The sequence below is a fragment of the Thermothielavioides terrestris genome, chromosome 1 (genome assembly GCF_000226115.1).
Source record: "Thermothielavioides terrestris NRRL 8126 chromosome 1, complete sequence".
In the NCBI taxonomy this organism is placed as follows: Eukaryota; Fungi; Ascomycota; class Sordariomycetes; order Sordariales; family Chaetomiaceae; genus Thermothielavioides; species Thermothielavioides terrestris.
In genome coordinates, this window is record NC_016457.1 from 4,404,699 (window position 1) to 4,474,351 (window position 69,653).

The 69,653-nt window shown below is 46.5% G+C and overlaps 10 protein-coding genes across 10 annotated transcripts; 6 read left to right on the forward strand and 4 right to left on the reverse strand.

The window, feature by feature from the left end:
- Positions 1–7,460: 7,460 nt before the first annotated feature.
- THITE_2108423 (uncharacterized protein) lies at positions 7,461–9,593 on the reverse strand. Its single transcript, XM_003649615.1, has 2 exons — positions 8,797–9,593; positions 7,461–8,730 (listed from the first exon to the last, which is right to left on the reverse strand). The coding sequence occupies exons 1-2, from the start codon at positions 9,485–9,487 to the stop codon at positions 7,532–7,534; spliced, it is 1,890 nt and encodes a 629-aa protein (XP_003649663.1). The 5' UTR covers positions 9,488–9,593; the 3' UTR covers positions 7,461–7,531.
- A 972-nt stretch (positions 9,594–10,565) lies between these two features.
- Positions 10,566–12,175, forward strand: THITE_2108425 (uncharacterized protein). Its single transcript, XM_003649616.1, has 3 exons — positions 10,566–10,867; positions 10,939–11,727; positions 11,797–12,175. Exons 1-3 carry the CDS (start codon positions 10,780–10,782, stop codon positions 11,943–11,945), a joined length of 1,026 nt encoding a protein of 341 aa, XP_003649664.1. The 5' UTR covers positions 10,566–10,779; the 3' UTR covers positions 11,946–12,175.
- Positions 12,176–13,146: 971 nt separating this feature from the next.
- THITE_2084845 (glycoside hydrolase family 76 protein) lies at positions 13,147–14,610 on the forward strand (the record flags this gene model as incomplete). Its single annotated transcript, XM_003649617.1, has 2 exons — positions 13,147–13,228; positions 13,289–14,610. The coding sequence occupies 2 exons, from the start codon at positions 13,147–13,149 to the stop codon at positions 14,608–14,610; spliced, it is 1,404 nt and encodes a 467-aa protein (XP_003649665.1).
- A 1,144-nt stretch (positions 14,611–15,754) lies between these two features.
- Positions 15,755–17,591, forward strand: THITE_2108431 (uncharacterized protein). Its single transcript, XM_003649618.1, has 2 exons — positions 15,755–16,772; positions 16,830–17,591. The coding sequence occupies exons 1-2, from the start codon at positions 15,812–15,814 to the stop codon at positions 17,306–17,308; spliced, it is 1,440 nt and encodes a 479-aa protein (XP_003649666.1). The 5' UTR covers positions 15,755–15,811; the 3' UTR covers positions 17,309–17,591.
- A 114-nt stretch (positions 17,592–17,705) lies between these two features.
- On the forward strand, positions 17,706–19,653 carry THITE_2108432 (uncharacterized protein). Its single transcript, XM_003649619.1, has 2 exons — positions 17,706–18,020; positions 18,097–19,653. Exons 1-2 carry the CDS (start codon positions 17,970–17,972, stop codon positions 19,474–19,476), a joined length of 1,431 nt encoding a protein of 476 aa, XP_003649667.1. The 5' UTR covers positions 17,706–17,969; the 3' UTR covers positions 19,477–19,653.
- Positions 19,654–19,887: 234 nt separating this feature from the next.
- Positions 19,888–22,764, reverse strand: THITE_2038621 (uncharacterized protein; the record flags this gene model as incomplete). The annotated part of the gene is made up of 3 exons (XM_003649620.1): positions 19,888–20,103; positions 20,161–22,121; positions 22,188–22,764. 3 exons carry the CDS (start codon positions 22,762–22,764, stop codon positions 19,888–19,890), a joined length of 2,754 nt encoding a protein of 917 aa, XP_003649668.1.
- Positions 22,765–33,537: 10,773 nt separating this feature from the next.
- THITE_2042654 (uncharacterized protein) lies at positions 33,538–33,789 on the forward strand (the record flags this gene model as incomplete). The annotated part of the gene is made up of 1 exon (XM_003649621.1): positions 33,538–33,789. A coding segment is annotated over one exon (252 nt), but the record flags the coding sequence as incomplete, so codon positions are not given.
- A 630-nt stretch (positions 33,790–34,419) lies between these two features.
- Positions 34,420–34,710, forward strand: THITE_2036988 (uncharacterized protein; the record flags this gene model as incomplete). The annotated part of the gene is made up of 2 exons (XM_003649622.1): positions 34,420–34,475; positions 34,599–34,710. Coding segments are annotated over 2 exons (168 nt in total), but the record flags the coding sequence as incomplete, so codon positions are not given.
- A 20,628-nt stretch (positions 34,711–55,338) lies between these two features.
- On the reverse strand, positions 55,339–56,252 carry THITE_2084851 (uncharacterized protein; the record flags this gene model as incomplete). The annotated part of the gene is made up of 4 exons (XM_003649623.1): positions 55,339–55,668; positions 55,723–55,789; positions 55,846–56,067; positions 56,134–56,252. 4 exons carry the CDS (start codon positions 56,250–56,252, stop codon positions 55,339–55,341), a joined length of 738 nt encoding a protein of 245 aa, XP_003649671.1.
- A 5,980-nt stretch (positions 56,253–62,232) lies between these two features.
- THITE_2043085 (uncharacterized protein) lies at positions 62,233–62,541 on the reverse strand (the record flags this gene model as incomplete). The annotated part of the gene is made up of 2 exons (XM_003649624.1): positions 62,233–62,408; positions 62,436–62,541. Coding segments are annotated over 2 exons (282 nt in total), but the record flags the coding sequence as incomplete, so codon positions are not given.
- Positions 62,542–69,653: the final 7,112 nt, after the last annotated feature.

Here is a 69,653-nt window from a genome sequence, read left to right on the forward strand (position 1 = left end):
CACTATAAAGTAGCTAGGCGCCCCTTCGTCTCTTATAGGGAGGTCGGTTATAAAGTTAATGGAGATCTACTTCTAAAAGCGATTAGGGATAGACAAAGGTTGTAAAAGCCTTTAACATAGTTGCTAAGAGATCTTGCTCCAATGGCATTGGTTATAGTTCCTAATAAACTGCTTTATATTAGACGATATAAGGTCCTAGTAGTAATCTCTTTAGAGTATTTTAAATAGCCTATTGCACCCTAGGTGTCCTAATATAGCTAAGTTATAGATCTACTAAATGATTATAGTAGTTAGAGGCTCCTATATAGGGAGCTAGAGACAGCTATAGAACTAGAGTGCGCCTTATATATTAAAAGAATAGTCTACGATCTAGGTTTATACTATATTCGCCTCCTTTAGAAACTTCTAAGCTCCGTCGTAAATAGCTTAGAGCTAGTAAGTATAGTACTTATCTCCAACAATACCCTTGTCCTATAGGGCTATAAGCTACTTATCTTTAAAAAGCGTCTCTCCTATAGGCAACCTAGCCTCCTCTTATACACTAGTCTAGTATACCTTGATCGGAGAGAATAGCTAAGCGATATACTAGCTATCTTTAGGCTCGTCTTATTTATACTAAAAGAGCGTATTAGGGTATAAAGCCTAGGATCCTAGCCAGTACTTTAGCTCGAAGTTGAATAGAGAGAGCGTCTCCGCCTATCGAGCCTACTATTCACTAATTGGACGTAGCTAGGTAAAGTACTTAAAGTTCTTATAGTCGGTCAAAATAGTAAAGGGGGCTACTATACTTCGAAGCTCCGCTAACTAAGCTTTGAGATATAAGATAATAGCTAATAGCTCTTTATTATAGATAGTATAATTACATTTAGTAGAGCTTAGTTTTACAAAGTAGTAGGCTATAGAGTAAAGAACCCTATCCTCTCCCTACTAAGATAAATATCTACTAAGTACTATACTAGAATAGTCTACTTCTATAATCGTCTCTCTCTTAGGATTCTATTAGGCAAAGATCGACTCTAATATAAATGTAGCCTTAAGTATATCGAAGGCGTCCTACTCCTCTTTGCCCTAGTGGAAAGGGACGTTCTTATAGGTAAAGTATATTAATAGGGCTATCTTCTTAGAGAAGTTAAAGATAAAATCGCAATAGAAATTAGTGAATCCTAGGAAGCTCTATACTCCTTGGACCTTATAGGGTACCTCCTACTTATAGATAGCCTTGATCTTCTTAGGGTTAGGGTAGATATAGACCTTAGCCTCTACAATATACCTTAGGTACTTAACTTCCTTTATCGTAAATATATATTTCTTAAGGTCTAGGTTAAAGCCTATATCCCTTAGTCTTCGAAGGACCTTATATACCTTCCTTATATAGTCCTTTTAGCTCTTGCTCAAGTATATTAAAACGTTGTTAAAGTATATCGTTATATAGTCTTCTAACGTTAGACTAAAGGCGTTGTTAATATATCTCTAGAACGTTGTAGAAGTACCTATAAGCCTAAAGGGGTAGACTAGCTATTTAAATAGTCTAAACCTTATATAAAACGCTATAAGGTACTTATCTCCCTTAGTTATTTAGATATAATAGAATATAGCCCTAACGTCTAGCTTCGTAAGCTATTTGGCCCTAGCTAAGGACCAAAGAGTCTCCTTAATTAGGGGGAGTAGGTACTAATCTTACTTAGTAATCTTATTTAAAGCTCAGTAGTCTATATAGAACCTCTATCCTCCTCTTAGCTTCTTTATAAAGAGGACTAGGGCGACTACCAATAAGGAGCTTACCTAGATCTATCCTTTATCTAATAGGTCTACGACCTACTTCTAAATCTCTAGGAGATAGTCCCTTAGTATATTATATAAGGGTCCCTATAAGAGCTTAGGAGGTTTTCTATCTAAGCCTATCTTAAGACAGATATAATAGTTGGCCTCCCTCTAATAGGGGGGAAGGTCGTTCGCCTTCTCCTTATCGAAGAGGTTAGCAAAGTTATATAGCTCCTTTAGCAAAGCGATCTTCGGGTCTAGGTCGATATTGGGCTAGGAGATAGCCACTCTCAATATAGTAGTTATCTTATAGATACTAATAACGAGGAATATGTCTTATACCTCTTTAGACTTCTTCCTTTATACCCTATAGGCCAAGTCTATAAATACTATACCTATAATTAGGGTAGCGTTAGCTTCTTTCCACTATAAGGAGCATTTATATACCTATAGGCCGCTTTACAAATTGATAATAAGGACTCTATTAGCTAGGTTTAGTACAATTCTACAGTAGTTTATCTAGGGGAGCCCTAATATAACGTTGTAGGCTAGCCTTAGTACTATATAAAATATAGTAGTACTAATCTACCTATCGACGTCCATTGTAATATAGGCAATATATATAATTTTCTTTATAATTTACACCTCTTTAACTATAATACCTAGGGTATAGGGAGTTAATAAGCTTATCTACTCGATCTTTAACCTCTAATATACTCTCTCGCTAATAGCTCTATAGCTCTAGTACCTACTATCTACTTATACGTTTATAAAACTAAAGGAGTTTAGAAAAATAGAGATAAGAAAGGAGGGCTTATCTATTCTCTCTCTAATCTCTATAAACTCGTTCTATAAATGGCTAGGTCCTTTTAGCCCCTATATAAAACTTTGTATAAGGGCTACTCTTTTCCCTCCTCCTCCTTAGAAGGGGAATCCTCCTCTATCTATTCCTTAGCCTCCAACTTATTGATATCAACCTAAGGAGCTAGTCTCTTAGCTAGGGCGAAGGGATAGGTAGCTACAAAGTGGCCTTAGCGTCTATAATAGATATAGGCTTTGGCCTATTAGCGCGCTATATATACTTTGTTGTTTATCTACTTCGCCTATAGTATATTCGCACTTCGTTTTCCTCCGTTCTACTACTACTTTCCTCTACGACCTTTATTAGCTCCCCCCTAGGCTAGGGCAATATAGATCATATTGATCCCAATTATCAGTATATCTCTATCTATATCCTTCTCTATATCTATATTAGGCCTAGGTCGCTTACCCTAGGACCGCTAGTGTCGTTCCTCTAGATAAAGGGCCTCTAGGTCGATAGCGATCTTATAATACTTTATAACGACTATAATATAGTCGTTCTATAGGACCCCCCGTCCTATTGTAATATACTTCAACTTTAAGGAGAGACATCATTATAGTCTAATAAGTTATACCTCGTTGCTTTAATTAAATCTTCTAGCCTTCAATAGCTTTACCTTAAAGTAAATAATAAAGGAGGAGAATAGTTCATTATCTCTTTAGTAGAGTATATCTAACTTCATTAAGGCTATAACCTATTTATAGAGGTTTATATAGACTATTATAAGATATTTAAGAAACGCTCCTAGGTCGTAGTTGTAGCTAGGTCCTCCCAACTTATAAAAGGCTACGACCTTAGCCTAGATCCCTTAGCTAAGGTTCCCCTAAATAAATACCTACTAGTTGTAAGGACCTCCGATAAAGTCCTAGTCCGCTACTAGGATATATACTATCGTAGCCCTTTAGACGGCAAAGAGCTCCTTTTTACTATCGAAGGGTTGTCCTATAGGGAGGCGCTTCTACTATATCTAAGGAGCTACTAGAGCTATAGTATTAGTCGTTGGAGCCTAGGCGTTTACTACTATAGGGGCGTTTATAGTCTAAGCTATAGTAATCTAGGCTATATAAAGTTCCTCTATAGTTATATTCTAATATACGATCGTCTCCTATAAGAGTTGAAAGTGTTTATAGACCTAATCTAGGTCTAGGACCTACAGGACACCTAGGTTGTTTATAGTAGCGTCTAGCCTACTTGGTACTAGCGTCGAAACGCCTAGTGTACTACTCTCGTCTATATCTAGAAATAATAGCTGCTCTATCTACGTAAAGGTAGTTGAACTATAACGTACTAGCCTTATAGCGTCTGCAGATAAGCGTACGATATTCTATTTAACTATCTTAAGGAAAGGAAAAGGAGAAGTATAGGCTACGGTCCTTGTGTATAGAGTTTTTAGGGGCTCGCGGAGTGGGTTCGGGCCGACGTTATTCTGGGCGCGAGGCGGGCCTACTACGGGTCCGCCCTAGGGCCGCCACGGATCCTAGGCGTAGCCCCCACATACCTAGCCTGGGTACAGCCTGGTCCGTAATATCGAACTGCCAATACGCCTACTAAGCGTGGCTAATAGGGCCTACAAAAGGAATACGATGTACCTATAGGCGATTCGTAGCGCCCTCGATAAGATCCTAGATAGGCAAGGATCCTAAGGTAGATAGCCACTATGTATATACATCAAGGGCATTGTCTTCCACATCTATAAGCGTGATATAGGGTAGGCTAGAATGGGGGGGTCATGTGACCCATATGTCTATGTATATAGATTAGATAAGGGTGCTCTGCGCCCCGCGTTGCAGACTTTGCAGCGCTAGGCCCATTCGGGCAGGCGGTGTGCGCACATGTGTTCTGCCCTGCAGACACATATTTCTTGGCGCACCACCGCTCGGATCTTCGATCCACCACCATCATTAATCTACATCTTGTTATTCTACGCATCTAGCCACCTTTCCGTATTTTTCTACATCAAGTGGTAGCTACGACTACAAGATCGATGGCCTAACCATCTCCTTCTTCTTCTTTTCTTTTCGGGCCCTCTAGTGAACTTTAGGTAATCGGAGTGTTCAGACGCGAATCGCCTATATCGCTGTCGAACTCTAGGTAGACAGCCTTACAATCGCTTCGCGAGCTTCTTCAACTACTTCGAATCGATGAACTTAGGTACTCGATTTGGCCTAGATCTATTCGGCGAACTTAGGTAACTGTTGTGATCTAGTCGACTATGTTACGGCGATAACCACCGAACTTTAAGTAGGTAGCCGTTCAGAATATAGTCAACCATCTCTATCTTCGACGGTATCGTAGGCGATAACTATCGAACTTTGAGTAGATGGCCATCTACGATATTGTCAGCTGACTGCCTGGCGTACAATACTATCGAACTTTAAGTAGGTGGCTATACACGATCTAGTCAACTATCCGACGAACCTTTAACTAGGCCCTCGTCGACCACCCGCCTGACAAACCTTTGACTAGGCCCTCGTCAGACCACTTCGATCGAACGCTTCCAGCTCCGACAAGCCGGATTGGAGCCAATCTTTGATCGACTAATTGAGCGCTTCGCAATGGATCGTCAGGTGGCCATTACGAAGTTCAACACTGGCCGACTGGCTATCTGGCATATCGTAGAGGACCCAGATGCCCTAGTGAATTTCTTCTAGGCGAAACTACGGTACACGCGAGCTGTAGGGTATATCAACTATAACAACTCGAATTGGTATAGCGTAGCCGGCACCATCTACAATCGGCTAGATTCAACTATTATAAGCTTCCTTCCACGGCCAAAGACCAAATACACCCTAGCGCAATATATACGTAAGATCACCGAAGTACGACCGACTCTCCTTACGGTAGCTTACGAGAAGTATTGGAAGGATAGCCAGAAGGATGCCTAGAAAGAGGCTTGGAAGGATTCCTAGGAAGACACCCCGAGCGACAATGATCACTGCGAAGGCCACTAAGGGCAGTGCCAAGGATCTTCTTAGCCCAGGTAGAACGGCCTAAACTACGGTACAGAAAGATCACAGCATATCCGAGCCAAGGATCACAGTATAGGCGATCGGCAATAGCGATACGAAACATAGGCACACGGCAAGGAGCATAGTTCGGAAGGCCAACGGCTAGTACATTACACCCATTGGTACACCCTCTAGCACACTGGATACTAGGCAGGAAGATTATACTAATTGGCGTAGTGCCTAGGCGCTATAGCATCGCGGAATACGACACTACTAGCTAGATGGCTATAGCCAGCACTAGAAGAACCCTATTCCGATTTGACAGGAGGATATAGAAGAGTATAGAAATTGCGAAAATCGCGAAAATCGCAGAATTGGCTGATTCTACAGTTTTAAGCTAGAAAAGCTCAAATCTATAGAGAAATTCGAGATGTAGCTAGTTCAATCAACATAGCCCAAATCAGATCAATTCGCCACCTACGCTCCCAACCAATAAGTTATCGCAATGGCTTAGCTACCACCCTATATCGGCACCGTAGAATGCGATATAGTGGAAGGATGGCAATCCGAAGGCATGATCCGGATTCGGAAGGCAATGAGGGCATTGCAGTTTTCTTTTGTAGGCCCGCACTTGATACAGGGTAGGCTGGAATAGGGGGGTCATATGACCTATATGTCTATGTACGTAGATTAGATAAGGGTGCCCTACGCCCCACGTTGCAGACTTTGCAGCGCTAGGCCCATTCGGGCAGGCGGTGTACGCACATGTGTTCTGCCTTGCAGACACATATTTCTTGGCGCACCACCGCCCGGATCTTCGATCCACCACCATCATCAATCTACATCTTGTTATTCTGCGCATCTAGCCACCTTTCCGCATTTTTCTGCATCAAAGCGCGTACAGCCGCCTAGCAATCCAATAGGTATTTAGTGCTGGCGAGCTAATATTACGAAGAGCCTTAAGATATATAGCAATCTGCGATTTACTATAGCCGAACCGCTTAGCCACAATACGAAGAGAGGGTATTGTATAGCCATTAGCCTTACCTCGAAGGTAGTTAGCATAGTAGCGTACAAAGGCGTTGTTAAGCCAGCGGGCGGCGTATACACTAGGCAGCTTAGGCAGGTAGTTCGAAGATCTAGGCATAGCGCGTCAAAACACTATAAAAAAACATTACCACTTGTAGGTTAGCTGGCGGCAATAGCTTCAAATTGATACGGTTGACGCGGTCATGATCCCCCGTGCTAGGACGCGTTCGTATACAAATTTAGGTGGGGAGGTGTCCGTTTTTTTTGGGGTGTCCAGCAATTTTGTACCCCTCTCTCCCGGAGGGAGAGAGGGCTGTGAAAATACCCACTTTTCCTTCCGCCCTCGGGTAGTGTGGTGGGCGCTGTCGAGGGCGCTGTTGACGTCATAGTAGAGCAGTGTAGCCACGGCAAGCCAGTTCAACCATCGTAAGCAGGTTTCACCACCGCAAGCCGGTTCAACTGACTACCTGGTACCGCGAGCTGCCCTGGTTCAACCACCCGGGTTAGTGGTGAGGGTTCGGGTTAACGTTTTTTTTTTTTTTTTTTTTTTTTTTTTTTTTTTTTTTTTTTTTTTTTTTTTTTTTTTTTTTTTTTTTTTTTTTTTTTTTTTTTTTTTTTTTTTTTTTTTGGCGATCGCATCAGCCTCGGCCCGATCACGCTTCGCTTCACCACTTACCGTGGTGTGACACAGTCAGGTGTCTTGCAACCTTAGGTAAGGCCAGATCCAGCCAGGGTTTGTTTCCTCCCTCTCATCCTCACAACTCTCGGAAACAAGGCGTGCATTTTTGAAGGTCTATTATGAGATGAGGCATACCCAGTTATCCAGTTCTAATGCTAAAGAACAACGAGACCGCCCATTTTGGTATCCAACCCATGCGATGAACCCAGACCCCCACCGGAGATGCAAACCACTCTATTACCGCGACGCCTTCTATGCAAACGAATTCCTCGTGTTGACCCGGTCAATATCGTACGGGTTGCCCTCGTACAATGACCTAGCCGCCACCGACGACGCCCTCGACCGTGCCCTCGAGAGCTGGCTCGACGGCCTGGATCCCCGCGCACCGATCGGCGCGTACGTCGGCTGGTCCGGCTCCTCTTCCGCCGCCGTGGCCTCCGAGGAGTCGCCCCCGCCGTGCGGCGTCCGGGCCTCCTTTTCGGCGTCCTTGTCCTCCAGCACTTCCTCCTGCTCTTCCGGCTCCGACTCCTCCCCTTGCTGCTGCTGCTGCTGCTGCTGCTGCTGCAGCTGGCGCATGAACAACAGCGACTGCGCGGCGTACTTACAGCGCTCCCGGATGACCCCGCCGTACTTGTAGAAGAGGAACGGGAAGGGCACGCAGGCGAGCGCCAGGAAGGCCGGGATGCTGGACGCCCAGTGGATGCCCAGATTCTGATACATGTAGGTGGTGAATAGCGGGAACGCGGCGCCGAACAGCGACCGGAGGACCGAGTTGGCCGCGAGGACGGACGCGGCGAAGATGGTGTAAGCGTCGATCAGGTAGTTCATGATGCTGAGGAAGACGAGGACCATGCCGAAGCCGAAGGGCACGCCGGCGGCCACGCTGGCCATCCAGTGGATGGATGTGTAATTCGTCCAAGCGAACCAGAAGAGACCGATCGGGAGGGCGACGCAGCCGACGAGGGCAGGAGGCAGGCGGGCTTCGGGCGGGGCGAAACCGCCGTGCTTGTCTTCGGTGAGGATGTACCGCTTGTTATCCCAGATGTTGTACGAGACGGCACCGACCATCCCGACGACGAGGGCGCAGAACGGCAGGCCGCCGATGCCCTGGTTCCAACCGCGGTTCTGCTGATAGACGATGGGGTAGGCGGCGAAGAGCATGTACAGCGTACCGTAGATGATGGCCATGTAGATGCTGAGGAGCAGGACGATGGGCTCGCGGAAGAGAAGGATCCAGGGGCGGCTCAGGGCCGTCTTGAGAGACTGGAACAAGGTGACCTTGCCGCGATCGTGATCGATCTTGCTCACATAGACCTTCCCGGTCATCTTGGAGAGCTTGGCGGCACGTCGGCGGAGGAGGACTAGGGCGTAAGTCTCGGGCACGAGCATAGCTCCGATGATCCAAAGAGCACCAGAGAAGATGGTCAGGAAGCCCATGACCCATCGCCAACCTGGGAGGCAGACGTCAGTGAGTGCACGGCTGGAGAGAGACACGGTGGACGGAATCCACTACGCACCAGCATTCATCCCCAGAAAACCGCCGATAACAGGACCCAACGCGGGACCCAAGAACGGCGCGGCCGCGAACAGCGACATGGCCAAGCCTCGCTGGGCGGCCGGGAACATGTCGGCGATGATACCGCCAGCGTTGGTCAGAGGCGAGGAGCCAAACGCGCCGGCAAAGAAGCGCATGATCAGTAGGGTCCAGCTGTTGTGCGCGCCCGTCGACCCCCCGTTAAAGGCCGTCAGCGCGGCGTAGGTCACGATGAACAAGATCTGACGGCCGAACATCTCGCTCAGGGGAGCCCACAGCAGCGGGCCGATGGCGAAGCCCACGACGAAGAGGGACACGCCCAAAGTGGCGACCTCCTCGCCCATGTCCAGCTCGACCATCATCTCGCTGATGCCGCCCGTGTAGGCGGACGAGATGAGGGCGACGGCCAGCGTGGCGATGGCCACGACGAGAGTGAGGAACCACTTCAGCACGGGGCTGAACAGCAGGGGGTTGCGCGGATCGTTGGGGATCCAATGCACCAGATACGGGTCGTCTTCGGTGCCGGCGCCTTGGTAGGGGTAGTTCTGGACCTCGGGGGTGACGCCGGCCTGGTCGATGACGAGGCGCCAGTAGGGGATCTTGGTGGGCTGGACAGGTTCGAGGGAGTTGCCCTCCTTGGGGGAGTTGCCCTCCTTGTCACTGTTTTGAGACATGGCGGGCGGCGGCGTTGGTACGCGGTAGCACCAGCCGTGTTTTATGGTTCATCTAAGCGCAGGATACGCAGTCTGGGTGGTGGCACGGTCCCAGTCCGGTGGAACCAAGCTCTTGTTGTTTTCGATCGGGAACGGAAGGTAACCAAGGTAAAGCTCTGGAGCGAGCGAGAGTTGGGATGACAAAGAAACAAGGGGTATCACCAGAATCAAGGACTAGGAATAGGGAAGGAAACAAAAGAAGAGTCGAGGCGTGACCACACGAAGCAGGACGCTCAGCATCTTGGGAACGGAAGCTTGTGACTGGGAGGAGAGGAGGCCTGGAAATATGTAGAAAAGGCGAGCCGCAATTCGGGGAATGCAAAGGTACCGTGCCCGTGATGTCAGTAATCCTCTTCCCATGGTCGGGTGCCAATGTGCCGTGGTGCCGTGCATTATTCGCTCCACCCAGCTTGCAACTCAGGTAGGTAGGTTGGGAGAAGGAAGGACCTTTGCGCGAATGTGACGGAGATAACATCAGTGGACCAACACAAGTGCCGCTCGGCCTTTACACGATCGGAGTCCGCGATTCCCTCAATCCCGTGCCCACCGAGTACCCCACCCTCGAGCTTCCACACACCAAGTTCTGGAAGCTCGGCCTCGGCAAGTTAGAGCCACGGTCCTCGCGTCCCTTGCTTCCACACATCTTGGCTTGGAGGTTATTACAAATGCATCCGATGCACAGTCTGACGCCAACGGGCGAGACGGCAGACGAGCAGGGCCAACATCAACACAGTGGGCTCGGGTTCGGGCAGTCGATTACGCCAGTCTGCCATATTGCTGGGAGGAAGATGCCCAGGGCCGAATGGAAACTCTGAGAAGCTCGTTTGAGAACAATACCAAAATCGAAGGTGAAGCTGAACACAGGTCCATGCCTGGAGGGGCTGACTCAGTGCCTTACTGCGTACACTACACTACTTTAGTGTATCCGTCCAGTCGGTCTTGGCAGGGCGGCGCGGACTTAACACAAACTATTCCGAAATTGTCCCACATGCAACCCCACCATCGAACATTTTTATGCACGCCAAGCCTCCATGTCATAATTTCGTGAACAGGCAGGACCTGGCCATGTGCGGCGCTAGCTAGCCCACGAGGTGGGCAATCAAGAAGATTTTTTTTTTTTTTTCTTTGGCCGTACCAATACTACATTACTATTTTACTTGGTCGCAGCCATCAAACGCTTCCACGTTCCTAGGTTTCTTTTTGTCCGCCTTACTCAGACGAGCCATCATCCGGAAGATTCAGGAGCAAGAAAAATGGCAGCCTCGCTGGAAGAGACCACGGTCAGCTACGAGGAGCTGGAGGACCTCGAGCATGGGTTCGACGAGGTCGAGACCGAGATCAGTGAGTTGCGCTGCCCCTCTCCAGATGCCGCGATCGCCGCCGTGACAGAGACACTGATGCATCGCCACTAGTCCGCCAGCAGTATGCCCTCTCCAAGCCGCTCTACGCCAAGCGCGCGGAGCTGGTAGCCAAGATCCCCAACTTCTGGCCGCTGGTGCTCGAGCAGGCGCCAATGGACCTGGATGAGTACATCCAGCCGTCCGACTCGGCGCTGCTGCTGTCGTCGCTCAAGTCGCTCTCCGTGAGCCGCTTCGAGCTCGACGCGGACGAGAAGAACGGCGACCCGCGCAGCGTCGCCATCCGCTTTGAGTTCGCCGAGAACGAGCACTTTGAGGACAAGGTGCTGGAGAAGAAGTTCTGGTGGCGCCAGAGCAAGGACGGGTTCGCCGGCCTCGTCAGCGAGCCCGTCGAGATCAAGTGGAAGGAGGGCAAGGACCTGACGGACGGGCTGCTGGGCCTGGTCAAGGCCGTCTACGACGAGCAGCGCGCGAAGCCCAAGCAGGAGACCAAGGACAAGAAGGCGAAGGTCGAGTTGACCGAGAAGCAGAAGGCGCTCAAGGAGAAGATCGACAATACCGGCATGGGCGGCGTCAGCTTCTTCGCCTGGTTTGGCTACGTCGGCCACTACGTCACCGCCGAGGAGAGCAAGCTGGCCATCCAGGAGGAGGCGGAGGAGCGGAGGAAGAGGAAGGCTGGCGAGGCGGTGGCTAAGAAGGAGGACGAGGACGAGAAGATGGAGGACGCCGATGAGGAGGATGAAGACGATGATGAGGACGACGACCTGGAGATCTTCCCGGCAGGTGACGAGGTCGCCATGGCGATTGCGGATGATCTGTGGCCCGGCGCACTGAAGTATTTCAGTAAGTTCACATCTATTGTCTTGCCCTCACCTCACACCTACAGACGGCGGTCCGCTAACACACCAGCAGTCCAAGCTCAGGAGCAAGACTCGCTGAGCGAGCTTGATTTTGAATCGGGGGATGAGGATGAGGATGACGAGGAGGACGAGGAGGAGGAGGGCGGCAATGACAGGCCCCACAAGAAGCACAAGGGCAGCGCCCACAGCTCCAAGCACTGAGCTGGCTCTCTTTGCGAGACGGATCCTGCCATGGTCAGCCCTGAGATACCCTAAAACCCCTGATGATTTGGACACATGAATTTGGTATGAGATAACGGATAGATAAAAGTTTTTTGCGTTCTTAACCACCGTCCGCAGCCCGGACACCTACTGTGTACCAAGCTTTGAACCCTGGGCAAGTGTCGCGGTCTTGAACCCGCCTTTAAGTCTTGGCCTCCAGGCACGCAGCCAATGATTGCTTACGTCTATTTTTCAGGGGTCCTGAGTGGCAGGGTTCCTCAGCACCGATAAACAACGCCCACTCACGACTCGCCAGGCTCACCACAGCAACGTGAATGGCCAGACCATTCCAACTCGCAACAACAGCAACTCACATCACTTCCTGATGGTGGTGAGACACCAAATCTAGTTTTGCAGGATCTCATCATGTATGTACTCCGTATACTCCGTAGATCAAAGCACAACACGGTTCGCGAGACCAGGGGGGCCCGCACGGTCTCGAACTCAAACTGTTTCAGCCTCTTGTGCTCTCCCACTTTCTCCCAGTTCCCGAACGGCGGTATCCCGTGCTCCCGGACTCACCAAGAAATTGCAGGCGGCTGCCGGCCTGGGACGATCATGGCATACATGTCTCTTTGTTCCGGAGCAGAGGGGCTCCCCCTGCATGCTGGTCCCTGGGCATGTCTTCCGCTACACCACCATCTTGAGCTTTCCTCGACAAACCTTCACTCTGGGATCGCTTTGTTGGTCCGGAGTTCATGGCCAGCGCTTGTTAGGCCTTCCTCTCCTTTCTTTTCATTGTCCTCTTTTTTTCTTCATTCATTTTCGATTCATCGCGCGCCGCGGTCGCGGTCTGCTCTGACTTTCGTTTCTGCTCCAGCTTCGAGGCTGTGCCTCGCTCCTCTTGTTTACAACACCCGGAGGTCTTGCGACACATCTGACGCCCCCATTGTTGTTCCGTATCGGCGGTTCACGCAGAAGTGATTGATATCCAAGTGGCCCGGAATCTCTCCCAGCTGGGCTGGCTGCGGGACGTTGCCCCTTCTTTTACCATCCGTTATCCCCAGAGGTTCTGAGCATGTCATGAGCTCAGTCCGCGGCTTCGTTTTTTAGCTGTTTTAGTTTGACTTTATTTTTATTCTTATCTTTTTCTTTTCTCTTTTTATCGTCGCTCCAGGGCTGCACGGAGGAGCCTGGCGCTATGAGGTTACTTGGGCTCGCGGCCGCTCTAGGTGTGCTGGTGAGATCCGGGGCGGCAATCGACTTGGTCCTGGAGGATGAAGGTCGGGTGTCTCTCCTTGCCGTGAAAGCAAAACGATCCTGGTGGACTAACAATTGTCCAGAGTCTGTCAAATCCGCCGCCGCCACAATCGCCTTCGGGCTGGTCAAGTACTACACGGGCAACAACACCGGCGACACGCCGGGAAACCTTCCGGACCCGTATTTCTGGTGGGAGGCGGGCGCCATGTTCGGCACCCTGATCGACTACTGGGCACTGACGGGCGACGACTCGTACAACAACATCACGACGCAGGCGATTCTCCACCAAGCGACGGAGAACGGGGACTTCATGCCGGCGAACCAGACGCGCACGCTCGGCAACGACGACCAGGGATTCTGGGGGATGGCGGCGCTCTCGGCGGCGGAGAACAACTACCCCAACCCGCCGTCGGATCAGCCGCAATGGCTCGCCCTGGCGCAGTCGCTCTTCAACCAATACGCCTCCCGCTGGGACGAGACCACGTGCGGCGGGGGCCTGCGCTGGCAGATCTTCACCTTCAACAACGGGTACAACTACAAGAACTCCATCTCCAACGGCTGCTTCTTCAACATCGCCGCCCGCCTGGCCCGCTACACGGGCAACGAGACCTACGCCGAGTGGGCGTCCAAGATCTGGACCTGGCAGGAGACCGTGGGGCTCATCAGCGCCGACTACCACGTCCACGACGGCACGAACATCAACCTCACCGACAACACGTGCACGGCGGTGGACAAGAACGAGTGGACGTACAACTCGGGCATCTTCCTTCACGGCGCGGCGGTCATGTACAACCACACGAACGGATCGTCGACGTGGCGCGAGCGCGTGGACGGCCTGCTCGCGGCGGCCCAAGCGACCTTCTTCACCAACAACTCGGTCATGGTGGAGCAGCTGTGCGAGCCGGCGGGCGTGTGCGACAACGACCAGCGGTCCTTCAAGGGCTACCTGACGCGGTGGCTGGCCGGCACGACGCAGATGGCGCCGCACACGGCCGGGCCGATCCGCGCGCTGCTCGCGGCGGACGCGACGGCCGCGGCGAAGGCCTGCGTCGGCAACCCGGGCGCGCCCGCCTTCAAGGGCCACGCCGGCACGGCCTGCGGGTTCCGCTGGGACGACGCCGCGGTCGGCGGCGGCTTCGACGGAAGCGCGGGCGTCGGCGAGCAGATGAACGCGCTGTCGGCCGTCATGTATACGCTCGTCACCAGCAGCAAGGCGGCCGCGCCGCTCACGGCCGACACGGGCGGCACGTCCAAGGGGAACCCGGCCGGGAAGGCGCACCAGCCGGGCGGCGTCGAGAGCGAGAGCGAGAGCGAGATCAGCGTGGGCGAGCGCGTGGCGGCCGGGTTTGTCACGTCGGCGATAGCGCTGGGGGTGGTTGCCGGGTGCGCGTTTGTGATTTCGTGAGCCCGGAGCCGGGGTGGGTACCTTATATATCGGGCGGATTTCTTGTAAGGTGTATGATCACGACGGCGTTGGGGTCATATCGGCATGGGCAACGGCGTTCGCATCTTCGGGTTTAAATGGGACAATTCCAGCTTTGAGAGCTGCTTATGGGAAATAGGGACATCGTTATGGTCCATGAAAAGAACCGGGTTCACCAAATCAGCACTGTTCCATCGAATCGCCTGCATCACCCTCCCTTCCAGGTGCCTTCCTATTAGCCGTTGCAACCATCCGCACTCAATGAAACCGGTAGTCAAAAAATGCCCATGCTCGCAGTCCACGCAGGCAGGCCGGCGGGCGTGACACGCATTGGCGGGCGGGAGAACGATATGGCTGGGATCAGCCCGCCTGCTTTTGAGCCCGCTCCACCCCGCACTTCCCTCCCCCACCTCTCGGGTGCGCGTTGCCGGCTCATGGCCGGGCAAGCTCTTCCGGAGCAAGGAGAGCAGAGTCGCCCGTTTGCCGAACCTCGACCGCTGGGCCTAAGCAAGGGAACCAACCCATCGAGCTTGTGCCGACCGCGGGTCAAGTGAGTGAGTCGAGCAGGCAGTTACTTCCTCTGTTATCTAAAGCAATCTCTACATCTGGCTAAAGCCCCCGCGGTTCAAACTCAAACTTGCCTGACTTACATAACGTCCGATATATCCCAGCCAGCAGTCTGTTGGGTTTGAGACATCCCAACAACACGGCGTTCAAGCATTTCGCTTGCAGCTGAGGGTCTTTCATCTCGGCTTGCAGCCAATACTCGAATCTATTCCTCATTTACTGATCTTGACTCAAACTCACCATGTCGGCCAAGCACTTCTTCTCGGACCCATCCCACCTGGTGCTCTCGTCGCTGCGCAGCCTGACGCTGACGAACCCGGGCCTGGCGCTCGACGCGCCCAACAAGGTGGTCTACCGGCGCCCGGGCTACGGCGCGGCCGCGCAGCGCGTGCACCTGGTCTCGGGCGGCGGCTCGGGCCACGAGCCGTCCTTCGCCGGCATGGTCGGCCCGGGCCTGCTCAGCGCGGCCGTCGCCGGCACCATCTTCGCGAGCCCGAGCGCCGAGCAGGTGCGCGCGGCCGTCATGGCGCTGGCGGGGCGTTCCCATCGGCAGCAGCAGCAGGGAGGTGGGGAAGGAGGTGAGGGCGGCGGCGGCGGCGGGGTGTTGGTTACGGTGATGAACTATACGGGCGATGTGCTCAACTTTGGGGTGGGGGTGGAGAAGGCGCGGGCGGCCGGGGTGGAGGTCGAGATGGTGGTCGTGGGGGACGATGTTGGGGTTGGGAGGGCGAAGGCGGGCAAGGTCGGACGGAGGGGCATCGCAGGCACCGTGCTGGTGCACAAGATCAGCGGGGCGCTGGCGGCGCAGGGACGCGGGTTGAAGGAGGTTGCGAAGGTCGCGAGGTTGGTGGCGGAAAATCTGGTGAGCGTTGGGGCGAGCTTGGAACATGTCCATGTCCCTGGGAGGGCGAAGCCAGATGTTAACTCGGCCGAGTATCTGAGGGACGGGGAGGTCGAGATCGGCATGGGCATTCACAACGAGCAGGGATCGAGCAGGGAGGTGGTCGAGCTGCCGGAGCTGGTGCGGAAGATGCTGGCGCAGATGCTGGACCCGAGCGACACGGACAGGGCGTTCTTGAATGTCAATTCGAACGAGGTGGTGCTGCTGGTGAACAACCTGGGAGGCGTCAGCGTCCTGGAGATGGGCGGCATCGTGACCGAGGTGGTGTCGCAGCTAGAGAAGAGCTACGGCATCCGGCCGGTGCGCATCCTCAGCGGCACCTTCATGACGAGCCTCAACGGGCTCGGCTTCAGCATCACGCTGCTAAACGTGGTCGACACGGGCATCGGCGGACCGAGCATGATCGACTTGCTCGACTACCCCTGCGAGGCGACCGGATGGTCGTCGCCAATATCGAAACAGACGTGGGAGGAGAAGAACACGGCAACTTTGGAGCAGGACGCGTCCCTGGGGGGGAATATCAAGCCCAGCGGCCTGACGATCGACAGCACTGCCGCGCAGCAGGCACTCACCCGCGCGCTTCAGGCCGTTGTCGCCGTTGAACCAGAAGTGACGCGCTACGACACGGTCGTAGGAGACGGCGACTGCGGAATCGGACTCAGGAGGGGTGCCGAAGGTAAGCGCGGGGTCCACTTCCCTTCCCCCAGTTGACGGGCACTGCTAACGGATGCAGCCATCCTGACCCACCTGCAGTCGCACCCATTGTCCGGAGACGCAGTAGTGGACTTAGGCAACATCGTCCCCATCGTCGAGAAGGAGATGGACGGGACGTCTGGCGCGCTCTACGCCATCTTCCTCAACGCGCTCGTAGCCGCCCTGAGATCGCAGGGCCAAGGCGAGGCGACACCGAAGGTCTGGGCGGCGGCACTTAGGCAGAGCTGCAGCGCCCTCTCCAGGTACACGCCGGCCCGGCCGGGAGACCGCACGCTGGTGGACGCCCTGTACCCGTTTGTCGAGGTGCTCGAGAAGACGGGGGACGTGAGGCAGGCAGCCCAGGCAGCGCAGAACGCGGCCGAGGGCACCAAGGGCATGAAGGCCAGCCTGGGCCGGACCGTGTACATTGGCGGGTCGGGCTTCGAGCAGGTGCCTGACCCCGGTGCCTGGGGGCTTGCGAGTTTCTTCCTGGGGCTGGCTGGGGTCAAGAATGGCTGACGAGGGGTGGGAGCAGCTGTGAGTGAGCGAGGGAAGAAGTGTACTCTCGTCGGCTGCGAAGCCGGGGACCTATAAGCAGGTAACAGGCAACGTTGCTCAGGCAGCTGCGAAGTGAATATTGGGTTATTTCCAAGTTTGAATTGCTGCTTTCGATGCGTTCTTGTGACCACCAACCCGCAATGGATATAGTGTATAGCGATAGTCTGTTTCCGCCGATATTCTTCGAGTAGTCAACGGACCATCCACTCGGTGTTGTCTCCAGTGTTGGCCCTTTAGGTCTGGCTCTTGAACCTGGTGTGCAGCTCGTTGCCAGCTGCCTGCGACCGCCCAGCCTGAAATGCTTCGGAGGTCGTCGGTAACATTACGATTACAGTACGCAATACCGAGGGAGTTACCGGGTGCCCCGGCCACTTTCGGCCCAGTAAAAGCTGCAAACCACCAATCGCAGCAGGATACCGCGACGGACGCAGGAAAAGACGGCGGCGACAGCAAGTGTTCCCGGGCCTCGGCACACTTCTCGGTCAATCCTGCACTGCCCGCGGGACATCATCGCCAGACGCTCTTTTTAATGTTCGCCCATACGATCGCCCGCCGGGCGGCGCCGGCAGCACCAGCAACCGCCTGTCGCGCCTGCCAACAGCGCACGAGGGTCCTCGTCGCCATGCCGCTCAGAGCCAAGCTGCTGCCTCAGCAGCCACAGCACCAACGATCAGTACGTCGCTAAAGGCTCAATGGCTTGCGGCTATACCAGCCCTCTGCATCTCAACCGGCTGACCAACCTCCAACAGATGTCAACACAACAAGCGCACGAACTGTTCAAGCCGCGTGACGGCGACGAACCCGAGGATGTCCTCTTCAACAGCCTCTACGGCCTCCGCTCGATCGAGCTCAACCGGCCAAAGAAGCTCAACGCCCTGAACGGGTCCATGATCCGCAAGATCGTCCCGCGCCTGCTCGAGTGGTCCAAGTCCGACATGGCCAACGTGATCGTCATGAAGGGCGCCGGGGACAAGGCTTTCTGCGCCGGCGGCGACGTAGCCCAGCTGGCCCAATGGAACAAGGAGGGCCCCGAGGGCCAGAAGAAGTCCGAGGACTACTTCGCTCAGGAGTACCAGCTGGACCACCTGATTGCGACCTACAACAAGCCCTATATCGCCTTCATGGACGGCATCACCATGGGCGGCGGCGTTGGTCTGAGCATCCACGCGCCCATCCGGATCGCGACCGAGCGCACCGTCTTCGCCATGCCCGAGACGACCATCGGCTTCTTCCCCGATGTCGGCGCCTCCTTCTTCCTCCCCAGGATGCCCGGCGCCATCGGGACATACCTCGCCCTGACCAGCTCTCGTCTCACGGGCGCCAACGCCTTCTACGCCGGCGTCGCCACGCACTACCTGCACTCGACCTCGCTCCCGCAGCTTGAGTCTCGCCTCGCGGAGCTGCGCTTCAACGACACCGACAGCATGGAGACCCGCCTCACCTCCATCAACGCCACCATCGAGGAGTTCGTCACGGGCCTGCCGCACGACGAGCCGATGCTGCTGGCGGGCAAGCTGCGCACCGCCATCGACCGGTGCTTCAGCCACGACAGCGTCGACGAGATCCTGCGTGCGCTCGAGGCCGAGAAAGGCGCCACGCGCAAGTGGGCCGAGGAGACGCTGGCCGCGCTGCACAAGCGGTCGCCGCTCGCCGTGCACGTCGCGCTGCGCCAGATGCGCATCGGCAGCAAGTGGAGCATCCACGACGCCTTCGTGCGCGAGCACGCCATGGCCGCCAAGTTCATGGCCACCCACGACTTCACCGAGGGCGTCACCGCCCTGCTGATCGAGAAGCGCCCGCCGAGCTGGCAGCCCGCGTCGCTGGAGGACATCGACCCCAAGGAGAGCGCCGCGCTGACCGAGAGCTTCTTCCTCGTGCCCGAGGACAAGCCCAGGCTGCAGCTACTCACGGACGCCAACTACGACGAGTACCCGTACCCGCAGTTCGGCGTGCCGACCGAGGAGCAGGTCGAGAAGAAGGTCATGCTGGGCACCATGACCCGCCGCCAGATTGTCGACGAGTTCGTCCGGGAGCGGAAGCAGAAGCAGGGAGTCAGGGAGATTGTCGAGGAGATCCTGGCCCGCAAGACGGTCGGCGGTGCCAACGCCGTCGTCAAGTGGGTGTACTAGCTAGGTCGGACTGGGGGTGTATGATAGACCATGTTGAAAATATAGACTTGTATGATTGGTGAACAACATGGCGATCTTGGATCCGTCGACGGTCAGCCCCAACGTTGATTTGCACCCAAAGACGCCTGTACTATGGCTCTACCTACTCACGTAGTAACGACGACGTTTGATTAAGGACGTCTTGGAACTTACGACTGCCCCCAGGGAGGGAAGGAAACAAAATCGCATGGTCTTAATTCGAAACAAGCACCCCCTGATCTGTGCTGTACCCGAATTCCGGAAAAGGATAATATAAGGATAGCGCAGCCGTGACGCCGCAAGCTAAACGGCTACCAAGTTTTTTTCCTGGCCACCATGATAAGAGGTATATCTATATACACATACACTATACCGGCCGCCCATTTTATATCCCTATACCCCCAAGCTCTTGACACAGCCCCACAGCACCACCGGCACGATCACATTATCATTCCCGCCCGTCAACACGGCCTCGGTCAGCGACGCGAGCGACGCACACGCCGCCGCCCGGGGCGCGCGCGCGCTCAGCCACGGCCACAGCCGGGTGAGATCCAACACGCTCGCAAGACTGTCCCACCCCGACCCAGTCCCAGTGTACCCAGACGCGGCCTCCGCACCGGCGGCACCAGCAGAAGCAGCAGCAGCATGAGCAGCAGACGACGCGACCTCCCAACCACCGAGCCTCAACCACAGCGCAGCGACCATCAAGCCGGCAAACACGGCGGCGGCGAACGCGGCGCTGCCCTCGAGGCTCTTGCCGCCGCCCCACAGCCACTTGCGGACGCCCCAGCGGCGGCCGACAAGCGACGCGGCGGCGTCGCCGAGCCCGACGCACACCACGCCCGAGACCATGCCGACCTCGCGCGTGGGGACCTCCCAGCCGGCGAGCGGGCCAGCAGCAGCAGCGCCGCCGGCGGGCGCCGCGCGCCGCCGCGGCAGCGACGCGAGGCTGAGCCACAGCGGGATGGCGCAGCCGATGAGCAGGAAGATGTGGGAGACGACGACGGGCCCGCGCAGGTCGCGGCCGTCGACGTAGGGGGCCAGGAAGCGGGCGATGGGGCGGGAGAGCGGGGGCAGCTGGGAGGCGCGCAGGAGGTCGAGGAGGAGGAAGACGGCGAGGGCGAGGGCGAGGGCGAGGGCGGCGAAGCAGGGGTCGAGGTAGACGGCGGGCAGCAGCATGGCGACCATGGTGAAGTGGAAGACCTTGCGGCGGGTGTCGACCTCGCAGACCCGGGAGAGGCGGAAGACGACGGCGAGGCCGGCGGCGAGCACGGCGACCCAGTAGCCGCTCAGCAGCAGGCGCGTGTTGGCGGCGCCGAGCCAGGCGAGGCGCACGTGCTGCACCCAGCCGGCATGGCAGGTGGGCGGCTGCGAGCCGCGGGGCGGGAGGCAGATCCAGCGCTCCGTGCCGGCTTTGACAACCTGCAGGCGGAACTGCGGGATGTCGCCGAGGAGGTAGCCGAGGGCCCAGCCGATGGGTTCGTAGCCGGAGAGGGCGTAGCGCTGGACGTAGGCTCGGATGCCGACGAGGATGACCGCGAGGATGCAGATGTAGACGTGGCAGGCGTACAGCCACTTGCGGATGGTGGCCTGGGCCTGGGTGAGGGAGACGAAGGCGCGCATGCTCGAAGACATGGCGCGTTTCCGGCGGCCGGAAGGGGTGGTGGATTTGACCCCCGTGGCCGACTTGCTGATGGCAGGCAGGGTGTGTCTCCGGGCCGGGACTCGTTGCCACGGCTCCGCGAAATTCGGCTGCACAGCACCCAAGTTCGCGGGGAGCGCGGGGACAAGTTCGGCGTCGCTGGCGGCGTCCGCATACGTGACCTTCGTGGCATTTGCGGGGACCGGGCCATCGAACTGGTCGTCAGCAGAGAAATCCGAGTCCGAAACGGCACTGCCGTAACTGGCCCTCGAGCCGGAGCGCGGGCGCTGGAAGGGCAAGAAGTGGCGAAGATCTCGGAGACCGGACTCGCCCCTGGTCAGAGGGGCGGCACGCCTGAAGCGCCATTTTGGCACGCGAGCCAGCGAGATGCCCCATTGGATCACCTGGCTGCAAGAGACGACGAGGCCGAGGCCGCCTCCCCAGAGCAGAGCCTTCAGGATGACAGCTTGGGGAGAGCTAGCTAATAGGAGCAGGCTGATGAGGCCTGCTGAGAGCAACTGGAGCTCCGAAACCAGCAGGCTGGTGGTTGTGAAGTGGTGAAGAATTAGACAGAGCGTCTGATGCAAGGGATAAAGCAAGGTAAGGGTTTCGCGGGAGAATTCATCTGGCCGGAATGATGGCGTCGAGGATGTGAGCAAGTCCAGTGTGAAAGGTAGGCAAGAGAGGAGCCAGTGCGTGCAGCTAAGGGGCTCCCAGTATCGTGCCCCAGGGACTAGTTGTCTCGGACAGGTGCAAATGCTGAGTACGAGGCTTGGCAACACTGCGCCTTTGACACCCTGGGCACACAGAAGAGACACGAGAACCGGAAGCAGTGGGGGGTAGAGGAGTGGTGCCGGGTCGAATGTGGCAGGGATGCGGATCGGTATGAGCCGCGAAGGCTTCCCCTGTCGATAAGCCCAAGCGATGAGTCTCAGGGGGTACGCTGCAGCCAGACAGAAGAAGAGCCCGCCCGCCGCGAACAGCTCTATATGAGGAGTGTGTTAGCTTAGGCTACCACTCCCGGGAGAACAGTTCGCCGAAGTTTGTTTACCTTTGCGATAGGTCCGCAGGGAAGGCTGCACGTCGGCGTTCGAGGCCACCATTCTCGCTTGGCACCCGAGGAGAATTGCTTCAACTGCCCTCCGAACAAGCTCCCTGCGGCGGCGCGCCCGCTCGGCTGTGCCCCTCCAGTCGAGCCCGTGTTCGCCATGGCTGGGACGCCAATGCGGTCTCCGACCCTCCTCTTCCAGAAGGGCTGGCGAAAGCGCCGGCGTCGAGCTTCCCGACAGCTGCTCCCTCCTGCCCCTCAGTCCCTTGTGCAGTCGGCGCTTCGGCGCGGGAAGACCCCTGAGGAAGTGCTCGTCGTCCGCATCGGTGCCGCTTTCGCTGACAGGCGGAGACTCCCTTGCGAAGGAGGGAAGCGAATGGGGCGGGGAGCTTCGTGGGGGGCCGCCATCGGCAGCAGCGCGACTCGCCCGGGATGCTAGACGGTCGGAGGGTTCCAGCAACTCGGAGGGCAGCCGGCGATACGGATGCGGCGAGCGAGAGCGGATTCGCAGACTGTCGGAGGTTTCGTCGGCGCTGTCGGAGCCGGCCGTCGCAGTTGGTGACGGGCAATGCTCTGGCATGGCCGGTCGAGCAGGACGAGAGGCGTTCGCAGAGGAGCTCCTAGAGGAGCTCGTTATCGTCAACCTGGGGCGCGACCTCTCAGCGCTACGCAATTCGATGTGAGAATGCAGGATGTTGCATGTTTGGCCGTGGCGTGTTCCGGCCTGGCTGCACTCGCGTGTCGAGTTTCATTCCTGAGACCAGATCATCGTCACATGCGAGTTGAATGCGCGGCAGCTCCTGTCAGCCGATAACAAGCTGATAAGGTTCGAGTTCACTGTATTCCGTACTCCGTACGCTAGGATGAAACCAAGGAAAGTGCCAAGTTTGCCAGCGACTTCTTTAAATCCACAACCCAGATTTCTTATTTCCACAACCCCCTATAGACGGTCCGTACACTCCCACTAAAATTTAGCTACAAACCTCGCTACGCTCCCTATCTAGATAGGGGACGTACCGCTATAAGATATATAGCAATGCCGTCAAAGGACAAAGACATTGCTAGCCTTGCTGCTCTCGCAGGCTATAAGCTTACTATATCGCTAGCCGTATCGCTAGCTATATCGCTAGCTGCATCGCCAGCTAGCTCGCTAGCCAGCTCGCCTAGTGCCTCGCCTCCTAGATCGTCTCTTAGATTGCCTAGTTTCTTACGTAGTACCTCGCCTTTTAGATCGCTTCCTAGATCGCCTCCTAAATCGCCTAATTCCTTATGTAATGCCTCGCCTCCTATATCGCTAGCTGTATCGCCTAGCACCTCGCCTTCTATAGCGCTAGCTATATCGCTTAGAGCCTTTTCTATCGCATTGCCCGCTCCTAATGTACATCTCTTTACTATTAAACCTTAGCTATCTTAAAAGAATTTTCTTAACACTACTAAAGACCTTATATAGCACTATAGCTTTACTGTTACACGAACAAAGTGATGTTGCTGCTCGGCCTCGTCAGCCAAGGCAGCGGCGCACTCAAACCAAATAGGAGTTTTGGAAAAGTGCAAGATGGATGTATTGCAAGAGTGTGAGATGTAAGCAAGTGCCTACCTAAATATAGGAGTGTGGTGGCCTGTGCGTAAGGTGGCCTGTGCACTGTTGCGGGGCCCAGTGCTATTGTAGAGCCCAGTGCTATTGTAGGGCCTAGTGGGCCCGCACTGCGCAGTTGGCTACAGGTGGCCACAGGTGACCCACAACTGCGTATAACATTTACTATCATTAAATGCCGTTCTATAGCTAACTGTTATAGGAAGGTTAGGTATATTGACTTATAATATTATAAAGATAGTACTATTAAATCTTAACCTAAAAAAGGTATTTAAAGGAACTTTTCTCTTCTTTCTGCTTGCCTACGTCCTAGCCGCAACGCTGACAAACCCTTTAACACCACCACCATTCGAAAGCTCTCGCCAAGCCCTATCTAGCCGTACCGACCACCACTACGCGCAGCCCATTACACAAGTATAGGAGGTGGTAGAAAGCAGGGCAACTTAGCGGTAGCCGACTAGCAGTTAGACTTTTCGCCCTCACGTGACCTACCTACCCCACTGGGCTAGCCTAGACCCCAACACCTGCCAACGGCTAGCAACGTCGTCTACAGCTACCAAGTAATAGGTGCCAACGACCCTACTCCCACAACGCCTAAAGAAGGAGGGTTGGCCTAGACCAGCCCCCCCCGACTACGTAAGCCTAGCCAAAGACTCACTGGACCTAGAAGAAAGTCTAGAGCCTCTAGAGCAGCCTACTAGCCTTAATGCTAACTGAAGCAAAGGCCTAGGCCTAGAGTATTATAAGCAAGCTCAAGGAAGTCTACTGAATTAGGGTGATAGACTACCTGGGCATGGGGGACCCAGTTTTTCTGTTTTTCTATTTGTCTCAGAGCGTTGCATTCGTTGCCAGGGGAGGTCTGACCCTCTAGTCACATATATTTAAGTGGGCTAAGCCCATCTTCTTTATTATGAAGCAAGACATCAAGTAGTTGTCAATATACGTTCGTTGATACTATGTTGGTGGTCCCCCTTCTTCTAGGAAGGCTATTGAGCCTCTCCTTCTGTTGTTCTACCTCTGTCTAGACGATGGGCATTTGAGCTATTGAGCTCTGACCGTATTCTTGTTGTCCTTTCTTGTGTTTCCGCTGCATCCCACTAGACGTACCTGAGCTATGTGTCTTCCTCTCGGAAGACAGTCTTCCCACTACTCGATACGTACTATCTTCATCTGTCCAAAGGGACACTGCATTCCTTTGGAAGCTATCTTGTACGCCTGGTTCTGGGTGTGGTGGGGCAGGTTGGTGTAGAGGTTTTGCACCACTTCACTACTAGGCTAGCAGCTAAGCCGAAGACCCTACTCTAGGGCCTACGAATATATTTGAACAAGGCCTATAGAAGCTTATAGCTAAAAAGGTTAAAAAGGCTATTGTAGAAACCAACCAATGGAAGCTATAAGCTTAAACCTAGGCTAATATAGCTATAGGAGCCCCCCTAGGAGACCCTATTGCCCCCTTAGAAAATAGTCCTACCTAAGGCTACTAGGGAGCTTACAATATATAGGGCCAATATACTAGCCGAACTAGCTATAAGAGCCTTAGCCTAGGTGATCTAAGCTATTAACCAAGCCTTAGAAAGGCCTAATAAGGCTATAGCGGCCTAGAAACTCCCTAGTAGAGATATTATCTTGACCTTTAAAGACTTAGCTACTAAGAAGTAGTATTTAGCCAACTAGGAAAAGTAGGTTCCAAAGGCCTTTAGCCTATAAGCTTAAGAGGCAATAAAGACCTTTGTAATCCTAGTCAAAGGGGTATACTGAAGGGACTTAGATAGAGTCTTAGAGGCTACTTTCCAATGGGAAATCGGCCTCTAGAGTATTAATAAGGTCAAAATCAAGCTTCCAATGACTAAGGGCTATACTAGGGCTATAATCCTCATTGCCTTAGCCAACTAATCCGAAGCTACAAAGGCCTACGAAGAAGGCTTACTTTAGAGGGCCTAGCTATTCGACTACAAGCCCTACTAGTTAACCTTAGACCCTACCTAGTGCTTCAAATATTGGAAATAGGAGTATATCCAACGCTATTGCCGTAAGGAAGCCCTATGCCCCAACTACGAAACTAAGGCCTATAGCCAAGAAGGTGGGCACACTAAGATGGACTGCCCTATTCGCAAAGGCCTTTAGCTACCCTACTGCCTAGCCTATAGAAGAAAGCATTTAGCCTAAGATAAGGGCTACCTAGCTTAGACCCAAGTCAAGGCTAAAGCCTAGGAGGCCTATATCTTCTAACCTTAGACCTTCGCTTAGGCCCTAGCCACTAGGCCTAGTCATCAGTCTTAGAATAATAGTCGAATCTTTACCTTCAACCTAATTAAACCTAATAGCCCTAGCTTAGCCTAGCTGTTAAAACGACCTTATAGTAGGCCTAGTGGTATAGTAGTTGCAGCTTAGGATATAGCTTAGGACCTAGCATAGCGCTAGCTTGATTACAACTTCGCGAGTTCAATTCCTACCTAAGGCTTTGCTTTCTAGGCTAGCTAACCTAGCTAGCCGCCAAGTTAGCCAGCTAGCTAGCCTCCTAGCTAACTCCTTAGCTAGCCGCCTAGCTAACTATTTAGCTAGCTAGAGGCCTAGAGCCTAACCTAGCTAGCTACCTTAGACCACCTAATGATACTATAAATATATAGATCCTATTGTAGAATACTTAGGGTAGCAAAGAAGCGATTGAGACCCTACTTAAAGAGACCGATTTTAATATTCTAGCTATCTAAGAACTATAGATCAACCTATTTACCAAGTCGACCTACTGCCCTCGAAGCTCCTAATACTACTTAGTCTATAAGTCTAAGGCCTAGGCAGCCCTATATATTGCCAAGCGCTATAGGGTTAGCTAATGGGACTACAATGTAGAAGATCTCTAGTGCTAGATTCGGCTAGAGTAGGGCCTCGAGGTCTAGTTAGTTTACAACCCTTTGGACACTAAGGAGGTACCAAGCAGGCTCCTATAGCTGCCTACCTCTACAATGCCTATAATCCTAGCAAGGGACTTTAACCTCTACTACCCTTATTAGGACCAATGTAGCTAGCTAGATCGAAAGGCCGACGAGCTGCTTGATCTAGCTATCTAATAGGATCTTAAGCTCTATATGCCCTATAGTACTACAACTTAGGCCCCTTAAGGCCGTCAGCTAGCCTAGCTATTAACCATTGACCACATTTAGACCTCTATAGGCCTATAAGGCACCTACTATGGCCTAGACACTAGGGGGCGGTCTAACTACTACCCCTAGGCCTTCGAAGCTCTAATACCTAGGCCTAAGGGGCGCCAAAGCAACTATTGAACGGGGTAGGCCTAGAGTTTAATATAGAAAGGTGAGGTAGAAGCTGAGGCGAAGGCCTTGCCTATTATAATGGAGCTTACCTTAGGGGAACTTACTAAGTAGACTACAACTGCCTAGGGCTTATAGAAGGCCTTCAACAAGTTGATAGCTAAACTGTAAGCCATTGTAAACTGTGCTACCCCTCAGAGATAGCCCTACCAAGGCTTCTAAGCCCTAGAGTGGTCCCTAGAGATCTAAGATCTCTAGGAGTAGGCTAAGTAGGCCGAAAGAGCTTATAGGGTAGTCCCTACCCCTAAGCACTAAGCAAGTTACAATAGGGCTACCAAAGCTCTATCAAAGGCTATTAAGGCCTCAAGAATAGCTAACTAGAGAGCTACCCTCTAGGAAGCTAGTAGCAACTAAGCTCTACTATAGAAGCTAGAAAAGTAGGCCTAGCTTAAGAGCTATACCCCTATCAACCCCCCTAAGCTCCTAGCCCTCTAGGTAGCCTAGGGGGCCTCTAGCCTAACAACCTTCGAGGCTAAGGCCTAAGCCCTCGTAAATCGGTTTTTCCTAGACCTATCTATCGACCTCTTTGACATCTAAGACCCTGGCCTTGCTTAAGACTAGCCTAGCTAGTTTACTATCGAACAGAGAGTAATACCTAAGGATATTAGCTATTACACGAACAAAGTGGGTTGCTGCCCGGCCTCGTCAGCCAAGGCAGCGGAGCACTCAAACCAAGCAGGAGTTTTGGAAGAGTGCAAGATCGTCTGTTTTTGCAAGAGTGTGAGATGCGAGCAAGTGCCCTCCTAAATACAGGAGTGTGGTGGCCTGTGCGTAAGGTGGCCTGTGCACTGTTGCAGGGCCCAGTGCTGTTGTGGGGCCCAGTGGGCCCACACTTGCACAGTTGGCCACAGGTGGCCACAGGTGTCCCACAACTGCGTATAACAATTGCCCCCCCTACAAACAAACAGAAAAGCTGTCCTCAGCTTGCAATTCCATTGTATCTTGCACCTCAACCATCCAATCCATTCAATCCATTCAATCCATTCAATCCACCTGTCGGGTTCCTTGATCGGGGCGACTGATTAGAGCGATTGATCGGTCGGAGGTTGGAGCGGTCGGAAGGATGGGAGCCGGGCTAGGGCGACGAGGTCTTGGAAAAAGTGGTCGCAATTGACGGTTGGAAGGATGGGAGCTAGGCCGGGGCGACGAGGTCTTGGAAAGTAGTCGCGATTGACGTGGTCTTTGGGAGCCGAGCCGGGGCGACGAAGTGTTGAAGGTCGCGATTGACGTTGTTGCCCTGGATATCGACCTCTAGGTTAGGTCTCAGGAGCTCGAGGGCTTCGCAATACTTGGAGACCACCCAAGTAAGCAAAACCATAAGTGCTTCCTAGCAGGGCACTCGGGGCACCTGCGCCCGTATGTGGTTGCCTAAGCCATATAACGCGGTACTGCTCGGGCACGCTGTTGATGAACGCTAGCTCCCTTAAAAAGGAGTCTTATCGCGGTTCATCGTACAGGTTCGAGTCCAGTAGTAGGCACCACTTGTTATACGAACAAAGTGGGTGCTGCCCAGCCTCGTTAGCCAAGGCAGCGGAGCACTCAAACTAAGCAGGAGCTTTGGAAGAGTACAAGATCGTCTGTTTTTGCAAGAGTGTGAGATGCGGGCAAGTGCCCTCCTAAATACAGGAGTGTGGTGGCCTGTGCGTAAGGTGGCCTGTGCACTGTTGCGAGGCCCAGTGCTGTTGTAGGGCCCAGTGCTGTTGTGGGGCCTAGTGGGCCCACACTTGCACAGTTGGCTACAGGTGGCCACAGGTGTCCTACAACTGCGTGTAACAATTGCCCCCCCCACAAACAAACAGAAAAGCTGTCCTCAGCTTGCAATTCCATTGTATCTTGCACCTCAACCCTTGTTATACGCAACTGTGGCAAGGGCACCTATGACTACACTGTGGTTAGGGGTGACGAGCATTCCCCTTAAAAAGGGAACCTCGCCCATAACTCTTTTATAGAGACCAGACTATATCAATATACTTTTATAATATATACTAGTGTTCAAGAGTGCCGCCTTATTAGTTGACGAGACTAAGAGGCATTGATCTTTCTTACTCTCTTACGTTTATCGCTAGATAGTTACTAAGGGCTATCTATATATAATAAGTGGTACCTACTAACGATTTAGACCTATTTACTTCCTATCGAAGGGAGCTAAGTTCGACTTAGAAAATATTATAAGTTACGTTTAGCAAGTTGTATAGAGTAGCGCCTAAGGTAGATAATGCTCCTTTACAAAGGAGTAAGCTTTAGAAGATATATTATATAATGAACTAGTTTACTTTGCTAATACTATTAACCTAGCCTTAGATACTTTGAAGGCATTAAGAACTAGATAAAGTTAAGCCTTATAAATGTAAACGTCTATAAGGACGTTTAGTAGACATTTAAGTTTATTAAGGACTTTAGAGTTACCTACAACGTCTAGTAGGTTACTAATATTAGCCTATAAGACCTTAAATACCTAGAAGCTATAGTATCTCTTAAGATAGTATTAGAAGGAGACGACTATATATAATACTACGTTTAAGAACTATATATCTTAGAGTATCCTCCCTCTTAGATATTTGATAACTATATTCTATATACCTATTTTATATCTATTAAATATAAAGTTTAGGTAATAGTTAGTAAATACCTTATCCTAGACCCTAGGATTAAAGATATTGCTTTAGAGACTAAGGACTTAACCTAAAAGACGTTAGAGACTTTAGTACTAAAGAGTTAAAGACTATAGGAGACTTTAAAACTTTAGAGGACTAACGATTAATAATTAAGACTAGTTATACTACTAGAAATATTAGTAAAGACTAGATATAATCTAATTAAGAACTAGCTATTAACTTTACTAAGTTTAACCTTCTAGGAATAACTAGAGCCTTAGGATATATCAACTATTCTTTAATAAAGATATAAAACCTATATCGTTAGTAGCTATAATCTTAGTAGACGTTACTAAGAGCTACTAAGAGGATTATAGAATCCGCTACCTTAGAACCAATAGCCTAAAGAGGAAGACTTATTATCTCTAATAGCTTAGCTAATTAACGCCTTCGACTAGGTTCTCTAGCTACTACTATAGACGTTAAGCTAGCTATCCTAGTACTTATCTAAGCTTCCTAGACTAAATATAGTTATCTATAACTTTAGAATAGAATATATAGACAGTTTAGTCGATTCTAATGTCTCCTCGCTATTCTAAGAGATGCTAAGTCTACTATATAGACAGTAGCCGCCCTAAGAGGGACCCTCTAAATAGATAGCTAGACCCGCTAGACAAGCGATAACCGCTATAGACACCTAAGCTACGTTCACTATATAGGACCTCCTTACCTAGATAGCTAGAATAATAGAGAACCTAAATATTATAATTGAAAGGGCGAATAGGGTTATAGCTAAAGAAGACTGTTAGGCTAAAACCAATAATAGAAGCGTTATATCTTTATAGGCACCTATACCTATATTAAAATAGAAGATTTAAGATATTAGTCTCTTTTAGCTAAATATAGAGAACGACTCTAAGGAACCTTAGGACCTATAGTACAATAAGTAATAGCTATACTATAGGGACGTTAACCTTTAGGTTTAGTAAGTGGACTAGGTTATTAGGTACTACTTAGTAAAAGAAGAGACCCTATATATAGAGATATAAACCTTATTCTAAGGTTTAGCACTATAGTAGTATAAGCAATAGCTCTTTGCTATAAAGAAGGCAATATTGACTATATTTATAAAAATATAGACTAAACGTTTAAAAAAAGAGTTTAGTATTAAGAAATATAAAGTAGAGAAATAGTTAAATGAAAACTAGTATATTATAAGGGACAACTACAAAGATAAACTAGTTAGGAAATTCGCTATAGAATACTTTAAATATATATATATCTAGGGAGATACTACTAAGGAGCAATGTCTAATATATCTATATAATAGCCTCTATTCTAAACTTCGCTAGCTTTGCCCTAAACTAGATATAACGACGGAGATAGGTATATTCCTTAATATCGTTGATACTAAAGTATATATCGTTAGAGACAAACTCCGATAGGACATTGCTAAGGGCTATATCATTAGCTATAGCTATATCGTTAACAACGTAGATATAGAGTACAACGAAGATAGACAAGGAGATAGCTAGGAGGATAGTAGAGCCTTTTAGATAGGAAAAAGTAGAAGAGGATATTACAACTATTAGAAGAGAGATAGGGATAGACCTTAGTAGATTGGAAACAACTAATATAGAGATAGCGACTAAATATAGCTATTTAGTAATTGAAATTTCTATAATATAATTAGACGAGGAAGAGGATACTAACTATTTAACGATTGTAGAGAAGGACTTAGACTATTTAATAGCCTAAGAAAAGGCGATAATAGCAACTAGAGTAAACGACTTCGATAGCTTTAACGGATTTGTATATATATATATAAGAAGCAGTTTAAAGATAGTATATTTATATACTATAGCGAGATTATAGTAATAGGAGACGATGAGGATGCTAATCTTTACTATAAAATACTAGAAAAGGTTAGGTACGTTCTTATTAACGAATACGATATCGAAGCTAAGGACGAGGAATCGGAAGACGAGGAGGCCAACAGTTCTTACTATATATATTATATATCCTACTAGCCTAGATTGATCTAGAACAAACTGCTACAACAGCTCCTATAGATTTAGTAATATACTGCCTATAGTAGAGTCTTCGCGATATATCGCGAGCTTTTCAAGTATATAGCAGATAATAGCGACGAAAACAAGTATAAACCTATATAGCCTTAGACGGACCGCTAGTACGACCTTAATAACAACGAAGATGATCCTAAAGGTAAGGCAATAAACTTTATACTAACTAAAGGATAGATTATAGAAGTATAGCTATATATATCGCTACTAAAGGCGTTGGATAAGTAAACTATATACCTTATAATCAATATTAGTGTAAATCTAGGCGAACTAGGCACCAAGGTTTACTTCGATATAGGTAGTAATACCAACCTTGTCGACAAAGAGTTTATCTCCAAGTGGGCTAAACACCTATATTAGATTAATATGAAGCTATACTTCGTTAAAGGCGTTAGAGCCTATACCGAAGTTAAAAAGTAGGTCGAGTTCAACTTCTATATCTAAGGAATTGTCTATAGTACTAATGTAGAAGGTTATTTTACTATAATAGCCGACGTTATCGAAGATTTAGAAGTAAAACTGCTGATCGGAACTGACTTTATACTTTGCAACGGAGTAAAGATTGACCTTAATACGTCAACCTATTATTTCTAGTTAGTCTACAATATAAAGGTAAGAGTGTATATAGAGCGAAGGAGGACGATATAAAAGGTGAAAGCTGTAAATACTATAACGGTTGTACTTATAATAGAACACCTAATTGAGACTACGTTCAAGCCTATAGACGCCAATGACTATAATATAGATAACTAGAAATATAAGCTCTACTTTGCTTTATATATCGAAGGCGTACTAGACGCTATTGTAAATACGAAGAGTATATACTAGGCTATTGTATAGAACAACATTGCTCGTCTAATCACTATTGTCAAAGGATAGTATATTAGACACCTCCTCTAGTATAGCCTAGAGGAGGATATCTAGGCAATGGTATAGAACTTTATATAGTAGACCTAGGACAACGTTGTAGAAGACAAATATATATAAATAACGACGACTGAGCAATAGGAGCTAAGTAGTAAGGAACTAGTGACAAAGACGTTAATAGAGGATAAGTATAAGCTACTTACTAAGTAGGAATTCTATATACTATCCTATAGCATTAAGAAACTAGACGATATCCTATATATTAAGTTAGTAGCAAAGGTAAACATCTATAGTAGGGACAAACGGTATATAGAAGAAATAAAGGCACTGCTAGACAAGTATAACGTCTTCTATAACCGTGGCATTGTCCCTATACTAAAGGAGTAGAAGATAAGAATCCTGCTTATCGACAGATAGTAGAACTAGCTTAAACCTATTTAGATCTATCTATTGAGCACTAAGGACTAAGCGATTGTCGATAAAGAATATAATAAATTGTATATATAAAGGAAGATAGACTTTATAGACTAGCCAACTCTTGTCGCTTACCTAGTTTTTATAGTCTATTGTATAGTTGCTAAAAAGACGAAAGGCAAAGCCATTGTAGACCTTTAGCTTTTAAATGTATTGGTAGTACTAGATATATACCTATTACTTAACTAAGACGATATTATAAATATAATAATAGGTAATATAGTCTTTATAGTATTCGACGCTTCTAGATTTTTCTTCTAGCTTCTAGTTATAGAAGAATACTATAACTATATAGTGGTTATTAGTCCTAGAGGTTTAGAACGTTTAAACGTTGTACTAATGGAGTTTAAAAACTCGCTAGCGTTTATATAGTGCTTTATAGACCGTTTATTCTATAAGTATAAGCACTTTATATACGCTTATATCAACGATATTATTATTACTAGCAAAGATATAGAGGAGTATCTTAAGTATATTGAGACGGTTCTCGATATCTTAGACAAGGTATATATTTATATTTCTATAGAAAAGTCTTTTATAGCCTACCTATCAGTAAGACTCCTTAGTTATATAGTCAATGGCGAAGGAGTAGCTAAGATAGATAATAGAATTACTGTATTTAAGAAGCTTAAGTTCCCTAATACTTTAGAAGCTTTAGAGTAGTACTTAGGTATAGCTAAATAGCTATATAAAGGCATCCTATAGTATATAGCGAAGGTATAGCTCTTATAGGACTATAAAACTAAGCTCCTTACCTAAGGGAGAGTGAGTAGGGACCTTCCTATCGCTAAGTCGAAGAACGTTAGGAAGGCATTTACTTTAAATACTAAATTCAAGCCTATATTAGTAGAACTAGAGTCCTTTAAGCTATTATAGAAACATTTATATAAATAGTACTTCTTATACTATTATCGTCCTAATAAGCTACTATTTATTAAGCTCGATATAAGTGGCAAGGGATATAGAGTAATTGTCTTTTAACTTTATAGCAAATAGGATAGTATTAGTATCCCTAGCTAAGATATTTTAAGCAACGAGATCTAGCTTATTATATTCCTATCTCAACTAACCTCTAATGTAGAAAGGAAATATAGGAGTATAGAAGCGGAAGTCGCTACTGTCGTATAGGTAGTTAAGAAGCTCTAGAAAATAATATAGTTAAACCAATATCTAGTGAATATTCTAATAGACTATATAGTAACTAGAGGTATTGTAAAATATATGTCTCTCGCTACTATAGACCTTACGAAAGCTAATCTAAAGCTTGTCAACGCTATAAACTAGCTATCCTAGTTCGACCTTAATATCTTCTATATATTAGGAAAACTCAACGTTGTACTAGACGCCTTGTTATACTTGCCAACTTTCGAGGAAGACGCCCTTAACGAAACCCGAGACGCTATTAACGAACTAGAGGACATTTGGTCTACTACTTAGATCGACACTAAGGAATACTACGCTATAGACACTAGTACCTTTAAGCTAGTTATTAGTGACAAGTTTAAAGCTAAGTTGGCCGTCGTTTACCCTAACGACTATAGGTATAATAAGATTATTAGGAACCTCTATAATATAGAAGAATAAGCTAAGAAAATCACTAAGTAGAAAGAACGTAAGGAGTAAGAAGGGGAGCTACAAAGAAGATAGTACTAAAAGCTATAGATTGGGCTATATAAGCTAAAAGATAAACTCCTCTACTATATCAACTACAAAGAAGTAAGGAAGCTCTATATCCCTAGTAGCTATATTAAGGACATTCTTATCGTTATATACAATAACATTTACTACTTTAGTATAGACAATATAATAGTGAGCCTATTAGTATTCGCCTTTAGCTAAAAGCGTTGGATAGTATATAAGTATATCTAGTACTGCCCTATATATAGAGAAAACTAGATCTTAAGAGAACCGAAGCCTAGAGACCTTTAGCTAATTTGGATACCGCTATAGCTTTTCTACACTATTACTATAGATTTTATCGTCGGTTTACTAGCTATACCCTCTAAAGGGACCCTATAGTCGATAAAGAAGTACCTAATCCTCAACGCTATATATACTATTACCTATAAGTTTAGTAAGAAAAAGCTTCTTATAGCTAGAAACAATAAAATATTAGTAGAGGAATAGGTAGTTATAATCCTTAGAGCATTGACGTATATAGATTGGAGACTCCTAGTGTAAATCATTAGTAATAGAGACCCTAAGTTCACCTTAGACCTATAGAAAGAAATCTTTTGTATCCTAGATATTAGCCTCCTTTTCTCAATAGCGCATTACCCTTGGATAGATAGTCAGTTAGAAAGGACGAACTAAATAGTAAAAATCGCTATTTATATAGAAGCTATAGAGAGACTAGGGACGCTATAGCTTCTACTTCTCTCTATACTATAGTACAACCTTAATAATATACTTATAGTTACCGTTGGAAGGTCGTTAAACGAGTTGATATATAGCTTTAAACTATACTCTATCCTAGATATCTTTCACTATAAGAAGGGTACTACTACCTTTATAGAAGCTATTAATATTCTTTGGAAATAGTATTAAAAGGAAGTAGTAGAACGGATCGACTATATAGGCGCTATTGCAAAGATACACTATAATGATAAGTATACGCCTATTAAGTTCAAAGTAGGAGATACTGTTTATTTACGACTATACAATAGATACTATCTCCTAGGCAAGCTTAAACAAAAGTGGTCGCTACAATAGGTAGGACTATTTAAGATTGTCTATAAAATCGATAGGAACGCCTATAAGCTTGACTTCCTAGCTAGTTGGAAAGTTTACCCTATAGTTTTAGTTTCTTAGTTGTAGAAACTAGATTAGGGGAAGGACCTATTTAGCTATAACGTAGAACCCCCTAGCCCTATGATTATTGATGGAGATAAGCATTAGGAAGTCGACAAGATCGTATAATAGCGTATCGTCTAGAGGAATAGGAGACCTAAGGTCAAGTATTTAGTATAATAGAAAGGTTTCATTGCTAAGGACGACCTATAGATCCTATATATCTAGCTTATTAACGATGCTAAAGAGCTTATCGAAGAATATAAAAGGGCGTACCCTATCGACTAGGAGAAGGAACACTGTAATAAGGGCATCGTTATTAAGGAGTAGGAAGCAGTGATAGAGATCCCTCGACATTGGAACTAAATTGTCGTTGAGCTACTATAAAGGAAGGGTAGCGACTAATAATAGCTATACTATTACTAATATTTACTTTTTTATTTCCTCTTTCCCTCTCTTTCTTTATTCGCTTATACTTTCTTTAATAAGATATATTCGTTTTAGTATATCTATCACCGTTATACTACTACTAGATATATAAACACTATCCCTATCTTATAGATCTCCTTTTCTCCTTTTCCCTTTTCTTGCCTTGTACTTAGACAATACTACTGCTTCTAGTTATAAAACTATAATTATTCAATTTGTTAAATACTCTACTTAGCCTAGTTTTCCTATATATAGATTTGTTACTAGCCTCGATTTACAATAGTTAGGAAGAGCTATTCTATTGCTATAAAGGTATAGGGCTCTACGCTTCGAAAGTAAAAATTTCTATTTACTAGCCACTGCTAGATAATAGTACTGTTTATTAGCTATAGTCGCTATACAACTGTTTTTATTTACTTTTTAAATAGTTTAATACAAGCTATTGCGATTTTCCTTTCCTTGTATATTGCACCCTTTATACCTATCTCCTATAGCACTTCTATATTGTAATCCGTTATATTCGTTATACAATCAATCTTTAAGCATCTTCTATACTGAACTATATATACTTATACAAGTAGCTGTCTATTAGTATACGTTTATACTATAGTTGTAACCTAAGACAATTCGCTATACGCTTTTATAAGACCTACTACAATGGTAAGACCGACTAAATGGTCGATTCGTCTAACTCGTTTATATTATTAAGTAGCGAAGCGCTTAAAGCCAACTATATCGACATTATAAAAGGAGATATACAACTAGCTTTTGTTATATATAAGATGCCTCCTTATAGAAGAAGAGCGACTACTAGAAATCGTACTACTAGTACTAAAAAGAGAGAAAGCGCTTACCTCGCTATAAAACAAGTAGGAGATATAAAGAAGGTCGCTATTATACCTAACGTTTCCCTATATACTGTAGACAAGTATATAGCCTAGTAAGCTACAACTAAGTATATCGCTACTAGAACTATCTACAACAACGAAATGATAGCTACTAAGAAAGCTGATATAGCTAGAGCGATCTAGAACAGTTTAGAAACTATATATAAGGAGATGTTGTAGAAAGTTTTAAATCCTATTATAATTATCAATAGCAAGTACAAAGCTGCTAAGGACAACGAAGGAGAACTTAATAGCGATATAGTATAGAACCGCCTAGATACTCTCCTGACTTATAAATATATAGAGGGAGAGTAGCCTCTATAGCGTATACTTAGAATCCGGTACTTTGAAGCCAATAGCGCTATAGCTACCTACGTATAGTATAAAGGGCCTCGATAGGCTATATATATAGTATCTAACAACGAAGTTATTGTAAGCAATGACGATTAAGATACTTTAGACGACGATAGTACCGAATATATAAGCGACGAAGAAGACGTGGCCACTGAGCTATATCGTATCCTAGAGCTATAGGAAACTTATATATCCTATAGATACTCCTATCGCCCTATAAAAGCTATAAACAAGTATATCGCTACTATAAGCGAAGCTCTTACTTATATATACGTAGATTTTAGCTACGACAAAGAGTATATAGCAAAACTTATAATATAGTTTATTAGATTCTATTACGTAGTCCTAAAGAAAGATTTCGATAGTAAGCTTACTAGCTTCGCTTACAACCTATATGTCTATAGAATTAAAGGGACAATTAAGAAAGCCTTTAAGGAGTTCTAGGAGACTAGTATAGTAATAGTAAGCTAGATACTAACTATAATTGAAATTCTCGCTTTACGATATATATCGCCTAAAGGAGAAAGCAACCTATCTATTAATGTAATATTGGTAGAACTTAGTCTTATATACTATAATAACGCTAAGGCTATAGACGTAGTAAGCGGTGCTAGTTATATAGTTACTATGAATAACATTGCTATTAAGTCCCTTTAAGTAGATATAAAGAGCGTCTAAGCATTTATTAAAGACCTATTGTAATTTGTATAAAATTACTAAGCTTATATTAAGAAGGTCGAGAAGACCGCTATAGAATCTACGAGGTATATTAGTACTATAGACGTAAATAGGAGAGCTAGTTGTATAGAGCTAGATAGCCTTACCTTCTAAGACAACCTAGATAAAATGTACTATCATTGGATCGAGAAGGTTAGCGATATATAGCTAACCTACAATAAGACTATAATAGAACTCTATTACAAGGATAATATATTTAGAAAGGAGATCGATACTACTATCTAAGTTATTATAAATATATACAACGTCGTTTATATAGGACTAATGTAGTGTATATAGGACGCTAAACGCTATCTATTAGCTATTGAATCCTATACTGTTATAACCAATATAACCGCCGCTAAAATAGGAATTGCGAAATAGGCTACTACAACTATCTAAACTGTTAGACACTAAGAAGTAGTACCTAAGGTCAGCTACATTATAACTATAATAACGATATACTCTACTAAGGCTATATAACCGCTTACGTAGAAGATATTTATTAAGGTACCTATTGCTAAAGCTACGCTACCAATTGTACCGACAACGCTAGCTAAGACGTTATAAAGCTAGCGTAATAAAAGCACCTATTCAACGTTAGGAGCTAAAACCGCCGAAGCTACTACTACTAAGCGCTAGCGCAAAGTGACTATAGACGATAAAATATAGGAGACGCCAATGTATTTACCGAAGAGAACTAAGAAAGCGCCTATATCTACTAAGTATAAACTAATATCAAAGGTATTTAAGACGGATAAAGATAACCTTTATATAAGCGATAGTATAGTCGACCTCGACAAATAGAACAAATAAACGGATATATTGTAATAGAGAACTTCGCTATAGACTAAGATAATAGAAGTAGGAATCCTATATAAGGTATAATATAGATTAGTTTTCTTTCCTTTCTATACGCTCCCTTATCTTATATTAAGTTCTATAATAATAGCAAGGACGCTATCTTTTTCTTTTTGTCCCTAGGCACTTGTTATATATAACTATAGCAAAGGCACCTATAACCGTACTGTGGTTAGGGGTAACGAGCGTTCCCCTTAAAAAGGGAACTTCGTCTACAACTCTTTTGTAGAGACTAGACTGCATCAATATACTTTTGTGATATATACTAGTGTTCAGGAGTGCCGCCTTATCAGTTGACGAGACTAAGAGGCATTGATCTTTCTTACCCTCTTACGTTTACCGCTAGATGGTCACTAAGGGCTATCCGCGTATAACATTAGCTAAGCCCTATAAGGCACTGCCCTATAGAAAGCCCTATAAGAAGATCTCTTGCTATCTAAACCCACCTATCGACCTCTCCAATATCTAAGACCCTAGCCTTACTTAAGACTAGCCTAGCTAGTTTACTATTGAACAGAGGGTAACACCTAAGGATATTAGCTAAGCCCTATAAGGCACTGCCCTATAGAAAGCTCTATAAGAAGACCTATTGCCCACTGGCCTACTTAAGGCCTATAGCTAACCGCTAGCTTAAGTCTTAGCAATATTAGCCACTAGATGCTTATTGTTAATATATGACAATATAAATAACTAATACTAAGCATTTCCCTATAATAAACCCCCTTTCTAAAGGTTCTTTAACAATATAACTACTACAGTACTATAACTTATACTTTGGCAGTCGTAGATAGCTAGCAACAGCTATTGATAACTGATAACAACTGTCAAAGGCTGTCGACCTTAACGTTTGACAGCGGCTGAGAGCAAATCTAGATAAATAGGTCTGAGCTGTTGGAGATCTAAGTTTAAGCCGTTAGATCCGAGTTAAGCCGTTAGATCCGAACGTCATTGGATCTAAACGTTTATATCTAAACGTTATACTCTAGATCTAAACGTTAGACTCTAGATCTAAACGTTATACTCTTATAACTTAACTGAATATAGCTAATTCAATCTCGATAGGATATTCGGATCTAGCTTTAAGCGTTCACAACTACGTCGGAGCATTCGAGTAAGCCAAACAAAGCTGAAGATACGTACTATAGCTCTTCGTCTATATAGTAATGCAATGCCTCCTAGCTTTATAAGATAGAACCTGTTGAGAATAGATCTTTTTGCAAGTTGAACTCGTAGCCTCTGCTTCTTTAATCTATTTTTGTATATGCAGTAGTCACCACTTGCGCTACGCCATCTCTGTGACGAAGTACACTAGTACTAGGGTCCGAAGACCTTATATCCTTGCGATCAACCTCCCTGTTCCGAACCATCCTTCAAACCATCCTCCTGAACCTCCGAACCTTCTAATACCTCCCGATCGACCTACCCTACACCTCTAGTGCATACCTTCGAACCTGCCCTCCAGTGCTAGCCCTCTCCTCTAGCACAATAACAATCTGTCTCTCTGACACTTATAAGTAGAATGGTTCTCTCTATAGTTCAAAGTAGCTAAAACAGTAGTTGTAACAGCATAGTACACTGACCACCGTCACATGACTTGCGCACGGACCTATTACGTGATCACACACTTACGTGACCTCCTGAGTTGGTGGATTTGCAAAATTCGAGTCGACTTCTAGATTAGGAAGGAGGGGTTGACTTGCCAATAAGGAAGAACGCGCTAATAAGGCAAACTGTGACACGCTATAGCGAGCTGCGAGGTGTGGATGCAACGGTGGGATCGTAGTAGAGTATTGGAATGCAAAGAGAGTGCGTTGTTTTAGTACAAAGGAGAGCTAAAGACTGAACAGAGCGTGGTATATATACATCTAGGAGTGGGGAACTATGGCCAGTGCGCTGTGCCAAGCTCTGAGCTCCTTACCCCTGACGTGACACACCCCCTAGTTGTTTAATAGAGCGCCTGAATATGTGCGAGTTGAACAACTGAACTGCGAAAAAACTAGAATATAGGAAATTCTTATAAACAGTAGGTTGTATAGGAGTAGGTTGCGTAAGGCTATAAGAAATTCTGAAGCGCGATTCTAGCTAATTAGAGCGCTTAGATCTGGGGGAGGTATAAATTCCTGCTAGTAGGAGCTCAAGCTTCCTTCTTCCTATATATATCCTCTTGTTTATATACGTAGTAGCTACTACTACTACTATTCCTAGCTCCCTAGAGTGTGTGAGACCACTATGCCTCTATACTTCGATATCTTCTTAGACAAATTGCCTATACCTTCGCCTACCCCTTTAGAGGAGGGTAACAGTGCTAAAGAGCTTGTAGTAGAACCTACTACCCTATATACTGCTTCTAAAGAGCTTGCTACGCCTTCTTCTAACTAGCGTCGCGGTCCCCTAGTCGAGTGAGTTATATACTCTTCCTTTTAGCTTACTGCTATATCGCTCTAATATACTCCTTAGTTATATACTATAAATGACTATAAAGTATAAGATCCTATACCTAGGTTGTATATACGCTACTTTTATAGGCTTCTACAATAGAACCTACTATAACTATAATGGCTATAGTATATACTACTAGTACTGTAAACGCTTTAACTATAGCTATAAGCCAATCCTACCTACTATTGTAAAGAAGGTATAAGCTTTGACTATAGCTATTAACGACTTCGACTAGAAGGTGAGTCTTTACTATCCGCTACTCTATACTCCCTATCTAATATCGAATAGGCTACAAAGAAGATTCGTTCTATACTTTATATGCTTTTAAACGATCTTTAAGAGGTCGAGGAGGAGGGAGAGCAGGAGAATACGGATATAGCAGAGCCAGTGAAGGAGTAGCCTTAGTAGTAGGTGTAGGAGTAGGCGTAGAAGGTCCCTATAGTCGCCTAGGGTAGAGCCCTAGATGACCCCCTTGATTTTACGCCTATAGCGTTGATAGAGAGTAAGGCGTAGGAGATACTCTCTAAGTAGGTAGAGAGCAATAAATTGGTTGATAATTGGGAACTAGAGTAGATCGTTGTATAGACAATAGAGCTAGTAGAGCGATTAGAGATATAGGCGAAGATCCTTTGGCTTTAGGGAAAGGCGGCGATAATAGAGCTTATTAATCGCTAGAATATATAGGGCGAGAGTATAGAATAGCAGCAGTAGATAGTCTTTATAAAGAAGATAGTTGACTCCTCTACTCTTTTTTTACCTAACGTATATTTTAAAAGTTCAATAGAGTGTAGAAGTGCTTGAACTTCTGCTTCGAAAGCTGTTTCGTTAAACCGTTTATAGGCATCTATATAGTAGGGAGGTAGAGCACGTCGAACTACTTGTTCTAATACTCCTAGCGAAGCTATATATTATAAATATCTATATAGTGTAGGCAAGTATTGATCTTTGTATACTCTCCTACTATAAGCTGAATCGTTTACTGATTATTATAGAAGATCCTCTAAAGCTCTTTAATCTCGAATACAAGGTCCCTAAACAAGCGCTTTAGGGCGATTGTCTTAGCCGCAGTAAGCGATAGAGCTTTCAACTCTGTCTTAGTAGAAGATATAGTAACAGTATCTTGCTATATAGCCTTCTAGGAGATCAACCCTCTAAAGAGCATTATAATATAGCCCTATAAAGAGCGTTGTATATCTAGATCATTGCTATATAATACGTTAGACGTAATCTAGAGTATCTAGTAAACACCTTTACCCCTATACTATATACTAAGGAAGCGTATAGTATATAGATACTAAATAACTTGTTTTACTACTTTGATATACTCTAGTCTTAGATTCGTTAGGAACTAGGAGAGCTTTATAGCTATAAACATAACGTCTAGTTGGATTATAATTAAAGAGTAGAGGATTAAGTCTACAAGCTTTTAGTATAGTTTGACCTATTTAAGGGACGCCTCTCCTTTGAACTTACGAAGCTCCTCTATAAGAAGAGGGATAGCTAGAGCGCTTATAATATCGGAGAGACTATATTTCTTTACAATCTTCTTGATATACTAGTTGTATACGAGCTAGATCTTATATATTCTATAGTTATAGATAACTCTAATTCTAAGGAAGTGCTTAACATTGCCCTACTTATATACCTTGTACTTCGCTTTGATACCCTTTATAATACGCTTTATAGCTATAGCGTTATCTCGATAGTAAACTACTAAGAAGTTGTTAATATAGAAGATAAGGATTATCTTCTTCTTAGGGTTAAGGAATAAGCAAAGTTCTTCTACGGAGGGTTATAAGCTAAGCTCTTTAAGAGTACTATAGAACTTATTGTACTATAGAAGTGGTAAGTCCTTTAGCTTATAGAGAGCCTTTAGAAGCTCTATATAGATCCTTAGTTTTTTAAATCTATCTAAAAGCTTATAAGTCACCTACTTTGTATCTAGCCTCTTTACGTTTAGGAATATTTACTTGATATTAAACTGCTTTACTTCGAGGTCAAAGTACGTTGTAAGTGCTATAACGATACGAAAAGAGCGTATAGCGAGGGTAGCTGTATATATGTTCGCGATATTAGTAGTATCTTATAGATCGCCTTGTATATAGATATATGCCTTGTACTTCTTGAGGTTACTATCCTTGTTAAGCTTGTAGTCGAACACCTATTTTAGGGGCAGAGGCCGCGTTTTCATATACTCTCGTTTAATCTCTCGCTATATTCCTTTGCTTGTTAGATTATAGATCTCCTTGTATATAGCCGCCTTGAACTTCTTCCTATATTTGTAGTTCTCTAAGTCTCTCTAGCTCTTTGGGAGAGGGGGGAGCTCGGTGTTGTAGTATATCGTTGGTATCTAGCTAGCGGTAGTAGTAAATACTGTATATAGGGTTTAGAACGACTTTAGGAAGAGCGTCTTAATACCTTCCTAAGACGTAGGGAAGAGCGTTTTGTTACTATTGTAGGCTTCCTAGGGAGTAGGATCTAGGTAATTAGTCTAGAACCTTAACCCTAGGTTTTCCTATATTTCTAACGACTTAATAAAGAAAATATATATACGCTCTAAAGCTGTACTTAGAGCTATATTCTTATATACTTTTATAGAAGGCTTCCGAATTTGTATACTCCTTCTTATAGGTATAAGTAGCTCCTTAAGTTTATATTATAGTTTTAGTACGCTTAGTACTAGTTTATTAGTCGAAGGTTACGTTTATAGAGCTTTATACTTTATAGGCTAAGCTTTCTACTCCGCTATATATTCTACTATATTATAGAATATATCCTCTTCTTTACTTTATAGAGCTAGGGGCTCTATAGGCGGAGATACTTTATAGTCGCTTTATAGAGCTAGGTGCTTTATAGGTAGAGAAGCCTTATATTCGCTTTTAGGGGTAGCGCTTTGTAGGACGGCTATTGTTGGCCTAAGGTCCCTAGATACTCTACTAGTCTCTAGAAGAGCATTAGAATTATCGACTAGACCCCTATTTCCATTATTACTTCCGTTTATAAGCTCTTTCTATAGCTAAGCCTATAGTTCCAATGATATTTTAGGGGTTAAGAGTCTACTTTGCGCCTATACTTCCCCTACTTCTAAGTCTTAACCTAGTAGTATACTCTTACGTTTAGGAACTATAGTGATAGACTCTAGCATTGGTCCTCTATACTTAAGTTCGTAGAGCGTTCGAAGAATCGACCTAGCGTCCTAGGTCTCTTTAACCCTCTTGTCTAAGTGCTCTGCTATATCCTTGACAATAGCAACTTTATAAGCTAGAAGCTCTTCCTTATCTAGATAATAAAAGGTCCTCTCGTTAAATGTTATATTCCTTGTTATAATAACCTTGTTGAGCTTAGGCACCTAGATATAGTAAATGTTAGATACTCTATATCTAACTAGGTACTTGATTCGCCTATATAGCTATACTTTAAATTCTCTCTTCCAATGCCTAGCCTTACGCTCTTTATCTAAGGGGTATACTCTATAGCTATATACAAAGATCCTAGACTAGTTGGAGCGTAGATCCGCCGTTAGCGTTTAGTAGAAGGTCGGTTCCTACTAGCGAAAGTAGTTCTTAAACTAGGAGTAGAGCACCTTGTTAGGGCTCTAAAGACTGTGAGCATAGCTAGGCGAGATAGTATATAAGAAGGCCATTACCTTTATACCCTCTAGTTAGAGCTTTGTAGGTAGGTTCGTGTTAATGAGTATCTTTATACTCTTTAGCTATAAGACTTATCCTATATACTCTAAAGCTCTATTTAGCTATAGTGTATATATTAGTATAAGCTCTAAGTCGATGCCTTCGTTGTATACCTAGAGCTAGTAAACTGTTGGTTAGTAATCTTCTAGTGCGATAACTCCTATATCGTTGTTCTAGTAGATCTTATAGACGTTGAGTCCCTACTGCTATTTAACCTAGCGTTCAAAAGCTCTAATAGTGTTAAAGAGCTTAGTTTAACTTTTGTTAGAGAGTGTAAAAGCCTAGATCCGTCCATTGAATTTGTCCTTGATCGTAAAGAGGTACTAGGATCTATTAAACCTAGGAGGGAATAAGAAGAGGTCCTAGGAGATGCGCTAGAACGGCTATAAGGCGCGATACTTTGTTTTATAAAGCGTATTATACTCCCTAGTATATAATAGAGTATATACCTTGTATTCGATTGTCGGTGTTCCTTAGATCTTAACGTTCTTTACGCTCTACGCTAATGCCTAAAGAGCTCTTTGACCTAGATGTCTAGATCTTTTGTACTAGAGCTCCTTAGTATCTTCTTTCTCTTAAGGCATATATAACGTATACGACCTTATATTATCCTTATAAACAACTGTATTTACTGTTACTAGGCCTATAAAGCTTTATAAAGGTTAGAGAATATAAAAGTAAGAGGAAAGGTTCTTCGATTCGAGGAAAACTATATTGAACTTACAAACTAACTGCTTAACCTTTATACTCTTTTTAAGCGTTCTACACTATAGAGAGTAGTCTAGACCTAAATACTAGATACTAACTATATATAGAGTGGTCTCTAATATAATATTAGTGTAAAAGCCCTCTACTATAGCAATATTCTTTAAGTAGAAGTCTATAGTTCCTTTCCCCTACTCTCTATCTAGCACTCTTTTTATAATACGCTCTCCTCTTCCTAAAATAGGAAAAGTGGTAGTGCCTACTTCTATATAGTCACTGTCTTCTAATAGTACGAAGGTGCTAGGAACTAAGAGCTTTTTGTCGTTGACGATATATAGAGTAGTATAATTGTCGAGGAGAATGCTTTAAGAGAGCTAGTAGGTAATAGTAGTTAAGAATATAAGTAGGTAGTAAGCTCCTTTATCTAAGAGGCTTAGGTCGATAATAGTATAGACGATTTTATTAGAAGAAGCTAACCTAAAGTTCCTTTGCTCTATAGAGCTAGAGCTATACTACTTTTAGAGGCTCTTCTAAAGGGAATTCTACTTTAGTTCGTTGAGGCACTTTCTAATCTTAGTAATCTATACTTCTAAGAGCTTATAGCAGCCTTTCTCTATCTCGGTAATTACTGTCTAGAGAAACTAGTACTCTACTAGCTTCTATCTATACTTGCTATTAGCTTTATAGGGGTATAAGTAGAGCCTCGAGCTATAAGAGCCTATATTATCTATAGAACTATTGCCTTAAGCTACTTTTAAAGAGGTAAATATACTATAGCTAAGCCCTTTAGTAGCAGTGTTGTCGATCCGAATGCTAAGGCGAGCGCTTAGCTCTTCGAGAGTAGGAATTAGGTGCCCTTAGGCCTTGAGTACCTTGATCTTAGAGAGCTAGTGACGAGCCTAGTCTAGGGTAATCTAGTAACCAACCACCTCGATAAGGTGTTTAGATGCTCTAGGTCCAACTACTTTGGGGATGTCGAAGCTCTTTGTATATAGGTACACCTTGTTCTAAAAGTAGTACCACTTATATAGGTTGATACCTACTCTATACGCCTCTTATAGTACTGTTATATATTGTTAAGCAGCTAAATCTTCAACGAGAGCGTCGGTAGGTATAAACTACTTGTAGAGCTTACGAATAAGAGCTTAGGGACTGCTAAGTCTAGCGTTCAAAATGACGATATATATAGCGTTGAGTAGAGGTTAGTAAATAGAGTATATAATCTACTAAAGGATAAACGAATATAACTTTATCCTACTCTCCTAGATAGCTATAAGTACAAGGTATTCCTTATATATAGCTTTAAGCTTAGTAGCAACCTCTTGTTTAGTAGGAGCTAGGGCTTGGCCTATAGGGATACCTAATTCCTTAGTACGCTTCTTACAAAGCTCTTTAACTGCTTTATCCTTTAAAGGAACTTTTAGTCGCTTATCCTAAGGCTCGTCGGGAGTATCTAGATTATATTTGTCCTAGATACTATTGCTTATAGCTATAAGCTTAAGCTCTATAAACCACTTAGTCCAATCTGCATAGGACTGGAGCATAATGGTTAAGCTGCTCTTAATAGTCGTTATATTGAGGTGTAGAGTATGAGAAAAGGAGAGAGAGAGAGAGCTTGCTATAGGTTACTAGCTATATGCAATTATAGAGCGCCTAGGCTTATAATTGATATACTATAGCGAGCTGCGAGGTGTGGATATAACGGTGGGATCGTAGTAGAGTATTAGAATGCAAAGAGAGTACGTTGTTTTAGTACAAGGGAGAGCTAAAGACTGAATAGAGTATAGTATATATATATCTAGGAGTAGGGAACTATGGCTAGTGCGCTGTGCTAAGCTCTGAGCCCCTTACCCCTAACGTGACAAACTGCGTCTTACCCTGCAACGTATAGACTTTGCAGCCCCACTGCAAATTGTAGCCCCACTGCAAATTGTCTATACGCACTACCCAAGGTATTTGAGCACGGTTTTCCACCTACATATTGATAATTTTCCTCTCTCTCCTCAGACTTAAAGTCTTCATTAATCGAGGATCAATTCAACTATAGGTTCTCTAGCACTCGTTTTACCTTGCTATAACATTACTTTAAGTCTTACTACTATAGGCCTACAAAGGCGATACAATATCCAATATAGTCTTTCCCAATAGGACTAGTTTAGTTGGCTAGGGAACCTAAATCTCCGATAGAACCTTCGACTCGCTAACAGTGCAGTACGACAGGTTAGCTAGGAACCGATTAGCACTAAGGACGAATCGTCAAACGTATAATAGGTTGCCGATAGCAAAGTAACCTCCAACCGACTAGCGGCAAGTAGTACAGTTATCCTATCAAAGCGACTAAACTATATTGATCGATAGAAGAAGTCCCGAAAGAGGCACGATTCCGACAATAGCCTACGAAGTAGAAAACGCAGGACATACTCCTAGGCCCACTGAACAGGGCTAGAACACTTAGAAAATCGAACTGGTAGACCTCTATAAGTTCAATATAGGAGGTAACTGAGGAACCTAAATTCGATCGAAGATTAGCGATTTAACTCCGTTTAGCTCCTAAACTCGAATGACCACCGACTTAATCGAGGAATACAAGCTTATAAACCCTATTCCTAAGTTTTTCGACCGAATCAGCTAAATCAAGCACTTGGCCAAAGAATAGGAGGCAGATTTAATTAAGCGTTATTATTATTATTATTATTTCCTACCTCGATATACCCTTGGCTAGGGCTCGCCGGTCCTTCTACTGCTTATATATAGGAAAACCGTGCCCCGAGGGCTAGATGAAAAACCTGTATCCGACCTTTAGTGAAGTAGTACAAAACCTCTACACCAACCTGCCCTACCACACCCAGAACCAGGCGTGCAAGACAGCTTCCAAAGGAATGCAGTGTCCCTCTGGACGGATGAAGATAGTGCGTATCGAGTGGTGGGAAGGCTGTCTCCCGAGAGGAAGACACGTGGCTTAGATACGTCTAGTGGGATATAGCGGAAATATAAGAAAGGACAACAAGAATACGGTTAGAGCTCAATAGCTCGAATGCCTATCATCTAGACAGAGGTAGAACAATAGGAGGAGAGGCTCAATAGCCTTCTTAGAAAAAGAGGGACCACTAACGTAGTATCAACGAATGTATATTGACAACTGTTTAATGTCTTGCCTCCTGATAAAGAAGATGGGCTTAGCCTATTTAAATATATATAACTAGAGGGTTAGACCTCCCCTAGCAACGAATATAACGCTTTGAGATAAATAGAAAAATAGAAAAACTAGGTCCCCTATATCTAAGTAGTCTATTGCCCTAATTTACATTTCCCTTTTGAGCTTGCTATATACTCCTATAGGCAAGCTCGTACTTTAAAAGCTCTTTGATATACGCTTCTTATCGTTGCTACTCTTTGAGCTACTCTCTATATATAGCTCTCTTAGCTCGCGAAGGTCTAGCTAGCTATAGTGGTTGATTATATCGTCTCTTGTACTCCTCTACCTCCTTGATATATACGTCCTAGCCTTGCTACTATACTAGATACTGTCGCGTGCTAGTGCACACGTGACTCTATCTGCCAGGCTCCCTGCGCTCAGGGGGCACATGTCAGCTCTGCCCACACATGTATATAGACCTCGGCGCTCCTCCCACCCAGCTTGAGAGGAGCACCTCTCTCAATACACATGCCTCTGCATCCTGCATGGCCCCACTTCGCTGCTCTTCTCAGTTATGAGCCCGGTTCGCGCACAACACTCATAACAGCGGTGTAGCCCAGTTGGGGCCATCCTTCTTCTTTTCTCCAACAACCACTTCCAGTTTTCTCGATCGTCAACAACTCCCACAAGTTCACATCACCCCCATCGTTCAGTCTGAACAACGCAGCACACCTCAGTTTGCTTCAAGATGACACTCGAAACTGAGAAAACCGTCACCGTTGCTGTTGCAGCGCTTCCAACCCTCGACAGCCCCAAGGACTGGCCAAGATGGATCTCTGCTGTTCGCCAAGAGGCCAACAACCTGCGTGTCTGGCACATCATCGACCCAGACACCGAGCTCGCCACCGAGGCTGAGATGCTCGGCCTTCCTGTGCAGCCCACCCAGGGTGCGGCACGTCAGGCGGTCCAGGACCGCCATCTTCAGGCGTGGCACACTGCACTGCAAGCCTGGAAGGCAGCCGATCCCACCACCCGTGGCGAGGAACCTCAGTCAACCAATCCTACTGAGGAGGAGATCCGCCGTGAATTCCTCAAGCTGTGCGAGGCGTTCTCGAAGTCCGCCATCGACACTGCGGCGTTCCGTGCCGTCAACAAGCTCCGCGAGATGATCAACGTGTCTGTCAGCGACCGCTACGCACACACCGCACACGACATCATGGAGGCCGAGAACGTCACCGGCACACGCGGGTTTATACAGACGCTGCGCAAGATTATCGCACCCTCCAACAGCGCTACTTTCACTGCGCTTGCCGAGGAGTACGCAACTGTCCTTGCCAGAGGCAGCCAGAGCGGCGTCGAACCCAGGACCTGGATTCTCGAGTACATGTCGGTCCTCCACCGCGCAAGGGCGGCCAACATCGCCGCAGTCACCGACGCAACAGCCGTCACCACATTCCTCAAGACTGTGCAGAGACGCTTGGATCCAGAGTGGGCGACTCGCATGCTGAAGGATATCAGTGTGACTGAGAAGCTCGGCGGCAAAGGACCAACCCTTCTCGACTTGGCTCTCTCACTCGAGGCGATCCTCCAGGCTGAAGCGGTGGTCCACCCGAAGCCTGGAGCCTACCCCGTGCTTCCAGGAGCGCAGAACGGTCAGAAGGGCAGTCAGAAGCGCAAGAAGAACCGCGACTGCCCGTGCAAGCCGAAGACTTTTCGCCACTGGTGGTTTCCCTCGGAATGTCGGCAACTTCGGTACGCTCTGACAGGGGAATCCCTGAACGGCGTGACGCTCCCAAACGACGCGGTGAATGCAGTGCGCCAACGATTCGCCAAGGAGCGCTGGAACGACCTTCGAGTGGAGCTCCAGAAGCTCGGTTGGAAGATCCAGAACGCATCGTCAAACGCCAAGACCACTAGTTCCAATAGTGGCGCGGGTCCTTCATTTCCGGGAGCGCTCCAGGTGCACGCTGTCATCGACCCAGCGATCGCAAGCGAGCTCGAAGGAGCGCGTGGCGTGTTCGCATCTCTCGAGTTTGGCCCACACCCGCTCAGCAAGTGCATTCTGTTTGACAACTGTGGAGCGGTCAATCTCGTCAATGACAGGGCTCTCCTTGTCCCTGGCACGTTCGTCAAGACGAGCGGTGAGACTGTTGAGGCAGGCACCACATCCTTCCCAATCTCTGGCCGCGGCAAATGGATCATCAAGAACGTTTTGAACGGCGCGCGCGGCCCGAACACTGAGGACCTTGTCATAGACAACGTTGCTGTCGTCGAGGGCTTTCACGTCAACATTGTCTCTGAGAGACGCCTTCGAGCGCAGGGCGCTTGGTACTGCGGTCTGGATTGCACGCTGCGTTGGGGAACTTTGGAGAAGAGTATTGTACTCAGGCAGCTGGTCGAGAAGTTCAACCTGACCTTCTTGCAATACAATGCTCTTTCCTCCTACTCTGATGCCCTTCGGGTGCTCCCCAGAAGCTTTGCCGGACTTGTGACTTTGAGCGCTGCAGTTGTGAAGAACTTTGGGAGGAGCAGGCCCTCCAAGGACCCGCTCCCAGAGAGAGAAGACCCAGCTGCTCTCTGGCACATCAGATCTGGTCATCTGAGTTCAGAGGCGCTGGAACATCTCGTCTTGAACGCCAGAGGTGTGCGGATTCGCGGGCCTCGCAGACTGGAATGCGAGGTATGCGCGCAGGCATACGCGGAACAGGTTATTTCGCGCCGCCCACCATCGAAGCCGTCACCACGCCCATTTTGGAGGGTCTCTTGGGACCTGTTCGACTTTCCGAGGGCACTTGACGGCTCGAACTGGCTGCTGGTCATCAAGGACGAGTACAGTGGGAAGCTTTTCGCGACTCCACTCATACGCAAGACGCACGACAGTGTGTACGATGAGCTCGTCCGCTTCGAACGCTGGGTGAAACGCCAATTCGGGCTGCCCATCTGCAAGATCAGGCAGGATGGCGACACCAGTGTCATTGGCATCAAGGGATACACAGCGTACGAGCTCTGGGCGCAGGAGCAGGGCATCGACTTGGAGGTTACGCCTTCGGATACCAAGGAGCCCAACGGCGGTTCAGAACGCGCAGGCAAAGAACTTATCACAAAGAGCCTTGCAATGCTCACGGGCGCCGGACTTCCTCAGAACCTGTGGCCAGAGTCGACGGTTGCAGCTGCGTACTTGCACGGCATAAGCCCAAGTCGCGCTCGCAACTACCGCTCACCGAACGAGGTGCTCGACTCTTGGTTCAGACACTGGTTTCGCTGGTATCAGCCCGGTCTCGTGCATTCCCTGACTGCCGACCTGCGCCCTAACTGGGGCGGCGTTTATGCGTACGGCTGCCGAGCGTACCCGCTGACGAAGGAACGCGAAAAGGGGATTGAGAGGCGTGCTGGGAAGGTCAAGCCCAGAGCGCACATCGGGTATCTTGTTGGATACAGGGCGTCCAACATTTACCGCATCTGGGTACCGAAACTCAGGAAGGTCATCACAACGCGCAACGTGACCTTTGACGAACGCACGTTCTACCGGGAGGGAGAGGAGCAGCTTGATGCTCAATCGGTGGCAGTCGCCAGAAAGGTTGTTGAGCTCATCGAACTCCCCATAGAGCCTCGGGACGCCGAGGCAGTGCCGTTCGGAGTTACAGATGCCCATGAAGACCCAGTGACGGTTCCCGGCTCTCCAGGACATCTGGGGGGTGTGACTGAACGGGAACCGGAAGGGCAGGCTCCTCCCCACTCTCCATCCTGTCTGGGGGGTGCGGAAGTACTCGAGCATCGCGGCCAGAGTTCGGGTGAGGAGCCCACTGGTGGTCTTTACACTCCAGAACCAACACCGGAGCCGCGCCAGGAACGCCCGGACGGTTTTGGAGGGAGCGGCCCCCCTGCTGATCACGGTGCTAGCAGTGACAGCAGACCGGTGGGAACTGCATCATCGGAGGCCCCTGATGCAGTTATCGGAGACGCCAGTAGCAGCGTCGCTGGCGGCACAACTAGGAGTGCCAGCCAGGGCAGCACGACGGCAAGTGCTGCCGCAGTCGATACTCCTAGCAGTGAAGAGGAGGTCGACCGCCCTGGCGATCAGCCAGAGGCTCCAGACGACTGGGAAGACGCCTCAAACCATGGTTCTCAGCCTGATTCTGGAACACCCGCAGCCACGCCAGCGAGGGAGAAGCGCAAGTACGTGCGCAAGGTATACGGACCACCAACTCGTTACTCAAGACGGATCCGTAGACAGTCTCCCGGCGGCGGTGCAGGCGGAAGCGGCGGTCTGGTGTGCTTCGCAGCCCCCATGTACCATGAGGAGAGCATCGACGTACCAGATCAGCACGCGTGGCATTCGTTCAGCCACACATTTTTGGATGACCCTGTAATCGCTCTGCAGGAGGGCGACAGCATCCAGCACCGCACATTGCATGCGGTTTTCGCGGCGGCAGTCCGCCAACATCGTGACGCGCGTCCTGGGGCAACGCCAAGCAGGCCCCGGGTGCATTTTGACGACCTCGCCAAGCTTCCTAAGCGCTGGAGGGATCTCGCCAACCACCCTCAAGGGCCCGAGTTCATCAAAGCGGCTGAGGAAGAGATTCGCAATCTCGTCAACAGGAAGACATGGCGCAAGATTCGGCGCGAGACCTTCAAAGGAAGACCACTCCCTCTGAAGTGGGTTTTCGTCTACAAGTTCGATCAGAATGGCAACCTCGAGAAGTGCAAGTCTCGCATCTGCGTTCGAGGCGACCTTCAGGAGCTCACTACTCTGCAAAGCACTTATGCAGCCACACTCGCAGCGCGCTCGTTCCGCACAATGATGGCTATCGCCGCGCAGTTTGATCTTGAGGTCAAGCAGTTCGACGTAGCGCAGGCGTTCTTGAATGCGGACCTGCCTGAGGGTGTTGTTTGCGAGATGCCTGAGGGGTTCGAAGAGCCTGGATTTCTTGTGGAACTGCAGAGAGCTCTGTACGGCTTGCGAGAGTCTCCGTTGCTCTGGTACCGAGAGTTCTCCGGCACACTTCGGAAGCTCGGCCTCACAGCTTCGCCTGAGGAGCCATGCTTGTTCTTCGATCGCCAACGGCGCGTGCTCGTGCTGTTCTACGTGGACGACTACCTAGTCTTCTACCACAGAGACCACGCGGAGACAGCTCAGAGGATCATCGACGCTCTGAAAGCGAAGTACGAAGTGCACGAAAAGGGGGACGTGGCTTGGTTCCTGGGCATCAGGGTGATCCGCGACCGCGCGCAACGCAAGATCTGGCTCTGCCTTGACCAGTACATCGAGAAGATTGCGAAGCGCTTCGGTCTCGCGGATCAAATCACCTTTCCAAGCATCCCTCTCCCTGTAATGGAACTCCGCAAGTTCACTGGCACTGCCACTCGAGCGCAGATCAGGCTGTTCCAGGAGCTTGTTGGATCGCTACTCTACGCCGCGGTCGTACTGCGCGCGGAGGTCGCGTTCCCGGCATCGTTGCTCTCGCACTTCCTGACGAACCCCTCGGGGACACACATTGATGCTGCAAAGCATGCAATCTCCTACCTGTTTGGCACGCGCTTCCTCGCTATTCAGTTCGGGGGTGTGCCGCAGGATGCTGCTCCCACGCAAATCTTGCTCATCGCAGGGGACGCGTCGCATGCGGATGATCCTGATACGCGCAGGTCGTCACAAGGCTATCTCATCTCTCTGTTCGGTGGGCTCGTTCATTGGAAGGCTGCGCGCCAAGATACAGTCACCACCTCGTCTACGGAGGCGGAGCTCCTCGCTCTGTCCACCGCAGCGCGGGAGACAATGGCGTTCAAGCGTTTCCTCAGCGACCTGCAACTTGAGCTGGGTGTGCCTTGGACTGTGTTCTGTGACAACACGCAGACCATCCGGCTCGTGGTGGGAGAGAACGAACGCATCAGCACTCGCCTGCGTCATGTTGACATCCACAACATGTGGCTGCGTCAGGAACACGCGAAGGGATCTTTCGAGGTCGCGTACTTGCCAACTGCTGAGATGCCTGCAGATGGGCTTACGAAGGTGTTGACTCGCCAGAAGTTCGAGCACTTCAGGGAGCTCCTCAACCTGCAGGATGTGCGTCATATGGTGCAGGGAGACGATCAGGGGGACAGGAACGCAAGGCTTGAGTAAAAAACAAACTAAACACAGGAGCGCACGCCGGCGCAAAACAGACTGGGGGGTGCCCGCACCCGCGAAACAACAAACAACAACGCGGAACTACTTGCCACCCTTCTTCTTCTTGGGAGTCATGGCGGCCAGCACCGCCGCCGCCACACCACGCGCCAGCGCCTCCGGGTCAAAGCCCGGAGCAGCCTCCTCCTCGCTCTCGTCCTCATCCTCGTCCTCCTCCTCGCTCTCCTCCTTCTTGGCCTTCTTGGCCTTCTTGGACTTCTTGGTGGGCGCGGCCGCCTTTGCCTTGCCCTTGCCCTTGCCCTTGGCGGGCGCGGGCGCGCGCTCGTCGTCATCGTCGTCGTCATCCTCGGCGTCGGCGTCCTCGCCCTCCATGGCGAGGAGGGCGCGCAGGGTGGCGCGCAGCGTCTTCTGGTCCTACCACACACAGTCAGACTAGCTCTTTTCCTTTGTCTTTTCATTTGTACTCACGAGATTGGCCTTGGGCTCCTGGCGCCCCTGCATCAGGGCCAGGAAGTGCTTGGCGGCGGGGAGCACACTCGCGGGGCTGATTCATCAGTACCGTGCGCCTTGCAACTGTGCTGACAGACTTACATGGAGCGACACTTCTTGCCGCGCGCACAGCGCGCGCACCGGGCCGCTTTGCCGGGGGCCTCCCGGCACTCCCCAGAGCTCTTGCCGCGCATGGCGGACTTCAGGCAACCCAGGCAGGGCTGCTCTCTCAGGGCGCCCTCCTCCTCCTCATCCTCCGAAGAGGAGGAGGAGGAGGAGGGGGGCGCCGCACGCTTGGAGGGGGTCTTCGGCGTGGCGGGGGTCCTGCTGCAAGTGTCAGAGACGCGGATGTACGCGCCGCGCCAGTCGGGCAGATTGTGGTGTGCTCACTTCTTGCTGGCGCCAGCGCCAGCCTTGGTGGGGGTGGCCGGGAGCGGGGGAGGCTTGTTCTTGGCCGCCTTGGCGGCGCGGGCCTTCTCGAGAGCGGCGAGGCGAGCAGAGGACGGCATGGTTGTTGTTGTTGATGTTGTTGTTGTTGCTGATGCTGCTGCTGTTGCTCGCGGTCTGCAGAGGAAGAGTTCGGGAGATGGTTTGAGGCGCACTCACCATGATTAAATACTTCCAGGAGTGCAGCCATCGACCGGCCTGCGGCACTGCGGTATTGTCTGCATGGCGCGAATGCAACAATGGGTAGCAATGGTGGGCGTGCATTCAAGACGTTGGGCAACAAAGGCCACAATGGCACACATGCGAATGATCGCAATGCTCAATTGCGCAACCTGCACCCACAATCGAGGCGGCACGATTCAAGATACGCGCCTGAATGGAGGATGGGGATGGAACGCGCTGCGCAATTGGGAACTGCGCACAATGCGATCAATGGCGCTCGCAACAATGCCAACGACAGCGCCCCTGAATGTCAACTTTGGCGCCCCTGGGTCTGACCGCATTCAGCGCAGCACGCAATTCGCCAACGCACGCGCCACAACGCGTACACAATGGCGCGCGGACAACTTGCACAATGGCGGCGGCTGCGCGCAATGGTGGGATCAATACCGGAGGCCACAGTTCAATGCGCCTGGCAGTGCGAGCTCCAGAGTCAGTGCCCAGCATGCGTGTTCCACAGACAGCCTCCTGAGAGTCTGTCTGGGGGGTGTGTCGCGTGCTAGTGCACACGTGACTCTATCTGCCAGGCTCCCTGCGCTCAGGGGGCACATGTCAGCTCTGCCCACACATGTATATAGACCTCGGCGCTCCTCCCACCCAGCTTGAGAGGAGCACCTCTCTCAATACACATGCCTCTGCATCCTGCATGGCCCCACTTCGCTGCTCTTCTCAGATACTTATACTTGTAGGCAAAGGTATAGTTGTATAGGTTGTATAGTGGCGAGCGAAGTAGACGTCTAAGCTTCGTTGGCTCCTTACGAAGGCGCTTGCTATAGTACTGTACTGAGGGTGACGTTTAGCTAGATAACGTAGATGATCTTTACGCCTAAAGATGCTTTTGTACTAGAGTATAAGGCATCTCGAGGTAGTTTAGCCTCTTTATAAGTATATAGACGAGCGTCTCCTCTTCCTAGAGGTAGGGATCGAGTACTATCTTCTTAAGGGTTGCTTATACCGGTGCTCTAAGGTTCTTGACTAGGTTATTGCCGAGAAGGCGCTTATAGTCTATCTTGTCTACGAGGGTATCGATAAGCCTTTGTATCGCGGTTGCTTGTAGTATAGCAATCTCTATAATTTTGGCTCTAATATTCTACTAGGTCGATATATTGTTAAGATCCTTCGCGAGTGCCGTTGATAGACTTGAAGTAATTGGTTAGTCCTCTAGTCGGAGAGGTAGAACGGCGCTAGGTGCTAGAAACGTACCTTGTAGCTATTGTCTAAGGTCGCCTATAGGGTCTTATAAGGGTAGTACGCTACTAAACTGTCTATTTAGCGGGAGTTCTACGACCTTGCGATAGTATATCTAGTACGCTATATCCTTCTTTGACTAAGGTGTAAAGATGATTTAAGCGATAGCGATTACTCCTTCTTCGCTTTAGCTAGGGAGCTAGGCTTCCTTGAACGCTACTGAGTATATAGCTAGGATCCTAAGTTCTATATCACTAAAGTAGTTGTAGAGATATATAGGTAGGTTATCGAATTTAGGGGTATTAGGCGTAAATACGTCGTCGGCTTAGAGGACTTCGATCACCTTGTCTTCGTTGTACTCCGAGAGTATAGGCTATATAGGTTCTTAGGTTAGAGACAATAGGTCTAGAGGAAGCTTATACGTCTTCCCTTCGTTCTACTATAACGAAGGGATTCCTTTAGCGTAGAGCGGGCAATCTTTAAAGGTACTGAGAGTATTCTTGTAAGCTCCTAACTATAAATGCAATATACGTCGCTATACAACTATCTCGCTATCTCCCTAGTATAGTCGAAGCTAGGGTAGCCTAAACTACGTTTATCCGTCTAGAAGACGGGGCTAGAGCTTTTGAAGAAAGGCCTATATAAACTCAAAGACGAACTATCTATACTTCTATTCTAAACTTTGCTAAAGGTAGCGGATAATGACCTCCTTATATAGCTACGATTAAAGGAACCTATAGACGGACTAGAAAGTAATCTAGACCTTTAATAAGATGTTAATATACGTCTTTGTGCTCTTGAGTATAGAGTCGAAGTAGTAAAGCTAGCCTACAACTTGGTCGAAGATCGCAATAGCCTAATGCCTTCTATCGACGAAGCAAAGGAAGACCTAGAAGCGACAATGGTTGGCAATGACCTTTTGGCTAGATCGGTGGAACTCCTTTGGCGTAGGACTAGTATCCGAGATAGGCTATAAGTAGAACTAGAGATAGTCTTTGTAAAGACGAAAGAAAAACTATATAACGTCTAGGATTATCTAGCCCTCTAGCTATTCCTTAGCGAATAGTATACCTTCTACGTCGAAGAGCGAAATACCTATATCTATGAAACTAACCTCGAAAAACCGATCTATCGTGTATCTTCCCTCTAGCTAGCCTAGGAATAGGTAGCTTACGATCTTGGGGTTCGCGCTAAGCTAAGGGCTCTGAATCTAGTTGGGCCGCTAGTTGATTATATTTTATAAGTACTTCTTCGGGGTTAATAGAAATAGAAAAAGCTTAGGACTAGTCTCCCTAGGGTGACTTAGCATCTTTGAGTCTAGCTCTTGCCCTACGAGGGAGGCGTAATACTTTGTTTAATTACTATCTCTTATAAGCCTCTACGAACCTAGTGGTATATAAAACTTGAGCTCTCTAAGTAGCTACTTCTATCCTAGGGCAACGGTTATATCGCCCCGAGGTTGTATAGGCCCTATGAAATTGGGAATCCTACAACGACCTATAGCAATACTTACGATAGTATATAAAAATTTAGCTCGATAGAAAAGTCGCTCTCTAGATAGAAAGATCTAGACCGATTAAAGCGATTACGAGAAAATCCAAAGTACGGTGGGCGAGGCGAAAGAAATGGTTGATTGTAAGAGAGCTAGTAGGAGGATTAAGAAAAAGGGGCGGGCAAGCCTTCGAAGGTAGGAGGGCTACTTAGCTCTTTCCTAAACTAGGCGAAAGAAAATGGATAAGGCTCGTAGCGTCTACTGATTAGCTAGAAATAAGTATTCGCCCCCTGATTTCTTAAGGCCTTCCTCTCCTCCTTGCTATCCTAGAAGCATTTTCTTTCTCTAACCTTCTTACCACTTTATTCTAGTGCCTTCGTCTCTCTAGGCAGATTGGGTTCTTAGTAGTCGGGTCTTCTACTTCCCTTTCGAATTCGTATATAGCTTTTATATACAAATTCGCAACTTAGAAACTATAATGCCAAGTAGCTAGTATACCTACGATATATCGTAGGAAATCACCGATGAAGTAAGTGACTAGAGGCTATTATTATATAGGATTATAAACCGCTAGATCGATCTCTTGCTTATATTAAAAACAACGATCTTCGTAGCCTAGAAGTACGTCTAGGTAGTCTAAAGTAAGATAAAGGATTCGCCGATGTCGAAAGATAAGCGTTATATTAACGAATATACTACGATCTTAGTCGAATATAAGGCTATCTATAGTATAATTAAGATCTTCCGACTAAACGTTAGATTACTATATATCCAATAGGTCTTACTAAGCAATTAGTAAGATTAGTGTAGGATATAGCGATCGGTTTATATCGACGATAGGCTAGTTGATATAATTAAATGGTACTGTAATACTTTGGTTCTTTGTCCAATGTTTATAGAGCATTATAATAGCGGACTACTTAGGCGTTAGATATATTATCTTACTATATATCTAAACTGAGCTTTAGCTCTCTTAATCTAGGTATAGGGTTGCGAATAAGTGCTATACTTCCCTTTTGTACTTGCCCTTAGAGTAGAGGAAGACTGACATTTCTATAGCAATAAAGTTCTTTACTAAAGTTATGAACTTTTATATTAACGTTCGACAACTCCTTTTAGCGAAGATGGGGATATCTATATAATTTGGCCCTTTAATAGCTACGCTTCTTTCACTCCTCTCTTTGCCAATAAGTATACCAACTATATCTAGTCAGAGAAGGAATATACCTAGACTCGCGTCTATAGGAACAATCAGAAGTACCTAGCTTAGGACTTAATCTCGTAGGGCTACTTTCTATATAATCTGAAGAACGATCCTAGGCTGAAGCTATACCTAGAAGAGGTGGGCCAAGAGTGGTTTGTCCTGCTAGAGGATACTATTAGGGAGCAAATAGCGCGATACTAGGCCAACTATAAGAGCTTACGTTGCTAAGGGACGGAGACAATGGACAGGGATAGGTAGAGGGTAGGATATAGTCTAGGAGCTTAGCCTATAGATAGTAGATTAAGAGACTATATACTCTAATTGTAGATTTTTCTTAGCTTCGGCTTTGGCTCTAAGAAACTCAGTCCTATACAATAGAAACTATTTATCTAGAGGATAGAAGTGAAAAAAAAAAGGTATAAATGACTATAAAGCTCCTAAGAGTAGGGTTACCCCTTGGGAGGAAAACTTGGATATTAGTAAAAAAGAATAAGGTCTCGAAGGCTAAAAACGAGTGAAGGATAGTAGATAGACGAAGACTAAGTGAGACGTAGCTAACAGAGATATTATTGGTGAGTAGAAGGCCGATATAACAATGGGTATTAGGAAGGAAACGTAGCTAAACGCCAGTGAAACTATTAGAGGCGGTAGCTTCTATACCCTTCCCCCTTTCTAGAACATACGTCCCTATACGTCTAGAAGGCCAGTGTTAAAAACTAGGTGGCTTTCTATAGGGGATTTCAACGATAAGCTCCTAACGAGGTTGCTCCTTCTTTGCCCCCTTCGTAGTCGAGCGAGTCTAGCTAGCCCAAGGCGCTATAGCACGACTAGGGGTTTCTTCCTTAAGGACCTCTTCCTCTACTATAATCGTAGCGTCCTTTACGACCGTTCGTATAGTTTCCTCCCTTAGTAGGCCGTCGCTATAAGCGTAATAAGGATCGCTAAGGCGGTGCTATCGACTAGTTAAAGCGTTGTATAGTTCGTTGCTATGAGGAAGCTTAACTAGTTGGCTACTATTGGAATTCTCGGCTAGTTGATAGGGGTAACAACCTACAGTCCAGTCGTCGGTATTCTAGTTGTCTTTAATAGCGTTAGACCCCTCTTCGCTATCTTTGTAGAGCCTTAAACGACTGTCGAGGCGGTAGCGTTCTCCCTAGAAGTGTCTAGTATACGTCTCCTTATCGTAGCGAGAGCTTAAGCGACTATTAAGTTGGTATATCTCACTATCGTAGTATGCCGAGGTAGCTGAGCCTTAGCTAGCGTTGGGGTTAGGATTAGCTCCTCCGCTGTTCTATACCTCGCTATAGCGACCGTTGTAGCGGTGTTCGTCGTTGTTATACCCCTCTAAGTAGAGGAATAGGTTCGTATCGTCCACTTCTAGCTAGACGTTATCTAGTTTAAAGAACTTCTTTATATAGTTCGGAGGATATAATGTCTAGATAGGTATATTGTCTAAAGTCTCTAGGAAGTAAGTGTCCTAGTCTTTGATCATCTAAATATAGAATAGGCCGAACCAGTGATACTCTAGCTTCTAGACTAAGTTTATATCTAGTTGCCAAATGTTGTTGTAGACGAGGACGAGATCGCTAATAGATATCACTGCGTTTTTTAGGCGAAATTTGCGTTTATAGGCCTTATTATAGCGTTTGGCTAGCTTTTTACGAACTGTGGCAACCTGTTTGACGGTAATCTCGTAGTTATACTTAGCTTCCTAGAGGATACGAGTACAGAGGGCAATGAGCTTCGTATAGCGTCTAGTAGGATCCTCTCCCTTTGTCTAGGTATAGACAGAGTCTTAGGCAAGAATTCGCTAGGTAGGAACATTAAACTCGATTGGACTAATAGGCTTATAGTTATAGGTAAGAAAGAAGGGAGATATTCTATAAGAGCCCTTAATAGTTGTACAATCTATATATAAAATATATAGAAGGAGCTTCTTCTACCTCTTTCCTATACTATTAGTCATCTTTATAAACGAGGTAGCAATTGGGATATAGCTAGCCTTATTTACTCTATTTATATATAAATTGTATAGTGAGATGATAACTCTCTTGATCCGTAGTTTATAGAGGATCTCTTTAACTTCGCCTTTGAACTTAGAGCCTCCGTCGACAACTATAATAATAGGGTAGCCCTAGCGACAAAGGATATATTGTATAATGAAGGACTTAATAGCTTTGGAGGACTTGTTCAGCAGGATCTTAGCCTCGACGTATCCTATAAAATCGTTGTAAGCCTCGACGAGGAAACACTTCTTCTCCCTATAGCCAAACGGTATATATTGGATGTCGAGGTACTATTTAGTAAAAGGAAAAGGCGGAGGCGCTATCTAACCTATCGCTTCCTCGAACCTTTAGGCATTATACGCTTAATACAGTATATAAGCCCGAATCTACTCTATAATATCTTTGTACATTTTACGCCAATAGTAGTGGTTCGTCACTTGTCGGTACGTCGCCTCTCTTCCGCAATAGCCAACCTTACTATAGCACTGGTCGAAGATTAAACGCTGCTCTTTAGGGGTATTAACAACGTGCCTATAGCACTATATATGATTTGTGCTTTAGAGGAAAAGGTGACGATCCTCGACGAAGTATTTCAACGCTTCCCTTTTAAGTTAACGTCGCTTCTAGTATAGACCGTAGCTAGGCGGAGCTTCTATTATCGATAGGAAGTAGGCGATATCTTAGGAGCGCTAGAAGTAACTATCCCGAAAGCGGATAGGTTCTAGTCTCCCCTTCGGATACGAAGTCTCTTCGTCTATATAGTTGACAAAGATTTGGGCGTCGACCTAGTCGTCGATATCCTCCTCCAACTCCTTTTTTATATGGTTAGAGGGCCTAGGCGGCTTATAGGACAACGTATCGGCTACAACGTTCTTAGGGCCTAGGATATACTTAACCTCAAAGTCGAACAAGTGGATCTAGGCAATCTAGCGTATTATAAGAGTACTTAGAATATTGCTTATAGTACCATTGAGCTAATGGACTAGAACGAGAGTATTAGTCTCTATAGTAAAATGTACGTTAAAAAGGTAGTAGCGAAAACGCTTTAGGAGGAAGAGCAGCCCCCTTAGCTCCCTCTTTATAGTATTATACCGCTTCTCTGCCTCTAACTAGATACTGCTCTTAAACCTATATAGGTGTCTTTTGCTATTAGGACCGACCTGCTCGAGTATATTTCCCTAGCTAAGGATACTAGCGTCGTAAACCAAGAAGATTATACTATATTACGGATCGCTATAGACGAGCGTCGTAAGGATTGGAGTAGTAGTGATTTTCTCCTTTAGCTCGTCTATCGCCTTTTACTTAGTAGGCCTCTAAGTCTACTTAGTATCCTTCTTTATTAGGGTATAAAGAGGAATTACGATGATTATAAAGCCCTTGATCTAGATCCGGTAGTATCCGACTATTCCAATGAAGGTATATACCTCCTTAACGTTAGAATAGGTCTTCTACTCCCTTATCTTAATCACCTTTACTTCTTTAGGAAAGCGCCTATCAGGTATATAAAGATAATTAAGTAAGACCGCTTTTAGTTATATCTACTTCGACTTCACTATAGCGATAGTTATACTTACTAGCTCTACGTTTAGCAACACTGTATCGATATTCTTAAGATGCTCGACAATAAATTCGCAATATCCCTCTCTGTCTAGATGGCTATTATAATTAGATCGAGGGCCTTTTACTGCGATGTCATCTAGGTAGATTCGACAGATATCTGGGATAAGGTTACCAAAGATTGTCGTTATAGCCCGCTAGAACTGGGCAACGGAATTTATACCCCCTATTAGCAGTATATATATATAGAAGAGACTAATCGACGTCGAAAAGGTCGTTAAATTATAGCTCCACTTATTGAGATTAACCTAGTTGTAACTAGAGAAGAGATCTAGGAGAGATATTAGCTTGTAGCTACCGAAGTCCTTACTAAATTCCTCTATAGTAGGTAGGACGAAAGCATTATAGATCGTTATAGCATTGGCCTTTTAAGTATCATTGATGAGCTATAATCTACTATCCTTTTTAAGAACGAAAAACTAATTATTATAGTAGCTTGTATAGCTATACTCAATGATCCTACGTATTTATCTCTCTTTAAGTAGATCAATGACCTTCTATATTAGTAGTTTTGGAATCGGAATGGACTTGCTCTGCTAGGCCTTGTATAAGATAGTCTTGATATACTAGGGCGGGACAATATCTTTATAGATATACCTATATTCAATGAAATCCTATATAAGCATAGCTTCTTAGTTCTATAAGATCTTAGCGAATATCTCCTTTTCTAGCTTATTAAGGAACCCGTCTATAGTAGCGAGCATTGTTTAAAGGCGCTCCTCGATAAGCCTCGAGCCCGGCTTAAGATCTAAGAAATAGGGGACTACGAGATTGTCCTATTCCTTTTTAAACTATATCTTTGCTTTAGCTTTCGTAAGCCGCTTTTCTTGCTATAATGGGTCTCCCTCTAGTATAGAGCTATCTAATAGTGCTAAATCGACTAGTCGAACTTTGTTTACGACATTCTTCTAGAGCGTAAACGTCTTTAAGGTACGTCTGACCTTATACTCGAATCCCTACCTTAGCCTCCGGTTAGAAAAGAGGCTTTCGACGGGGGTCCCCCTCTTCCCTTTTAAATGAGGTAACAATTTGATCTTTGTCCGTCTAGACGGAGAAGATAAAGAATAAAAATGCGTAATATAAAAAAGAGTGCTAAAGAGTAGTACATAGGACTTCTATAAAACGAGATAAAAAACCGCTTTACCTATATTATCGTCGAGGAAACTAAGGGCAGTCTCGCCTTCTTCTATCTCTACCTAGTTAGAGATTCTTTTAAGACTTTTCGTTAATCCCTAGAATTGTCCCTAAATAGCTAGTTACATTAGAGATAGTAGATAGCTCTATTGGACAATCTTCTTAGAGACGATATATACCTAGACTATCTTTCCTTCTATAAGTAGATTGGCAATGATTAGATTGCTATTGTAGTAATCGAAGGTTAGAGCAATATCTTTGATAAACAGTATACCGAGGATTGCTTTATACCCGCTAACAGTGTCCTTGGTCACGAAGAAGTGAAGGTTGATGCTAACTCCACCTAGGTAAAGAGCGACCTAGGTCTCTCCGAGGAACGGTACTAAGCTATAAAGACTCTTCGAAACGACCTTAGTAGGCCAGTATAATAGCGTATATTTCTTGACAACGTTTATCGAGATATAGTTGCACTCCGAACTAGAGTCGATTAGGGTAAGATACTTATTATAATGACCTTTCTCGAACTAGATATATAGAGTAGGTAGCGACTATACTCTTATCATTGTATTGAGTTCTATATACTCTGAGATCGAAAGTGTCGAGACAGATTTCTAGAGTAGAGTATAGATACGATTATCAACGTCTCTAGGCGGACCTTTACAAATCTAGCGCTTTTAGAGGCTTCCTATATAGATACTCTATACGCTATCCTTAGTAATTCCGAAGATTGTTAGAACTGTCTTAGTTTAGCTAGAGCAAAGGCTACTAAGTGTATTTACATTAGTGTATAGAGCCTATATATAGACCCCTATATCTTTTAGTACGGTAGCTAGCCTATTAGGCTTAGGAACATTAGACCCTTTATAGTCGATAACCTTGATATTAGTGGAAATGCTTTATAGGTATACGATTAGAGTGTCCTTATACTTAGGTGAGATATAGACTAAGTCGTTAAGGGTTAGACTAGTCTTCGCTTTTATCGTGGTATAGATCATATCCTTTATATATAAAGGCAATATAGCAACCTTCGGCGTAGACGGCTTAGACTATAGCTCCTCTTTCTTTGTACGATTCGCTATAGCTAGGTTCTTGAAGATGGTTATATAAGGAGGCTCTACTAGAGGTATAGGAGTATCGCCTATTTAGATATCGTCTTCCCTTTCGTCCTTAGCGAACCGACGCTTAGTAGGTAGTATATCCTAAAGTATAGTCTCCGCTTCCTTGTCCACTTCCCCCTTGACTTCCCCCTTGGCTTCCCCCTCGGTTTAGCTAGAGAGAGGAAGAGGTAGTCGGTAGAATTCGTTAGCCTTTAGTGTAGGTTGTAGGACAACCTTCTAAGTTAAGATACAACCTCTCTTTGACGGGACTATATAAAACGACAACTGATTAGACGCTATATAATAGAAGGTGGAGGTGAGCTTAGGCTCCCCTTTGTATATAAGACGATTGATCGTTGTCTAGACGGTTGTAGGCTCCTGATATAGCTTAGGCTACTAGAGGTAGTGCTTGTTTAGTACTAGGGATATGTCTAGCTTGAATAGGCGACTATTTAGGCGTTTATACTTATAATAGTACGCTTGGTATATAGGGTAGCTGTTATATCGTAGGCAATAGGCTGTATACGTAAGAACGAGCTAGCTGATCTTGCTGACCTCTTGTACGTTGTTAATATCCGCTTTCGTAAGGGTGATTGTCTCGGCTAGTATACAGCCCTTCTTACTTCTATCACTAAGGCAGTAATCCGTACCTTTGCAATATATTAGACCTATAGCTATAGCTTTTACGGCCTCTATATACTTAAGAACTATATAGTTAGAGTCACTATAGTAGTAGCAATAGCTAGAACTTATAGGTCTACTATAGCTAGGGGGACAACTGTTAATACGTGGACTAGTGACAAAGTTAATATATCTCTCCTATAAGCGACTCTACTATTGCTAGAAATGTATTTAGAGAACCTCGATCTCGTTAGGAGTGGGATCGATTCTATATGAATGGAGGGCCTCGATCTTCCGTTTAAACTACTTAACGATCTTCTACTTCTAGATATATAGATACTAGAGCTAATTAGCTAGATCGTCGATATTGTTAGACGTAGGTATAAGAGCTTTCTTTAGCTCCTCTTCTTCCTACTTTTATAGCTTAGGAGTCGTCTTAATAGTAGGTATAGCCGGAGATGAGTAGTACTTCTATAGATCGATCTTACGCTTATAGATCTTGAGGAAGAGGTCTCTTACGTTGAGACCCTTCTAAAGAGTATCTTAAACGAACTTAAGGAAATCTATCTACTTCGTAGTATAGATAGAGTCCTTGTCGTCCTTCTTTAGGGTATACCAATAGTCTTTAAAAGCTACTTAGATCCGCTAATCAAGTATACGCTACACCGTTAGAACGATTATATATTGTAGCTCCTCGTAAACTTTAGCAAGGGCGACAGCGTATATACAGTTAATCAACTCGAAGTGGTTATAGATAACCTTACTGACTAGTTAGCATCTCTCTTCGATTAGATTATAAAGGTAACCTCTATCACTATACTACTTAAGATCGTTGCCCTTCTAGCGTTTTAGGAACTTAGCTTTAAAAGTAGCCTAGGTGTCTTAGTCCTTTTTCTCCTAGTAACGGATAATAGGCTAGATCATAGTGTTGTACTAAAGCTCGAATAGGTATATATAGGTCTTGTTATTAGTGACCTAATGAGCCTCGTATATCTCTTTGAAGGTCTTGATCCATTGTATAGCATTCTAACTAGAGAAGTGGCCTTAAAGGCTAGCCTTCGCTAGGGTTAGAAAGGTCGCGCTAAGTATAGTAGTAAAAACGTGTTTAGCTATCTTCTTTAGAGCTTCGGCTTTAGATTGACTAGAAGGTGTTACTATAGGTATCTCCGTATAGATAGGCAGAGTAGAGGTATCTAGCGAAGACGAAAGGGGTGTCTACGTTGCTTTGGCTAAGTCTTCTTCGCTTAGTATACTTTGGAAAAGCTATAAGATAGATACGTCTTTGGACTTTCCTTTAGAGGTTAGTGTTAGGATTAACAGTATTATAGAGGTCGATAGGATTCCTAGAGCTTCTATAGATAGTATACGTATATGTCGCTAGAGTCTAGTTATTAGGCGTTTAGCTATCGTCTTTAAGAAAGGCAACGACTATATCGATAGACTGTAAAAAGACTAATGTATATACTTCTATAGGAATGTCGACTCCTTCGACGTCTATCTAGAGGAAGAAAACCTTTTAAGTAGCTAGGTTCCTTTGGAATATATAGTCTAAAGGCCTTGAAGGATAACTATAGGTTCTTTATAGATTATCTAGATACCTTTAGCAACTAATATACTAAACCTAATTAGTATAATAGCGATAAGAGTATAGCTCTTAAGAAGAAAAGTAAACGTCTATACTAAGACTTTATATCCGATATAAAACAGTGCTAGATATACTGTTAAAAGGAGCTAAGTATTGTGAAGGTGTAGTCCTAAGCTTGGAAGTTTATAAGTAGCTACTACGCTTAACCGCTTTTATAACTGGTTTAGCTGGACTAGAGAAGAAAATAACGATCGATAAAAATTCTATCTTTGTCTCTGCTTAGGAGGATAGAATTATCGTCTTTCGATTAGGTTGGCGTTTTACGACTACTACATCGATAATAACAAAGTTTTAATAGGTCTTCGAAGTATTGAGGATAATGGGATATCTTTTCGATGCTTTATATTGTCTAGGCAAAGGAAGGTCTCCTAGGACAAGGTCTTAATAGACCTCTAGAACGTATACGCCTCAATAGGCCTCTATGTCTCTCGGAGATGCTAGTATCGGTGTGCTAGAGCCTCAATAGGTTGGCTGTGTCGTCGTTATATAGCTATTAATATAGCATCGTATAGTTCTATAATCTTGGAAAACTTTGTAGTCTATACTGTCTCGTTTAGATATAGAGCTAAGCTCCTCCCCGATTAAGCCCCTATTTGAAGTGGTGTAAAACCTCTATACCAACCTGCTCTACTATACCTAGAACTAGGCGTGTAAGATAGCTTCTAAAGGAATGTAGTGTCCCTCTGGACGGATGAAGATAGTGCGTATCGAGTGGTGGGAAGGCTATCTTCTGAGAGGAAGATATATAGCTTAGATACGTCTAGTGGGATGTAGCGGAAATATAAGAAAGGACAATAAGAATGTGGTCAGAGCTCAATAGCTCGAATGCCTATTGTCTAGACAGAGGTAGAACAATAGGAGGAGAGGCTCAATAGCCTTCCTGGAAGAAGAGGGACCACCAACGTGGTATCAACGAATGTATATTGACAACTGCTTGATGTCTTGCCTCCTGATGAAGAAGATGGGCTTAGCCCACTTAAATATATGTGACTAGAGGGTTAGACCTCCCCTAGCAACGAATGCAACGCTCTGAGATAAATAGAAAAACAGAAAAACTGGGTCCCCTATGTCTAGGTAGTCTATTGCCCTAATTCATTAGAATCAAGGAAAAACAAAACGAATGAACGAGTCTGAGTCCCAATACTATAAAGAAAAGGGAAAAAGAGTGGCCGGGCTAAGCAGGCCTAGTGGCCTAGGGCTAGCCTAGGCTAGGCTCCTAGGCAAGGTCTAGCCTTGTAGC

Bases quoted from the DNA above. Each gene is read 5' to 3' on its own strand.
- THITE_2108423 (XM_003649615.1), bottom strand. From the start codon at position 9,487: ATGTCTCAAAACAGTGACAAGGAGGGCAACTCCCCCAAGGAGGGCAAC. The intron at 8,731-8,796 runs GTGCGTAGTGGA...TCTGCCTCCCAG, and splicing joins TTTTCTGGGGATGAATGCTG to GTTGGCGATGGGTCATGGGC.
- THITE_2108425 (XM_003649616.1), top strand. From the start codon at position 10,780: ATGGCAGCCTCGCTGGAAGAGACCACGGTCAGCTACGAGGAGCTGGAG. The intron at 10,868-10,938 runs GTGAGTTGCGCT...CATCGCCACTAG, and splicing joins CGAGGTCGAGACCGAGATCA to TCCGCCAGCAGTATGCCCTC. The intron at 11,728-11,796 runs GTAAGTTCACAT...ACACACCAGCAG, and splicing joins CGGCGCACTGAAGTATTTCA to TCCAAGCTCAGGAGCAAGAC.
- THITE_2108431 (XM_003649618.1), top strand. From the start codon at position 15,812: ATGAACTATACGGGCGATGTGCTCAACTTTGGGGTGGGGGTGGAGAAG. The intron at 16,773-16,829 runs GTAAGCGCGGGG...TAACGGATGCAG, and splicing joins ACTCAGGAGGGGTGCCGAAG to CCATCCTGACCCACCTGCAG.
- THITE_2108432 (XM_003649619.1), top strand. From the start codon at position 17,970: ATGCCGCTCAGAGCCAAGCTGCTGCCTCAGCAGCCACAGCACCAACGA. The intron at 18,021-18,096 runs GTACGTCGCTAA...AACCTCCAACAG, and splicing joins AGCCACAGCACCAACGATCA to ATGTCAACACAACAAGCGCA.